General features: G+C 28.2%; 3 protein-coding genes and 1 pseudogene across 6 annotated transcripts; 3 read left to right on the top strand and 1 right to left on the bottom strand.

Moving 5' to 3' along the window:
* Positions 1 to 388: 388 nt before the first annotated feature.
* On the top strand, positions 389 to 3,589 carry LOC132937277 (uncharacterized). Its single transcript, XM_061004116.1, has 3 exons — positions 389 to 523; positions 643 to 759; positions 3,198 to 3,589. Exons 1-3 carry the CDS (start codon positions 433 to 435, stop codon positions 3,449 to 3,451), a joined length of 462 nt encoding a protein of 153 aa, XP_060860099.1. The 5' UTR covers positions 389 to 432; the 3' UTR covers positions 3,452 to 3,589.
* A 17,693-nt stretch (positions 3,590 to 21,282) lies between these two features.
* LOC132935160 (uncharacterized) lies at positions 21,283 to 24,621 on the top strand. Its single transcript, XM_061001628.1, has 3 exons — positions 21,283 to 22,046; positions 22,233 to 22,361; positions 24,418 to 24,621. The coding sequence occupies exons 1-3, from the start codon at positions 21,954 to 21,956 to the stop codon at positions 24,529 to 24,531; spliced, it is 336 nt and encodes a 111-aa protein (XP_060857611.1). The 5' UTR covers positions 21,283 to 21,953; the 3' UTR covers positions 24,532 to 24,621.
* Positions 24,622 to 54,544: 29,923 nt separating this feature from the next.
* On the bottom strand, positions 54,545 to 62,458 carry LOC132934599 (uncharacterized; annotated as a pseudogene).
* Positions 62,459 to 62,754: 296 nt separating this feature from the next.
* On the top strand, positions 62,755 to 70,370 carry LOC132934659 (lysine-specific demethylase 4A-like). 4 transcript variants are annotated; one of them, XR_009663054.1, is made up of 15 exons: positions 62,755 to 63,201; positions 63,941 to 64,059; positions 64,161 to 64,250; positions 64,313 to 64,531; positions 64,625 to 64,809; positions 64,878 to 65,031; positions 65,120 to 65,433; positions 65,494 to 65,900; positions 66,511 to 66,638; positions 66,812 to 67,048; positions 67,292 to 67,441; positions 67,522 to 67,695; positions 67,759 to 67,858; positions 69,942 to 70,040; positions 70,120 to 70,252. XR_009663054.1 is itself a non-coding variant. In XM_061000985.1 (15 exons), the coding sequence occupies exons 2-15, from the start codon at positions 63,946 to 63,948 to the stop codon at positions 70,216 to 70,218; spliced, it is 2,493 nt and encodes an 830-aa protein (XP_060856968.1). In that variant the 5' UTR covers positions 62,755 to 63,201; positions 63,941 to 63,945; the 3' UTR covers positions 70,219 to 70,370. The 4 variants fall into 4 exon arrangements, 3 of the variants coding, with proteins under 3 accessions (XP_060856968.1, XP_060856970.1, XP_060856967.1); XM_061000985.1 differs by having other exon boundaries at positions 65,120 to 65,405; positions 65,502 to 65,900; positions 67,759 to 67,917; positions 70,120 to 70,370; XM_061000987.1 differs by having other exon boundaries at positions 63,975 to 64,059; positions 67,759 to 67,917; positions 70,120 to 70,369.
* Positions 70,371 to 72,089: the final 1,719 nt, after the last annotated feature.

The raw sequence follows: 72,089 nt of genomic DNA, 5'->3' as shown, positions 1-72,089 counted from the left end.
CAAACATATTCGTGTTAAACAAGATTTTTTGCAATGTTTAAATAGGAAATTCTTGAGACCGGGGCAAAAGTTTGCAGGTACGACTAAATTTATAATAAATACTAAATAAATATTGAATCTGTGTAAGTATAAACAATACAGTATAAACGATAAACACGCTATTGACGCTTCGTATTGTTTGATTTTGATATATCTAACCAGTGTAATGTCTATGCGCTATGTCTATACACATAGATACATTCATGACATATTCATTCAAATGAATTTGATAAAATCCCACTTTGACATATAAAAAAATTGGGTGCTATATTTATAAACGATAACCTCACCGCGGGTTTTCGCAGTATGGTAAATTGTACCGAACCACACGCACTGACATAAAAGTTTTCTCGTGTCAGTATTTTTTGTGTACGTTACTGATTCCGTGACACAATGCCGATTTTCGTGTTAACTGTAGTAGGATTAATGCTTGCTGCAAGTGCAGTGAACGCCGAACAAGTTAACAACTATCGCATGTGCCCTAGTGAGTATTGCATAATTGGTTATAACTTATAAACCTATACATTTTAATATTATTAGATTTTACTCCGTTTTTTTTTATATTAGGCTATCTGTTTTACTGTTTCTTTTCTTTTTTTTCAGGTACTAGTTGTGTTGTATATGATCTGTTTATTGATCCATGTCCCGAAGCTTTATACAACCAAGCATGTGAATGGACAGACAACCTGAACACGTCTATCGCATTCAAGTATAACCCTGGTACGTATAATTAATAAATAATATTCTTTAAATGGGACTATAACACAATAATAGGAAATATCAAAATTCGGCTTGATATTATGTTAGTAGGTAGGAAGGTAGGTACCTACTTAGGACACTTGGATAGTTGCATACAGGGCCGGATCTTAGCTTTTCAACACCCTGGGAAATTAAAAAAAATACGCCCATCTCAGAGAGAGGACCAGAATAAGTATTTTTTTTACGAAAAATCAAGCACACCCACACAGTATTGTGAGGACCATCTTTACAAAACCTTTCGCAATGTACTGTACCCATAATTTATTTACCACATAAATAATTTAAACGATTTTAACTTAAAAATGAAACATTTAAATTTTAAACTAATCAAGTAATAGTTTTAGTAGCACTTCATAATGGTGTATTTAAAGCTAAAATCTGTGGTCAATATTCTAAGTTTAAGGTTTAGAATAAACAATATTGATAATAATAACATGTATGAATTATTTCTTAACAAATCTAAATTAGGTATCGATTGCTTACTTTTAATATGAAAAGCTTTATGTAAAAGAACAATATTTAATTTACAACATAACAATATTATACATTTTTCATTTTTAATATTTGTTACAATCAAAACAAAAATGTAATTATGTACTGAAAATTGTAATATAATAATTATAACATGATAAAGAAATTTACTTTACTTATGGATTAAATGTATGTACAAAAATATCTATATTCTACATTTTACAAAGTTCCAAAATAATAAGAACCCGGTCGTCTATTTGACATCTTGGACTATATACATAAATTAGATAAAAAAAACATTTTATAATGAAAAAACTAACTAAATAGAATAAAAATTTCCTTTTAATTTATTTTAATATAATATGTATAACATAATATTCAATCTGACTTGGGCTACATATCAATATAGGATAATATTTTTGTTTTAATCATTTAATTATGTTGTACTTTTGTACTATCAAGTTTATCAAGAAAATTAATAGTTGTGTACTTGTATTTAAAAACAAATAACAAATTATATTTAATTTTTTGTTCTTTTTCACTTATCTAGTGGCCATGGTGATATTTATAAAAAAGTTCAGTTTATAAAAAGGCATTTGTTACACATACATGTTTTGTACCAAATATAATGTAACTTAAATTGTTTAAACCAATATAAATTTTACTGATACTTGATAGCGAGTTATAATGCTGACTTACGTGATCTGTACCAACAAAATAAAAAAATATAAAAATGTTTGAATTTAATAACACTATAAGACAAAAATGTCAATTTTAGACTTAAGTCATTTATTTACCATACGTCAAAGATTTGTCCTTTTTAATTTTTAAATCAATGTTATTAGTTATTACTTATTACTTATCTCGATTAAAAATAAAATTATTTTATTTTATTCACATACCTAATATTACACATTTCCTGTAAAATATTATTTTGTACCTAGGTAGTTTTGACTTTTGTTTTAAAGTCCATTATCAATTTTCAATTTACAAATTTAAAACCTTAAAAATACGCCTACGAAAATTATACAGCGGGGATAAATCCCTGACCTTCCCCCCCCCCTCCCCCATAGATCCGGCCATGGTGACAAGTATCTATATGTTTATCAAAATATTTTTAATAATATGTCTAGAAATAATGAATAGGTACAGCAATTTATTCTAAACTGCATTGTTCTACATCGTCAAATTATACGTAAAATAAACAGAGTAATAATTCACTAACCAGCTCACCCTTCGTTTTTCTTTTAATAATAAATGTATAAAAATTCTAATTTTTTGGAATTTTTAAACATACCTAAACACTAAAATTTCAGTTTAAGATTTTTTGTATTACTGAAAGAGTGTCATGTGAAGATACAAACTTCTCATTTTCAAATGAAAACCCACCTTTTTATTGTAAACTAATTAGTGAATAATTGTTTTGAAAATTTTTAAGTATACCTAGTTCAAAATAAAATTCGTGTGAGAGTTTCTCAATTATTAAAATATTTACGGAAATTAATTAAAATTTACAATATAATAGGTAGGTATATAAAATCACAGAACCTAAATAACAGAACCCTTCCTTAATAATGCAAAATAATTCACATAAGTACGGTACGAGTCGGCTCGAATGACGTCGTTGGAGTGAGGGAGCTATCATAATTTTCCGAAAAATGTCAATATTATAATATATTTCTTTTTGTAATTTTGTTTGTAACATTATACAAGGTTTTAGAAATACTTGAATTTAAATTCAAAAACTACTTAACTGATTTTGTGAAAATTTAAAATGTATACATCTTTTTTCAAATACAAATCTTTGACCAACGGGCAACTTCGGGCGGGACAGCTAGACCAGAGCTATATAGTATATTAAACATTTGGAAATATTAAGATCTTTAACTGCTCTTCACATGTGAATATTAATTATAAATTTATTTCAGAATTTGGTGCGAACTTACCAAAAACACAACTATACTCTGAAACCTTTTTGATGGACTTGCCATTTCTTAACATTGACTCGAACGCATGCTTATACACAAGTTGTCCCGTGGAAAAGGACACCGAACAGAATTGGCTGTTCAATTTATACGTACCCAAAGACTATGGTAAGACTTATTACATAGTCAAGTTCATGTTCTGGGACACCATTAACTACCAAGAGTGCTGCTTTACATTCGACATCAAGATCGTTTAACGGAAATGGAAAATACTCGCAACTACCTACCTAAATATATTCATTGGCACCCATACTATCATATTATGTAATATTTAAATACAGCATTATTAACGTTACTTAGCTCAACTTTGTGCCGCCTCTCTACTGTTATAGGAAAAACCATATTTTAAAATGTACATCATAGTTAAATTTTTATTGTAAAATTACTTAAAATATTATCATTTGTATATTATTTCGCGTGAAGTATACAAAAATTAGAAATTGTTATCTATAGCAGGTATTAGAAGACATGTAACAGATTCGTACAAAATACAATTCCGTTTGTTTACTCAACATAATTCTACTCATTAGTCGATAGTACTTACTCTTGATCGTGTAAACTGTCGTATTGAACTATAACAAAAATAATCAATTAAAAATGTTGATTTTGAAATCTAAACACCTTTTTTTGATGAAAATATTTATTTTTGAGCCAAAGGTTCTAGAGTACAATGATCCCATTGATTATAATTATTAGGCATATAATTATATTTTAATTTGCGCTTGCAACACACTAGAGATTTTAGTGTTGTAAATTTACCAGGACAATTTGTAAAACGAATTTACCGTAAATTTTAACAATTTTTAATGTTAAGTCCCTCCAATTAAATGCAATCAAAAACGCCTATTTTGAATTGCAAAGAGATTTCTTTTTATCAACTGACAATAAATATCAATGCAATAATTATTATACTTATCATAATTTCCATATTTTTCGCGACACTGTATATAAATACTTAATAGTAAAAAGTAAATAAATATAAATGTTTTGAATTTTGAACATAAAAAATAAAATAAATTCTGTGGTCATTTTTGTAAATTAATTTTAATTATTTATTAATTGTATTATGAATAATTAAATATTCACAATATGTACTGATACAGAACTATAGATCCATTTTTAATTATTTATTAGAAAGAACTAAATTTGTCAACAATACCACAATAGTAATAAATAATAACAATTGTATTTATTAATAAAAAAGACGCCTCTATGAAATGTTATTATTTAGCCCGTGATTCTATTTTACCATTATTACCACTTTATTGGTAAATTTACCAATATTTTGTTTTTACGTAAATTCTCCATCTCTACAATACACACACACATAAACAAGCACCTATTTGGTATTACGCGGTGTGTGATTAGGTATCGGAGATATTATATTATATTAATAATGAATATTATTAATGCACCCTGCCCCATCAATTCTACTTTGTACTTTAATATTTGTATATAAATTCGAGATCGAGAATATTCAAAGGACTATATTTTTATGACAATTATACCAAAACAAAGACAATAATAATTAATGCGCCTGACAGTTTTCGGGTAGTTTGTAGGTAACCAGACTTTCATTTAATTTAGACGAGTTAGAGTGGCATTGCCACTGACCTGTAGTAATCAAAATTACTTTCAATCTTAAAAACTTAAAATGCAATACAAGTTACAACAACGATGGAAATGGATATTAGTGATGAGTGACGAGACAGACAAATTAAAATATATAAATGAAAATTTAACATAATATCGATAACCTATTTTATATTTTTACGTTGCAACTAAAATATTTCATGGTTATTAAACTGTATTACTGTTACTGGCTTAATAATAAATATGCAATTTAAATATCATTCAAGATACGGGGCGAGAACATTAAATTTTGGAGTTTTATCAACATCTGTTTTGTGTAATGTTCATCTATACTATTATAATACGTGCCTAAGATATCAATCGTCTGCTCTGGTCGTATAATATTACCCTACAATACTGCATGACATTTTTTTTTTTTGATAAAAAAAATTATATATTGTATAATTGTATTCAATAATTATGAAAGTTCTCGCAAGAACTAAGGAATTAATTCTATTTATAATATAGATCAAATAGAATTTACTTCAATTCAACTTCATTATTGTAGTTGTTTGATAATAAGAAACTAATGAAGAATTACACGATATAAGACTATGTAAGTGTTAAAATAACCTAATTTTTGTTATTGATTTAATTTAAAGAAAATATTGAATCAAAAAATTTTAAATATTCAAAATAATTGTTTTGTATGTTATTTTTACCACATAATTTTGAATATTTTTTATCTTATAAGGTATTTTTACCTCAACTAAATACTGCAGTATAAACTATAATAAGTAACTAGTTTGGCTAATATCGGCTTAAAGTCTAGCAAGCCATAATTTAAATGCTATGAATAATTACAAATAAGATTTTGATAAGAATAAAAATGGCTGTCGAAACCAATAGTTATTATAATGGAATGAATAATATTTTATATTGTATCATTGAGGTACCTATTACTATTTTTATTATTTTTCCAAATATACAACTGTATAATGTTACTTCTTATACTAAAACCATGCATTCAGTTACGATACCTAATCAAAATCTGATTGAATTATTTTTTTTTGTGAATAGGTAATACCTATGATAAACATAATAATAATATAACAAAACGACTAAATAATTACCTATGATACTAGATTGCACTTCTTAACATTTTACATATAATTTTAATTTGTATTTTTTATGAATTGTAATAACCTACGGTAATATAACTTGAACGTAATATTAATTAGAAGTTCTTAACGTATCAGGGATTAATGAAAGTTTATCGAGCGTAACGAGAAAAATCTTTTGGGGGTGCACTTAATTTTTTTCTCTAGCCTTTGAAATGCTATTATATCTAATTATGACCCCTTTTTTCATAAAGTGTATCCATCTACTCTTTTTATGACTATATATGTATGTCAACAACTATGGTACCTTTTTTTTTTTTTTTTCCGTTTATAATCGACGGCGCCGCGGGAATTGCTTTCGCATTACTGCCGCGACGCCGCCATCGTTTATTATGCATTAAAATGAGGTACAATTTATGTATTATATGTTTTACACCTGTGTTTTGGGTCCTCTAAGGGCGCACATTTAAATTAATATTACATGTTATCGGATAAAATGATACATTTTGGCTGAAGGCCTGCTGTTTGTATTGTGGGTTCTCGACCCGGCTTCGCTGCCCGCCGGTCTTGTCTTCTCGTTCTGGTGATTCTCGGCCCGGCTTGATGGTCGGCCGGCTTCTAACTCGTTCGTCGCTCGCCGTTGTTGGTTTCCAAGTTTTCCTTCTGACCGTTGTTGTTGTACTCGTTGATCCGGGAGCTTTGCGGTCCGCGGCACCCCCTGGCACCGCATCCGCGGCCCATCTCACGGTCAATCACGATCGCCCGGACGGTGACCAACCGTGCTGTGGGTGTCCTAATAATGTCCCGGGGCACGCCAGCCGTTGTGGAACAGTTTCGGATGAGGTGATTGGGGGTGCGGGTGGTTGGCGGTGTGGTGCCGCTTGCTGCTAGTCTCCCGGAGTTCCGTCTTCGGCTGCAGGTGTTCTATCGGTGGAGCGATGTTAGCCCTGTGTGGTCTTATTACTTATACCAGATAGAGTATAAGAAATGTTAGTATTCGTATGGATCTAAATGGTAATTATTTAATGTACCGAGGTATTCGTTTTCTCCAAAAGCTCCGTAATCGCTGACCAATGCACTGACCGACGGATCATGTGAAGTGGTGTACCATGTAGGAACACCTACGCTACATGAGTGGGGAGTGATCAAGGCAAAGTCAAACGCCGTTCAACAAATAGTTAAACGACTTTAGAGTTTTGAATTGTATACTGTTACCACTCACCACCAACTCTAACATACTCATATATAACTATATCATTCATTCATATATATTCTCCAGTTACTTCACTCAATTATGTAGGTATACCTATTTAAACTGATGTAAGTAATATAGGTAATATTTTATCACATTTGTATACTTTTCCTATAATAAATAACTACCTAATACCTACCTATATAGTCGTCAGCTGATAGAAATATCAAATATGTATCCAAGCCGTCCCAATAAGGCCTGGACGAGAGGGACCGCGCTCACACATTTCAAAAATCCTAATTTTTCTTTGAATACAATGATTAACATATTATATAGCAAAAATAGTTTGAATTTTTATTTGACAATATTATATTATTATTTATTAATTGTAACAAAATCAAGTCCGAAATACTTGTACAGTTGTACCTACTAGACAAAATTTTCTAATTATATTATTGTTATCAAGTCGTAAAATGATTAGGTGAGGTATTGCTAAAGGCAATTCAAAACATTTTATTTTAATTTACATACATTAATAAAAAGGTGGGTAAGTGGATGTCGCTCTGCTGTACAGTAGGTGATAGGTAGGTCACTGTAATGGATGGTGTTAAATTTGAATTCAATGATATAATATCATTGTATAAGAAAAACGATTCTGAGCGAAAACGGTCAGTCAGCCTATGATAGTACCTACCAAGTATATTTGATGATATTATTGTAAATAAAGTAATTTATATATAACCTATTTACGTGGAGCCTTGTTTTAAATTTTCAATCCTTAGCTATAAAAGTTGAACATTTTATAAATTTTTAACTACAAAATAATTATTAAATTTTAAATTTGATAAATTTTGTCAAAATTTAAACTTTAAATGATTATAAAAAAAATTGTGCATATGTATTTTAAATATTTTTTAACTGTTATTGTAACAACATATCAGGAGCCTTGGATTAAATTTTCACGCTTTTTTACCCACCATTTTCTTAAAATGTATTATTGACTAATAATAATATTGAATTTAATAATACAATATTATTTTATTTTTTTTTAATAAAATATATAAAAATGTTCATAAAAATATAATAGATTATAAATGGATATGATTGATCCACTAAACTAAGTTCTTAAAATAATAAAAATTAAAAAATAAATAATTATAAAATAAAATATATTTAATAATTAATAATAATGGCTAAAAATTCCGACATAAAAATGATAAATTTTATAAAAAAATATTTAAATACTGATTCATTTATTATTTTTAAACACATATTATTTTAATTTCATATTAAATAATAAAATAATATTATAAAATAAAAATTTAAAAAAAAAATGGGGGGGAAATGTCCGCATCAAAAATATCCGGGGGGGAATGTCCTATTACACCAAAAAAAGTCGGGGGAAATGTCCGCGATTCAATATTATGTGCTTCAAATATTGGGACATGTTTCCATCCATAATATTATATTATGATCTGAGTTATCAAGAATAAAAAGGAGGATAAGTGGATGTCGCTCTGCTGTGTAGTAGGTTACAAGTGGGTCACTGTAATGGATGGTGTTAAATTTGAATTAAATGATATAATATCATTGTATAAAAAAAACGATTCTGAGCGAAAACGGTCAGTCAGTCTATGATATTACCAAGTATATTTGATGATATTATTATGAATAAAGTAATTTATATATAACCTATTTACGTGGAACCTTGTTTTAAATTTTAAATCCTTAGCCATAAAAGTTAAACATTTTACACATTTTTAACTACAAAAAATAATTAATAAATTATAAATTTGATAAATGTTGTCAAAATTTGAACTTTAAATGCTTATAAAAAAAAATTGTGCCTATGTATTTTTAAGATTTTTCAACTGCTATTAGAACGATATATCAGGAGCCTTATATTAAATTTTCACGCTTTTTTACCCAACAAATAAAATTTTATTGATATTTATAGAAAATAAAACTAAAAAAATTGAAAACTGACAATGTCCGTAAAAGGCTCAGAAAGAGTCAAAATATTTTCAAAATTTTATGGTGTATAGAAAATGCTAATATATAAACATTCAGTGAAATTTTCAAGTATCTACAGTCATTCGTTTTTTAATTACAATAATATAAGAAAATTGTTACATGAGAAATCGAGTGAATATAAAATGTTGTAAAAATATAAATTTCAGACGCTCATAAAAATTTAATATAAGTTTCTTGTAGATATTTTTTTTTTGATAAAGGTAGACAAACTTATGAGTAATCTTATATTACATTTTCAAATCTTAGATTTAAAAAGAAAATTTTTTATGAATTCTGAACTCAAAATAATTCGTTAATTTTCGTGATTTTTCAGTATTTTGTCAAAATTTGAACTTTAAATGCTTATAAAAAAAACTGTGATTAAGGACTTTTAATATTTTTTTCAAATGTCAATGTAACAATATAGTAGGATTCTTGTATTAAATTTTCAAGTATTTTTACACTATAAATAAAGTTTTTTTGACATTCATAGAAAAAAAAACTAATAAAATTGGAAACTGAAAATGTCCCTAAACAGTTCAAAATAAATACAGTCCAAATATTTTGAAAATTTAATCGTGTATAGAAAATGCTAATATAAATTACCATTGAAAATTTCATGTGTATACGTTCACTTGTTTTATAGTTACACCAAAAATCAAAATCGATTTTGTGAAAACCCAATTTTGCGTAAAAATTCACGTTTTTTCCTTAATTTTTATGTTGTTTTTGCCGGCGTTTTTGTAAACTATTGGAAATTTTAAATTTTGACATTCCCCAATGCACAAACAATATTCACTTTCCCATCAAACAAGATACTGAAGTTGAAAATCCAATCATTATTTCGACTACTTATCTTTTACAAACACAAAAATAAAAAAAAACACACATCATTGTAAAATCAATACATTCATCGTTCCACTCAGAATCTAAAATAAAAAAAAATAAAGTCCGGATTCATATGTTTTTACATATCGTTACTAGGTCTATGCAGTCTTATGAGACCAAAAAATGTGGACGATTCATTCAATTCTGAGTTTGTAGAAAAAAGTTTATTTTGCATATTTGAGAATATTTTATAGATTAGGGAGTATTTAACCCATTTAGAATATTTTTGAATATTTTGTAAATTGTGAGAAAAATTATAATAACTTTAATATTATGGTAGGTACCTAGAAAATTTTTTTTTTCATAATTTTGATAAAAAGAAAACACGTAGTTATAGTATTATAAGTCGCCATGCAAATTAAATAAATCATTCAATTTTAAATACATATTAACACTCCGGATAGGAAAAAAAACAAAAAAAGACATTGTTTTAACAGTGGACAAAAAAAAAATTATAAATATATATATTGATGTTTAGTGATTAATTTTGCATATTTTTAAAATTTTTCAGAGAATATAATGAGAATATTTGAAGGTTTTTTAGAGAATATAATAGCATCATATATTCGGTGTTTTAAGAGAAAATGAATCCGGCCTTTAGTTATAATTGTTATATTATTCAAAACTGTAAAAAATTATATAGGTATGATAAAATCTAAAACAAAAATATGACGTATACCTATAACAAAAATGCGACCATGTCTGCGTAGGTAGGTATTCTGTATAATTGGTGATATTTTTAAACTTGGATTTATATTAAAATCATTGTTTATGGTACCATAGTCATACTAGTTTAGAATAATAAAATAGGTAGGTACTTTAAAGTGTTTCATTGTATTATATTTTCTAAATGTGATAACTATTTTTGAAATCGAGTACCTATACAATTCGCAAAATAGATCCTTATTGTTTAAATAGTCGTATTAATATAATTAATATTTTATAGTAGGTATAATCTCAATAATAATTATTGTTATTCATCCATCCATCCATCCATCTTGAATGTTGAATTTGAACTGAAAAAAATAATATTTTTATTAGAACCTCTTGTAAGATTTGCACAGGTAATATAATATGCGATAAAGCGGTTGCATGCCTTATCAGAATTGATAAGTGGTAAATGTACGATAGCTGTTATCTTCACCGACATTATTCCGTGAAGGCGTATCAAAATTGTTTTTCGTGTTTTTACAATATTGTACTTAAACTTTGAAGAAGTTCATAGTGTATAAGTCGGTGCCATCGAACGTCTGTATTGTTAACCGTTCGTATGTAGAAGGTGGTTCTAAATGCATTTTCGTTATTCGTCTGATTTTCGTCGGCCGTTCCTGTTTGATGGGTCGTAGTCTGATCGAACCCAAAAACCGATTTTTTTTTATTACTAACTACTTTCTTTTCTGTTTTTAGCTCAACTCGTAACGTGTTCGCAGCTGCGGTCGAAGCATACGGCGCACACCCATGTGGCATGTGTATTTTTCATTTGTGCTGTATGAATTGAATTCATGTTCTAGTGAATTTTTACGCTGTCAGGTAATTATTGTTCGAGGCAACAGCCAATTATACTATATATAATATTATCTGTCTTTCTTTCCCATTTTAGGGTGTTTGTTGTTCTAACCGTCAGTGTTGAGAATTAGTATTGTGCATTATGTTCGTCTGTTGTTTGTGGCTATGTGGTTACTTTGATTAAATCCGTCACTCAATGCATTCACATGTGAGTATTGGTCGACCATTTGTGGTATTAATTTATTAAAGTACGGCCGATGCATTTATCACATTTGTGTCAATTTTATTTTGATTAGTAATATTTATTATTATTGGATTACGGTTAGGCCGCAGGCATATTTTGCTGTTATAATGTATTATTCTTCGCTGTAACTAGAAGCTTAAAGTTAACATAAATATGTTGTTTTTTTCTATTATTATTGCTATTGATCATTTAAAATATCAACAACAAAAATTATTAGTTACAATTTTACAAAAAGATAATATATTTTAACAATTTTTGATGATTACATTGTTACAATTAATTTTTTTTTTATTCAGTTATATTTGATTATAAAGTTCTGTTTTTTTCAAGTAGTTAATTATACTGTTGATATTTTCTGTGTTCGGGACTAAAGTTGCGTCTTAATTGGACGGGATATTGTATTTTCTGAGGTCACTTATATATTAAATAATTTTGTTCCATTCTGTTATTATTAAGTGTTTAACGCCACTGGTTGTACACCGCGAGGGTTCCTTTTTAGCCATTAGGTACTTGTGTGTTAACCTTGTACGGCCTATACAAGGACGATTAATTATAATTTTTCTTCTCTATTTAGACTCTAATTTTGCCAATCATGAATTGTGTTTTTAATTTTTCTGTTGCCTTCTATATTTATGTGACGGGGTATCCAAATGAAGGTGATGTTAGTGTGTATTGACTCAATGGTTTCTTCTTATATGAGTTTAGCAATGTCTGATTTGGCACCAAATCAATAAAGGCCACCCAATTGGTGTGTTAAATTAAATTGTATAGCCATGAATGTAGAAATTTTAATTTAAGTAAAATAAAGAAAAGAAAAAGTAACCTTGATCATATTATTAAAATATAATATTAAATTTTGTAATCATATAACATACCTAACTGTTAGCAATAGACAATGGTGTTATTTATACAAATCATCAATTTAATTTTAATTTTTCATAAATATTATAATATACCTAACCATATTAATATAATAATTTATTTATATTTTACAGTTACGTTAAAATTATAGTGCTACAATTTGAGCTTGGCGCAAGACAGTTGAGAAACAATCTTGCAAAACCGAATAAATTTGATTTAAAGTTTTATAAATGCAGAGTCCTATCTCCAAATATTCGTAAGTATACTTACTTTAATAGTTTATATACCAACTTATAATTTATTATTTTTTATCTGTAATTGTTTTTGATTTTACTGCATATTCTATAGGCATTTAAGCAAGTCACTATAAATTCACTAAAAGTCACTTTTTTATAAGCGTTTTGTTTATTATTTATTAACTTGAAGACTATTAAAATGTATTTTAATATAATCATAGTCTATGTATTTGATAACTATGAGTATATGACACTGATTTAAACACTTTTTCATAAATAATATATCATTATTTTTATCATTTTTTTTCAATAATTCCACTTTTTCTAATACCAAAATATGCTTCCGTTCTTGTATAATAACCACTTAGATAAAAATATAAAAATCATAAATAAATTATCTAGTAAACATATATATATATAGGCTGATTTTTTAAGCAAGAACATTTTATTTTTATGCTTATATAATGAGGTTAGGGAACCTGTTATATTTAGATAATTCAGTAAGGGTTTTTAGTGCCCCTTTGAATTATATTTTAACCGTAACACGGGAGCTTCAGGAAAGAGATCAAATAATAAGTTCCAGATGATATCTTTTATTATTATACAATAAATTACAACAATCTTTGTTATATATTAAATATATACTCCATTCAGAATAAGATGACGCCAGGGGGCCATGTCAAAACCGGTATTACTACGTAAATCTGATGTGCTCTTATTCTGAACAGACTATAGTAGAACGAAAGACTTGTGAACTGTTGTATGGTCATCGATAGGTATTGTAACTGCTATACTTGTTCCCCGGAACCACGGTTTAAGATAGAATGATTGCGCATCAAACAATAAATAGCAAGAGGAAGTCCTTAGGTCAATTTACTAGCTCTTGAGCGGTTGTATAGTCATAGTCATGAATAATTGAGATACCTATGAGAGATTAGAAATAGTAAATAAACATTGTATTAAAATACAATTACTGTTTATAGCACAGTTTAGTAAAACATATAGAAGTTGACTCTAAAAGGGCACCAACTGTCAGTTAATTAATATGAATGCATACTTTGCCATTAAGCTTAACATACGTCGACGCTCAACCAGTCTATCTAAAACCGTGCCCGGAACTAACAAACTTAATATGGTGTGTGTTATATATACCAACAATTGTATGTGTAGTGTACCAGCATGTCTATAAGCCTATTCCTCATTAATAATAATCAATAATTATGTTTATAGTTTATGCAACGGTGCACACATTATTAAGAGGACGTTACACAGATATTTGCTGTCTCCATTTCACACGTGCAAATTTACGCTCAGAAGATCACGTTTAACTCAGTTAGTTTCAAAATTAGAGTGAATTGACCTATTATAAAACTTGATGGTAAGAACATTATCTATGTTTGTATGTGTGTTTTTTGTACAATAATTCAGTTTTTAATTGAGTTATGAGCATTTTTTATTTACGCTATATTATAAACGCATAACTTACTCAAATATTGAACTATTGAAAAAAACTCACATACAAACACAGATGATGTACTTACCATCAAATTGCATCATAGGTCAATTCACTCTAATTTTAAACTAACGGAGCCAAACTCGTTCTCCTGAGTGTAAACTTGCTTTGCTACGCACTTGTAAGACGAAGAAAACAAATGGCTGTGTAGCGTCCTCTTAAACAAATATTTAAACATGCCATACAAGTGTGTAACATAACAAATTTTACGCTCAGCAGAAAACGTTTAGCTCCTTTAGTTTAAAAGTTAGAGTGAATTGACCTATTATAAAATTTAAAGGTAAGATAATTATTAGGCAATTATGGGCTTTTTAATCCTACCTTTAAATTTTATGAGAGATTAATTCCACTAATTTTTAAACTAACTGAGCTACACGTGTTCTGCTGTGTGTACAATTTGCTATGTAACGCACTTGTACGACGGAGACAACAAATGTCTTAATAGTTTTTGAAAATGTCATTCATAACTTGTTAATTACTTGTTTGTTTATTATTTAGAATGGATTTATATCCATCATATAATTATATTTCTTTTATTATTTATAATTAAATACAGGCAACATCATTAAGAAATTGTTTGCATCTTTTTACAGATGCTGTAAAAATATCAAAACAGAAATCTGCATCAGATGAATGAATCTTTTTATCTATAGGAAACTGGTGCTAAAGGCAGAATCAGTGCTCTAAATGGACTGGAATTCACCATACCAGCAGTGCATCCGTCCTCAATGGTAGAAATAAGATCTTAAGAGGACATCACTCCCACATATGCCGTCACCGTCTTAAACACGTACAACATTGCAAATTTCCATTCATCGGCTTCAATAGTATGCTCTTAGTTTTGATATTAGAGTGTACTATCAAACTTTAAAGTAACAACATTATCTGTGTTATCGCATTGGTTTTTTACGATATTTTAATTTTTAAGTGAATTATAATCATTTCGAAATATTAATATTTTACATACTCATAAGTAGAGCACGAATTTATATTCTCTTAAAATATCCAAAATATGATGTTTATATTCTCTTAAAAATTGAATATATTAGGCTTGTAATATTCTTTAAAAATATTAGTAAAATATGCAAATATCTGCTTTTTTATCAATTAATTTTTTTTTGACATCGAATTATTTATTAATGCCATATACCTATGCAAAACAAATTTAATAAATAATAATCAAAATTGGAATTTGACAGAATTCAACCGTTACAAATATGGCAATATATCACACTTCTGCATCGCTCGTAAAAACTACTCCATCTGTATTAAAAAGTTCAATCTCCACTGTTTAAACAAACTGATTTTAGATCATTGTTTCGGCATTTTAATGAATTAAACTTGTGAATAAAAACACAACAGTAACAAAATATTACCAATTATTTAGGTTGCATCTTATCGCAGCAGTTGAAGTCATAGATAGGTAGATTATCTATTATCAGGTCTATCTTCTATAATTGAAAATATGTACATATTTTTTTAATTCCTGAAAATATTTAGATACATATAATTTAAATTAGTGAAATATGCAAAAATATGATTTTATATGAATATATTCCCTTAACATCAAAATATGCACTTATATGCAAAAATGTTGTATTCAGATTCTTTATTCTTTGAATCGTTGACATATCTTACTCTCGTAGTTATGCATCCATTGGAAACATATTTTTACATAGAAATCCACGCTCTACTCAGAAGTCACTTCAAAATTAAAATAGTGTAAAAAAACCAGTGAGAGAACACATAATATAATTAACATTAACGCTTAATAATAGGTCAATTCACTGTAATATCAAAATGATTATTATTATGTTATTAAAATGATCAGGGTTTGAAACCGAAAATAATTTCTGTGATTTCTATTTCAGATTCAGATAATAGTATTTATTTTAACCAATTTCCTATATTGGTATTTATTTTATATACAGCTTAGGATTCATATAGGAGAGAAACCTTCAAAATGTGATGTTTTCAAAGTTAATACTGAATATTGTAGTAGTAATCCTAAAGACCATAATCCATTAAATTAAAAACCTAAAGAAATTAAACGCTACTCAAATTAATCCACTTCAAGTCAACAAACAAAACAATTGTAAGTTGTTTATCTGGTATGAATCCTTGTATGAGTTGTGCTACGTTATCAAAACTTATACAAGGATTCATATCGAATAACAACTTTACTAATGCGATCTTAGTAATAAATATTTCTAGCAGGAGGAAATATAAGAAATACATTTTTCTTTTTTTTTAATTTGATATTATATTTTTTAAATTTGTATAATGAATAATTATATTTTAAAGTTATAAAATAAGCTTAGTTCATAAACCTAAAGATTAATTTTATAAATTAAATTCTATTTAAATATAAGTAATCAACTATCAATGTATTGTAACTATACCTTTATACCTTACCTGCTATAAAACAATTTTAGCTTAGTTTATAAACTTAAATATCTACTTGTTATGAATTATATCTCAATTGTGTATGAATTCATCGAATACCAATATAATATTGTAACTATAGTTCACTTACCATTAAACCATTTTAAATTATCTAAAGTATTTTTTTTTTTTGTTAAATATATTTTTTGTATTAAATAAACAGCTTGTTATTCGTTTAAGTCATCTTACTAAATACTTACCTTGTAAACGTGGTATAATTATAGAATATATTCATGAATAACTTAGATAAATATTGTTTTTAATGAATGTTAGTAGCAAGTGCTTCCTTATATTGTTGTGACATCAATGAGTATAGTACCTTGGTTAGGTTAGTACAATAATTGGCTTCAAAATTGGCTAAACGCAGTGTAAAACTTAACAAAACTACAGTGATTGAGGGGGAATGCCCCCACTGCCCCTCCCACTGGATCTGCCACTGCTTATAGGTATGTTATTTTAATTTTATTTTACTACGGAAAAGTACCTATATGGCTTGAGTTATAAAAATAAACAACATATAATATTATAACAGTCGCCAGTCATATCAAATAATAGCCAAATAGTAATTATACTTTTAAATATCTGGTAAATTACCGGTAATGTGTCTGTAATGAATTGTAGAAAAAAATGTAGCACACGTATTTCCACTGTTGAATGTGAATTATAAATTGTGTTACTAAAATAACAATTAATAAAATAAATATGCATGAGAAAAATAATTAAGTAATTTTTAATTTTCAATCTCAATTATATTTTATCAGCCAATCACTAACGTATTTCAATAAATAAATAGTTTTAAACTATAATTTTTTGTCTAGGTATCTTATAAAAATTAAAATGCATGATTTTGCATATTTTGGTAAATAATAAAATGCATATTTTAAAATTTTTATTGCATACAAATCCTAGTCCTGCATTCATCAGCAATACATTAGGTACATTTTAGTTCGATAAATTGTTACCCATATTAATGAGTATGTAAAAATGGTAAACACCCGTATAGTTTTTTGGTAGGTAAGTAGGTTTTTACGGTAGGTAGCACTCGAGTACCTATTACCTACCATCAAATTTAATATTGTTTTGGTGTGATCGTTTATGTAGGGGGGTATGGGGGCAAAGCCCCCACTGTTACATGACAGTTAATTTTGTGCAATTAAGACTGCAATCCGAGTCGGCATGACAAAATATTTTGGCATGCGAGTCGGTACGTGACTATTCCTATCGGATTTTCGATGTATTTTCGGATGTATTGATTTTACAATGATGTGGGTTTTTTTTTTTTTTTTAAATTTTTTATTTTTGTGTCTGTCATTACCTTTTAGGACAGTAAAAGTGCTTGGATATTCTTCAAGAGTAACTTTTCTGATAGGAACGTGAATCTAGTTGGTACTTTGGGGGGTCAAAAGTAAAAATTTTTCAGTAGTTTTCAAAAGCGACGTGTAAAACAAAAGAAAAATCTGTTTTTGAGAAAATCGATTTTGGTTTTTGGTGTAACTCTAAAACAAATGACCGCAGGTACATGAAATTTTGACTGAATGTTTATATTAGCATTTTCTATACACCATAGAATTTACAAAATATTTTGACTCTTTCTGAGCCTTTTACGGACATTGTCAGTTTTCAATTTTTTTAGTTTTATTTTCTATAAATATCAATAAAATTTTATTTGTTCGGTACAAAAGCGTGAAAATTTAATATAAGGCTCCTGATATATCGTTCTAATAGCAGTTGAAAAATCTTAAAAATACATAGGCACAATTTTTTTTTATAAGCATTTAAAGTTCAAATTTTGACAACATTTATCAAATTTATAATTTATTAATTATTTTTTGTAGTTAAAAATGTGTAAAATGTTTAACTTTTATGGCTAAGGATTTAAAATTTAAAACAAGGTTCCACGTAAATAGGTTATATATAAATTACTTTAGTCACAATAATATCATCAAATATACTAGGTAATATAGGCTGACTGATCGTTTTCGCTCAGAATCGTTTTTTTTATACAATGATATTATATCATTTAATTCAAATTTAACACCATCCATTACAGTGACCCACTTGTAACCTACTGTACAGCAGAGCGACATCCACTTATCCGCCTTTTTATTCTTGATAACTCAGATCATAATATAATATTATGGATGGAAACATGTCCCAATATTTGAAGCACATAATATTGAATCGCGGACATTTCCCCCGACTGTTTTTGGTGTAATAGGACATTCCCCCCCGGATATATTTTTGATGCGGACATTTCCCCCCCATTTTTTTTTTAAATTTTTATTTAATAATATTATTTAATTATTTAATATGAAATTAAAATAATATGTGTTTAAAAATAACAAATGAATCAGTATTTAAATATTTTTTTATAAAATTTATCATTTTTATGTCGGAATTTTTAGCCATTATTATTAATTATTAAATATATTTTATTTTATAATTATTTATTTTTTAATTTTTATTATTTTAAGAACTTAGTTTAGTGGATCAATCATATCCATTTATAATCTATTATATTTTTATGAACATTTTTATATATTTTATATTTTATATTTTATTATTAAGTCATAATCCTAGATAAATATTATAATTATTGAATTATATTTGCATTTTCTATACACGATTAAATTTTAAAAATATTTGGACTGTATTTATTTTGAATTGTTTAGGGACATTTTCAGTTTCCAATTTTATTAGTTTTTTTTCAATGAATGTCAATAAAACTTTATTTGTAGATTAAAAATACTTGAAAATTTAATACAAGGCTCCTACTATATTGTTACATTGACATTTGAAAAAAATATTAAAAATCCTTAGTCACAGTTTTTATTTATAAGCATTTAAAGTTCAAATTTTGACAAAATACTGAAAAATCACGAAAATTAGCAAATTATTTTGGGTTTTTATAAAAAATTTTGTTTTTAAATCTAAGATTTGAAAATTTAATACAAGATTCTTCATAAGTTTGCCTATTTTTATCAAAAAAATAATGTCTACAAGAAAGTCAAATTAAATTTTTATGAGCGTTTGATTTCTCATGTAACGATTTTCTTATTTTGTTGTAATTAAAAACGAATGACTGTAGATACTTAAAAATTACACCGAATGTTTATATTAGCATTTTCTATACACGATAAAATTTATAAAATAATTTGACTCTTTTTGAGCTGTTTACATCCACTTACCCACCTTTTTAGCTTTAAATACCTATAAGTTTCTTAATTAAGACTAGAATCAATATTGAACTGCATCAAACTTAAAAGTAAGTATCTAGAACATATCATAGGCTTCTATTGATATTTAAATTGTAAATAGATATGAGTAGGTTAGGTTAGGTTATATTAAAAAAAAAATAAAATAATATTGTATTATTAAATTCAATATTATTATTAGTCAATAATAAATTTTAAGAAAATGGTGGGGGGGAGGGAAATGTCCACATCAAAAATGGTATACCTACTACTGAAAAGTAAACTAAAAAATCTGAGTAAAAAAGTCCGATACATATAATTAGGTAAAAGAAAAAAATACCATGTGATGCACAATCAAACTTCCAATTAGTACCTATTAATATAAATTTTATCCTAACTAAATTATTTACCTATCCAACAAAATTAATTTTTTTTTTAAATATTATTTTTTTGACGGCGGTTAGTTAATTCAACTGATAAGTCATAATCCTAGATAAATATTTTAATTATTGAATTTTTTTGATAAATATAATATAATATTTTGTATGGTGATAGTTAATACTCAATTTAATAATATATTATTTGATTTTTTTTTTTAAATATATTACATTTTATATGAAGATAGGTAATGCTCAATTTAATTAAGAAATCATTATAATATACCTATATGGCTATATATTATGTTTATTTTATTTGTATGTAATAATTATTTCGATTTTTTTATATAGGTTATGATACTATAAGTACATAATTATAATATTGAAATTTTTTTTTAGTTAATTATTTTAAATATTGTTCTGTATATAATATACCCGATTTTTTTACCGCTATTCATCAAAAATATATCTGGTGTGGAGGGGAAATGTCCTACTATACCGAAAACAGTCGGGGGGAAATGTCCATTTACCCATAAATCATAATATTATACAAGCAACGAGTCGCTGGTTGAGATGTGCTTTCTATGTGTTTATATTTGACAGCCGACGCATATTTTATGTTAATAAGTAGTAAGTAATGACTGCATCATCAACCCTGGGAATTCATGAGCGACAACCATCGAGATAGATAAACAGTATCGTTTATCTATCTCGATGGCGACAACTAATGATACAAGTGATAACGCATGATAAATATGTAACGAGTATACATGTGCATCCGCAGATAACGCATCTCAACCAGTGACTCGTCGCTAATATTATGTTCTTCAAATAATATTGTTCACACGGGCCGCCTGTGATTGGTGAGATAGGCTCCATCCATTGTTTAATATTATGATCTAAGGACTAAGATTAATAATTTAAGACCGTGGTTATCACTCATTAATTCGCCTATAATTACTCTATAATGGTCGGCGTTCTTAACAAATACAAAACTATGATAATAGCTAATAATTATAGAATTATAAAAAAAAAAAATGTCATTGAATCGTAGTGAATAATATTTTGTTTTGCCCCTTTACGACTTTTTATCCGTTTTCCGCGACTCCGTCATCAACGGATTCGCTTCTCGTCGTTCAATGCTGCGACGGTTGGCATTGCCGACCGCGTCCGTCGTCGTTTCACACAGCGTCTACATCGATCGGCGTCCGGCTGCAGCAGCTGTACCTTGCAGCTGTAGTTTGCAGCTGTCTACATAAGCATCATGACAAGTTATATCGTGCATTCATCCATGGCACATTATCAAGCAGCGGCAGCTGCCCGCCGGCAGCCGGCTAGACGGTGTCTGGCAGCTGCTGCGTAGAAAACTCATTATTCACATCGCAGGCACCCCTCGAGCAGATGCGCGATTGGCTCTTGCAATAATATTATTTTCTCTGTGCAGTCTGCTCCCAGCCAGCCGTCCTCTTGTTTGTTGTCGTTTACATTAAACATTTTGTCGTTCGGCTCGGACCAGGGTGGTTGTCGTGCAACTAATATGATTGTACTGCGACCACCTTGGTCTGGATTTTGGACTGCCGAACATGTTTGTTCGCGTGCGGAATCGAACGCCGTTCATAGTCAACATCAAGTAAGTTCCGTCTTGTTCTCTCGTACATCCGTAACGCTCCTGACGATACGGTTAGATTTTAGTATTTCGGCGTTTTTTCTTGTTAACGTTACCTACTTACTTGTAATTACGACTTTTTGGTGCTCGCCAAAACTATTCGACGATTGTGTCACTAAAAATGTATTTATTATATTTTTTTGTTTACAGTGTTTCCTTACGTCAATCGATACGGGCGGAAGAGCATTCAAGAAGGCAGTCAACCTTGGTCTGGACTTAGGACTGCCAAACATTTTTGTTCGCGTGCGGAATCGAATGTCTGGTGAAAGTCAACATCAAGTAAGTCCTGTCTTGTTCTCTTGTAAATCCGTAACGCTCTCGATATTACTGTTAGAATTTAGTATTTCGATGTTATGTTTTGTTAAGGCTCAGTCAAACAGAGAGAAGTCTGGTACGCCGTACACCATGGCAGCCCGCTCTCTGTTTGGCTGAGCCTTTAACGTTACCTACCTACTTGTAATTATGACTTATTGGTGCTCACCAGTGTTGGGAATTATCTAGATAAGATTTTTTGAAATAAATTATCTTATAAAGTATCTAGATAATTATGTTACGATTTATCTAATGTTTAGCTTAGATAAAAAATAGGCTTATCTAGATAAATATTATAGTGCCCCTACAAAATTATAAAACCAATGTTACTAAAATTCTAATATAATAGGTATAAATTATTTATAAAATTAGAAGAATATATTTCTTGTTATTATTGCCAACGACAATATTACGATAATACGAGAACCTGCATGCGGGCTTGCACTATACATTGTTCTCTACTAGCCATAGGTAATAAGCATATTAAAATTAATTAGGTATAGGTTTATTTCCCCATCCATTTTAAAAAATAAATTAAAATGAACCGATTTCGAAAATTCTTTCACCAATACAAAGCCACATTCTTTGTGAGTGTCATAGGCTAATTTAAAAAGGGAAGTGATCACCCCCGGTAGGTGCTCAAACAGGAATTTTGAGATTTACGATAGACATTTTTGATTTTTAACGGTTGCTATGGGTTATATATTTAGATAAAAATAATTGTATAGACGTTATTGTTGTTTTTGGCCATGTCACCAGGTGTGCACTTAAGAGGCCATAACTCCTTATCCCACAGCGTACAAACTTCACAGAAACCATCTACATATCAATCTTAATATGCACTGAAATTTTTATCGAAATCGGTTTGGTCCATCTTGAGTTATAAAATTTATTCAAAATGTACATTTATTTTTATATATATAGATTATAATATCAATAGTATTATACTATTATTTAGTATAATTATTACTATTAATTAATTAATAAATAAATATATTCAATGATAATCTATTTATACAAAAATAGAGCGTGAAAAATGTACGTTACCTCATCAATCGAGAACGGCTGGTCCGATTTGGCTCAAATTTTTTTAAAAATTATTCTTCTATAAACCAATAGCGACCTTTATATAAACAAACACTTCCATCGTAAATCTCAAAATTCCTGTTTGAGCACTTCCCCAGGCTTCTATAAATTTGTAGTAGCGTGGTGTTATGATATAGCCTATAGCCTTCCTCGATGAATGGACAACAAGAAAATAATTTTTCATTTCAAACCAGTAGTTCCTGAGATTAGCACGTTCAAACAAACTCTACAGCTTTATATATTAAAGTATAGATATATAAATTAATGTTTTTGTGTAGATTAGACCTCTGGGAAGAAGACAGGCTAATTTAAAAATGGTTAAATTTGGTTTTCTTTTATTCATCTGATATTAGTACAGTTAGGTTAGGTTAGGATTTTGTATTAATTGATTATATTAATCCACCATAGGTGGAATACGACAAACTTGGTATAACTTTGATACTTTAGAGTTGAATCATACACTTACGTACAAACAGCACGGGGTCCACGATCTACCGCAGATAGATTGCCTACCTGATAATATACTGCTGCGAATCAGAATTTTTATTCCGGGTAACGGAGAAGTTAAGATAAATTTTGAACACCATACCCTGAATATTAAATAACGAATTGAACAAAGTTTGAGTCATATAGAGCTGGTACATTTAACGGGCAACGAAGTGCACGGGATCAGCTAGTTATAAATATTATGTCACATCTAATATTACAAAAATACTTAAAAACAATAAAAATAAGTGTAAAAAAATGATATTTATCTAGATATTTATATAGATAAATGTATTGTTGTATTTACCTTTATCTAGATAAATTACATTTATGTTATCTTTATTTTTATCTAGATAATTTTTTAGTTGTCTATTCCCAACACTGGTGCTCACCAAAACTATTCGACGATTGTGTCACTAAAAATGTATTTATTTTATTATTTTGTTTACAGTTCTTTCATACGTCAATTGATATGGGCGTAAGAGCATTCAAGATGGCAGCCAAGATGACTCACTCAATCTCAAACCTGATCCATTGTTTTCACATTCTGCTGTGGTTATGGTAATTTAATCCAAAACAAATCCATTTTCGTATGCGTACCTACTTCAGAAATATAATTACCCCGATTCTGTAGCAACCCTACTCCAAGACTAACCGTTTTTATATACGTATTCCATGCAGTCTAGATGTCTATTGCTTCAGCCTTGGCACGTGTGTTTTTACCCGATGGACATACTGGCTATGGGGTAGAAGTATGTGTGCCAAGGCTGTGGCATTTAGATTGCTTGGCATATGTATATAAAAACGTCTAACCTTGTCGTTATATTACATCAGAAGGCCACTAACTCGGAACAATTAGATTATCTGAAATATGTGCATGGAAACAGGATTATATACTGACCTAATCATTCAATTAATAATAATGTTCTATTCTCTACCTTTATAAAAATAAATTGCCATAGTTTAAATAATACAATAATTACAGTTTATAATATAAATATGATAATATTTTTTTTTTAAGTAAAACACAACTTGCTGTTATATTTTTAGATATTTGTAACATTTTAACAAAGTTCATAATTAAACAAATTTTGTGTTCATAATAATTTTGTCTTGTGTTTTTATTTATTAATTTATACTTATACTACAACAAAACCTTGGTGGCCGTCAACTGAATAACCATGTATTACTTAAACATTTTTGACAAATGTTAATATTTTATTAATGGTAAGAATATCTGTGTTTGTGCGTTATTTTTTTTTTACAATATATACATTTTAACGTGAGTAAGGTATGTGCATTTTAACTATGTAAATATAGAAAATATTCATGAAATTTATATTTCATAAAATTGGATGTACATTTTTGACTAGACGTCAATATTGTGGGTTGTAAGAAAATACAGTAGAAAATAAGTAGAATCTTGCTGATTGACAAACCTACCATAATTATATACTATGTTATACATTTTAATGAACAGTACTATTAGGGAATAATAATGATATTTTAAATGCGTAATCCACCACATATTTTTGTATAAAACAATATTATTAAATTCAAATAAAATAGAAAAATTTAAACTAACAATTTTTAAACAAACCAACAATGAAAATAATTTTGAAAATTGTTAATAATATTTTTATTGTATATTTTACATAATAATATGATGTATGCATTATAATGTGTAATATGTTGTATCTGTATTTACATGATACATTGATACTTGTATCATTTGGTGGGCAATCGTGTTGAGATTTTATCAGGAAAAAAGGATCAGTGCACACTGTGCAATCATGTTGTACGGATCTAACCCATTGTGGGTGAGTCTACAATTATATTAACGGAATTGTGGTTGGTACATTTACAAATGTGCTGTTGTACAGTTTTGTTAAAAGAACGATTATGACATTTATTTCAATTATAACAATTACACATTTTATTTATTTTCATTTAAGTTGTTCTACTGTAGTTGCTTGAAAATAATACATTATAGTATCTTACCTAAAATGTGTTTTATTTTTTATATAACCGCTTTATTTTTATAAGAGTGGAGGAATATTACAAGATAGTGTAAAAGAATCATCACTCTTGACAAACAGGGCATATAATTATTAATAATACATAGTCATTGATTGATACATTCAATCTTGAGTTGTATTTTAAGAAAAAATGAAATACAATAATTATTGTATACATTTGTTTTTATAAATTTGTACAAACAAAAGACCAGTCTGTAAAATAATTCCATGTATGGATAAAATTAAAAGTACCTATGTAATATAGAATTTAAGAAATTAATCGATTTATATTTATTAAAATAATTACATGGTAAATTTTAATATTAATTAAATAGAAATAAATAATATTAAGGAGAATAATGCATTTATTGTAGTTTTTTTAAAACAAAAAACAACCGTAATGTTGTCAGCACTAAATGCAATTGATAGTAATATTAAATGATTATACATTTGCTGTGTAATTAATAAACTGTGTATTGACTAATAATAATTGCTTATTCATAAAAAGTTTTCCAGAAGTATTCTAGAAAAAAGCAAACATATTTCAATAAATACACATTAACCTATAAATCTATTAAAAATAATACATTTAAGTGACATTAATGTTAAGTTAAATAATATAATTATATTAAATAAAAACATTTTGAAAGAAAAAATTAATCTCAAGATCTTCGGGAACGATATGCAGATTACTTTGTGGGAGAAGGATTTCCGTGGCAGGCGACAGTGGTATATTAGAATAATACATGATACAAAATAATCATGTAACAATAACAATAATCATTTTTTCTACCAATGTTAGTTATATTTTATACTTTATACTAACTTTAAAAATAAAATAATTTAAAACGTCACCATGCAATTTAAACATGTATTAAAATTCTGAATAAAAATTTTCCATTTATATTTATAAGTTATCTGTTATGTAATGTGTTAACACAAATCTATTTTATTACAATACATAACAGTTATTAATAATGATAATTTTTATTTGATTCCCTAATGTTACATCATTATATTTTATTATTTGTCGAGAACTAAAAATGCATAGTGCTGCAGAGTGTTTATCATAAGTTTACTTTGAATTACTTTGACTTTCCGTCAACACAGAATCATACATTTTTTTGAACCATTTAACAAAAGAAATGTAAATAGTATCGGTGCTGGTATCAGCAATTTTTTTCAACTCTTGTAAACCGAATCTAGTTATATTCATACTTTTTTGTATTTCGTTATAAGCAGATTGCTTGGCCTTTTTATTTTTATACTCCAGTTATTTTTATATTCCATAAAGGCTCATGTTGTATGTATTCAGATACAAATTTAAACATTGTGTCTACTTCAACGCAACGTCATCTTGACACTGACATGGACGACTAATATACTAAACTTTATTAGCTTTCAGACTGCCTATTTAGTTATTGGTCAGAAAAATGGGAACTGCTACTCAACCAGAAAAATAGAAGAAATGGAAAATTAAATTCAATTTTTAACTAAATTACTAAATAACTAAATTACATTACTAAACTACTCAACTAAATTGGTCTTTTCACACTCTTTTAGTTGCTAAATTATTTGCTTCTTGACTAAACTACTAACATAGTGTAAACTTGTCTTAAAGGTATTTAAGCTATAATAGTTATACTAAAACTCAAAAGCATTAGTGAGCTAACTTTCTAAAAAATACATTTTTCTTTCCACAATATTCTAAATACTATTGTTGTTAAGAGGACATCATATCTGCATAAAGTGTTGTTAGTTTTAGTATTAGAATTAATTGACACATTATCAAACTTAAAGTTAAGAATTTAGGATTTAATTGATATTTTAATTTTAAGTGGTTAAAACTATGTAAAGTTTTACAGTTTCAAATTACCTACTCATATCTATTTACAATTTAAATATCAATAAAAGCCTATGATATGCTCTAGATACTTACTTTTAAGTTTGATGCCGTTCAATATTGATTCTAGTCTTAATTAAGAAACTTATAGGTATTTAAAGCTAAAAAGGTGGGTAAGTGGACGTAAACAGCTCAAAAAGAGTCAAATTATTTTATAAATTTTATCGTGTATAGAAAATGCCAATATAAACATTCGGTGTAATTTTTAAGTATATACAGTCATTCGTTTTTAATTACAACAAAATAAGAAAATCGTTACATGAGAAATCAAACGCTCATAAAAACATAATTTGACTTGCTTGTAGACATTTTTTTTTTTTTTGATAAAGGTAGATAAACTTATGGATAATCTTGTATTACATTTTAAAATTTTAGATTTAAAAATAAAAAATGTTTATGAACTCTTAACTTATAATAATTTGATAATTTTTGTGATTTTTCCATATTTTGTCAATTTTTGAACTTTAAATGCTTATAAAAAAAAACTCTGATTAAAAATTTTAAATATTTTTCAAATATCATTGTAACAATAGGCTCCTACTAGAGCCTTGTATTAAGTTTTCAAACTTTTTTACCCAACCTTAAAAAAAAAAAAATAATAAAATTGGAAACTGAAAATGTTCCTAATTAGTTCAAAACAAATCAAAATATTTTGAAAATCTTATCGTGTATAGAAAATGCTAATATAAATTACCAGTGAAAATTTCATGTGTATACGTTCATTTGTTTTAGAGTTGCACCAAAAACCAAAATCGATTTTGTGAAACCCCAATTTTGCGTAAAAATTTCCGTTTTTCCCTTAATTTTTATGTTGTTTTTGCCGGCGTTTTTGTAAACTATTGGAAATTTTAAATTTTGACATTCCCCAATGCACAAACAATATTCACTTTCCCATCAAACAAGATACTGAAGTTGAAAATCCAATCATTATTTCGACTACTTATCTTTTACAAACACAAAAATAAAAAAAAACACACATCATTGTAAAATCAATACATTCATCGTTCCACTCAGAATCTAAAATAAAAAAAAATAAAGTCCGGATTCATATGTTTTTACTGGGTCAATGCAGTCTTATGAGACCAAAAAATGTGGACGATTCATTCAATTCTGAGTTTGTAGAAAAAAGTTTTTTTTTTGCATATTTGAGAATATTTTATAGATTAGGGAGTATTTAACCCATTTAGAATATTTTTGAATATTTTGTAAATTGTGAGAAAAATTATAATAATTTTAATATTATGGTAGATACCTAGAAAAATTTTTTTTTTCATAATTTTGATAAAAAGAAAACACGTAGTTATAGTATAGTAAGTCGCCATGCAAATTAAATAAATCATTCAATTTTAAATACATATTAACACTCCGGATAGGAAAAAAAACAAAAAAAGACATTGTTTTAACAGTGGACAAAAAAAAAATTATAAATATTGATGTTTATTGATTATTTTTGCATATTTTTAAAATTTTTCAGATAATATAATGAGAATATTTGAAGGTTTTTTAGAGAATATAATAGCATCATATATTCGGTGGTTTAAGAGAAAATGAATCCAGCCTTTAGTTATAATTGTTATATTATTCAAAACTGTAAAAAATTAGATAGGTATGATAAAATCCAAAACAAAAATATGACGTATACCTATAACAAAAATGCGACCATGTCTGCGTAGGTAGGTATTCTGTATAATTGGTGATATTTTTAAACTTGGATTTATATTAAAATCATTGTTTATGGTACCATAGTCATACTAGTTTAGAATAATAAAATAGGTAGGTACTTTAAAGTGTTTCATTGTATTATATTTTCTAAATGTAAGAACTATTTTTGAAATCGCAAAATAGATCCTTATTGTTTTAATAGTCGTATTAATATAATTAATATTTTATAGTAGGTATAATCTCAATAATAATTATTATTTAATTTTTTTTGATAAAAATAGGCAAACTTATGAAGAATTTTGTATTAAATTTTCAAATCTTAGATTTAAAAACAAAATTTTTTATAAAAACCCAAAATAATTTACTAATTTTCGTGATTTTTCCGTATTTTGTCAAGATTTGAAATTTAAATGCTTATAAAAAAAAACTGTGATTAAGGACTTAATATTTTTCAAATGTCAATGTAAAAATATAGTAGGAGCCTTGTATTAAAATTTCAAGTATTTTTACTCTACAAATAAATTTTTATTGACAATCAATGAAAAAAAACTAATAAAATTGGAAACTGAAAATGTCCCTAAACAATTCAAAATAAAAACAGTCCAAATATTTTTAAAATTTAATCGTGTATAGAAAATTCAAATATAAAAAACTAGTAAAAATTTCATGTTTATACTAAAATATACATAATATATAGCCATATAGGTAGGTATATTAAAATGATTTCTTAATTAAATTGAGCATTACCCATCTTCATATAAAATGTAATATATTTTTAAAAAAAAAAATCGAAATAATATATTATTAAATTGAGTATTAACTATCACCATACAAAATATTATATCATATTTAACAAAAAAATTCAATAATTATAATATTTATCTAAGATTATGACTTATCAGTTGAATTAACTAACCGTCGTCAAAAAAATAATATTTAAAAAAAAATTAATTTTGTTGGATAGGCAAATAATTTAGTTAGAATAAAATTTATATTAATAGGTACTAATTGGAAGTTTGATTGTGCATCACATGGTATTTTTTTCTTTTACCTAATTATATGTATCGGACTTTTTTACTCAGATTTTTTAGTTTACTTTTTAGTAGTAGGTATACCATTTTTGATGTGGACATTTCCCCCCCCCACCACCATTTTCTTAAAATTTATTATTGACTAATAATACTATTGAATTTAATAATACAATATTATATTATTTTTTTTTAATAAAATATAAAATATATAAAAATGTTCATAAAAATATAATAGATTATAAATGTATATGATTGATCCACTAAACTAAGTTCTTAAAACAATAAAAATTAAAAAATAAATAATTATAAAATGAAATATATTTAATAATTAATAATAATGGCTAAAAATTCCGACATAAAAATGATAAATTTTATAAAAAAATATTTAAATACTGATTCATTTGTTATTTTTAAACACATATTATTTTAATTTCATATTAAATAATAAAATAATATTATTAAATAAAAATTTAAAAAAAAAATGGGGGGGAATGTCCTATTACACCAAAAACAGTCGGGGGAAATGTCCGCGATTCAATATTATGTGCTTTAAATATTGGGACATGTTTCCATCCATAATATTATATTATGATCTGAGTTATCAAGAATAAAAAGGAGGATAAGTGGATGTCGCTCTGCTGTGTAGTAGGTTACAAGTGGGTCACTGTAATGGATGGTGTTAAATTTGAATTAAATGATATAATATCATTGTATAAAAAAAACGATTCTGAGCGAAAACGGTCAGTCAGTCTATGATATTACCAAGTATATTTGATGATATTATTGTGAATAAAGTAATTTATATATAACCTATTTACGTGGAACCTTGTTTTAAATTTTAAATCCTTAGCCATAAAAGTTAAACATTTTACACATTTTTAACTACAAAAAATAATTAATAAATTATAAATTTGATAAATGTTGTCAAAATTTGAACTTTAAATGCTTATAAAAAAAAATTGTGCCTATGTATTTTTAAGATTTTTCAACTGCTATTAGAACGATATATCAGGAGCCTTATATTAAATTTTCACGCTTTTTTACCCAACAAATAAAATTTTATTGATATTTATAGAAAATAAAACTAAAAAAATTGAAAACTGACAATGTCCGTAAAAGGCTCAGAAAGAGTCAAAATATTTTCAAAATTTTATGGTGTATAGAAAATGCTAATATATAAACATTCAGTGAAATTTTCAAGTATCTACAGTCATTCGTTTTTTAGTTACAATAAAATAAGAAAATTGTTACATGAGAAATCGAGTGAATATAAAATGTTGTAAAAATATAAATTTCAGACGTTCATAAAAATTTAATTTAAGTTTCTTATAGATATTTTTTTTTTATAAAGGTAGACAAACTTATGAGTAATCTTATATTACATTTTCAAATCTTAGATTTAAAAAGAAAAATTCTTATGAATTCTCAACACAAAATAATTTGCTAATTTTCGTGATTTTTCAGTATTTTGTCAAAATTTGAACTTTAAATGCTTATAAATAAAAACTGTGACTAAGGATTTTTAATTTTTTTAATTTGCCTTTGAAACAATAACCTATGAGGCTTCTATTAAATTTTCAAGCTTTTTTACTCAACAGATAAAATTTTATTGATATTAATAGAAAAAAAAACTAAAAAAATTGAAAACTGACAATGTCCGTAAACAGCTCAAAAAGAGTCAAAATATTTTGTAAATTTTATGGTGTATAGAAAATGCTAATATAAACATTCAGTCAAAATTTCATGTACCTACGGTCATTTGTTTTAGAGTTACACCAAAAACCATAATCGATTTTCTCAAAAACAGATTTTTCTTTTGTTTTTCACGTCGCTTTTGAAAACTACTGAAAAATTTTTACTTTTGACCCCCCAAAGTACCAACTAGATTCACGTTCCTATCAGAAAAGTTACTCTTGAAGAATATCCAAGCACTTTTACTGTCCTAAAAGGTGATGACAGACACAAAAATAAAAAATTTAAAAAAAAAAAAAAAAAAACCCACATCATTGTAAAATCAATACATCCGAAAATACATCGAAAATCCGATAGGAATAGTTACGTACCGACTCGCATGCCAAAATATTTTGTCATGCCGACTCGTATTGCAGTCTTAATTGCACAAAATGAACTGTCATGTAACAGTGGGGGCTTTGCCCCCATACCCCCCTACATAAACGATCACACCAAAACAATATTAAATTTGATGGTAGGTAATAGGTACTCGAGTGCTACCTACCGTAAAAACCTACTTACCTACCAAAAAACTATACGGGTGTTTACCATTTTTACATACTCATTAATATGGGTAACAATTTATCGAACTAAAATGTACCTAATGTATTGCTGATGAATGCAGGACTAGGATTTGTATGCAATAAAAAATTTTAAAATATGCATTTTATTATTTACCAAAATATGCAAAATCATGCATTTTAATTTTTATAAGATACCTAGACAAAAAATTATAGTTTAAAACTATTTATTTATTGAAATACGTTAGTGATTGGCTGATAAAATATAATTGAGATTGAAAATTAAAAATTACTTAATTATTTTTCTCATGCATATTTATTTTATTAATTGTTATTTTAGTAACACAATTTATAATTCACATTCAACAGTGGAAATACGTGTGCTACATTTTTTTCTACAATTCATTACAGACACATTACCGGTAATTTACCAGATATTTAAAAGTATAATTACTATTTGGCTATTATTTGATATGACTGGCGACTGTTATAATATTATATGTTGTTTATTTTTATAACTCAAGCCATATAGGTACTTTTCCGTAGTAAAATAAAATTAAAATAACATACCTATAAGCAGTGGCAGATCCAGTGGGAGGGGCAGTGGGGGCATTCCCCCTCAATCACTGTAGTTTTGTTAAGTTTTACACTGCGTTTAGCCAATTTTGAAGCCAATTATTGTACTAACCTAACCAAGGTACTATACTCATTGATGTCACAACAATATAAGGAAGCACTTGCTACTAACATTCATTAAAAACAATATTTATCTAAGTTATTCATGAATATATTCTATAATTATACCACGTTTACAAGGTAAGTATTTAGTAAGATGACTTAAACGAATAACAAGCTGTTTATTTAATACAAAAAATATATTTAACAAAAAAAAAAAATACTTTAGATAATTTAAAATGGTTTAATGGTAAGTGAACTATAGTTACAATATTATATTGGTATTCGATGAATTCATACACAATTGAGATATAATTCATAACAAGTAGATATTTAAGTTTATAAACTAAGCTAAAATTGTTTTATAGCAGGTAAGGTATAAAGGTATAGTTACAATACATTGATAGTTGATTACTTATATTTAAATAGAATTTAATTTATAAAATTAATCTTTAGGTTTATGAACTAAGCTTATTTTATAACTTTAAAATATAATTATTCATTATACAAATTTAAAAAATATAATATCAAATTAAAAAAAAAGAAAAATGTATTTCTTATATTTCCTCCTGCTAGAAATATTTATTACTAAGATCGCATTAGTAAAGTTGTTATTCGATATGAATCCTTGTATAAGTTTTGATAACGTAGCACAACTCATACAAGGATTCATACCAGATAAACAACTTACAATTGTTTTGTTTGTTGACTTGAAGTGGATTAATTTGAGTAGCGTTTAATTTCTTTAGGTTTTTAATTTAATGGATTATGGTCTTTAGGATTACTACTACAATATTCAGTATTAACTTTGAAAACATCACATTTTGAAGGTTTCTCTCCTATATGAATCCTAAGCTGTATATAAAATAAATACCAATATAGGAAATTGGTTAAAATAAATACTATTATCTGAATCTGAAATAGAAATCACAGAAATTATTTTCGGTTTCAAACCCTGATCATTTTAATAACATAATAATAATCATTTTGATATTACAGTGAATTGACCTATTATTAAGCGTTAATGTTAATTATATTATGTGTTCTCTCACTGGTTTTTTTACACTATTTTAATTTTGAAGTGACTTCTGAGTAGAGCGTGGATTTCTATGTAAAAATATGTTTCCAATGGATGCATAACTACGAGAGTAAGATATGTCAACGATTCAAAGAATAAAGAATCTGAATACAACATTTTTGCATATAAGTGCATATTTTGATGTTAAGGGAATATATTCATATAAAATCATATTTTTGCATATTTCACTAATTTAAATTATATGTATCTAAATATTTTCAGGAATTAAAAAAATATGTACATATTTTCAATTATAGAAGATAGACCTGATAATAGATAATCTACCTATCTATGACTTCAACTGCTGCGATAAGATGCAACCTAAATAATTGGTAATATTTTGTTACTGTTGTGTTTTTATTCACAAGTTTAATTCATTAAAATGCCGAAACAATGATCTAAAATCAGTTTGTTTAAACAGTGGAGATTGAACTTTTTAATACAGATGGAGTAGTTTTTACGAGCGATGCAGAAGTGTGATATATTGCCATATTTGTAACGGTTGAATTCTGTCAAATTCCAATTTTGATTATTATTTATTAAATTTGTTTTGCATAGGTATATGGCATTAATAAATACTTCGATGTCAAAAAAAAATTAATTGATAAAAAAGCAGATATTTGCATATTTTACTAATATTTTTAAAGAATATTACAAGCCTAATATATTCAATTTTTAAGAGAATATAAACATCATATTTTGGATATTTTAAGAGAATATAAATTCGTGCTCTACTTATGAGTATGTAAAATATTAATATTTCGAAATGATTATAATTCACTTAAAAATTAAAATATCGTAAAAAACCAATGCGATAACACAGATAATGTTGTTACTTTAAAGTTTGATAGTACACTCTAATATCAAAACTAAGAGCATACTATTGAAGCCGATGAATGGAAATTTGCAACGTTGTACGTGTTTAAGACGGTGACGGCATATGTGGGAGTGATGTCCTCTTAAGATCTTATTTCTACCATTGAGGACGGATGCACTGCTGGTATGGTGAATTCCAGTCCATTTAGAGCACTGATTCTGCCTTTAGCACCAGTTTCCTATAGATAAAAAGATTCATTCATCTGATGCAGATTTCTGTTTTGATATTTTTACAGCATCTGTAAAAAGATGCAAACAATTTCTTAATGATGTTGCCTGTATTTAATTATAAATAATAAAAGAAATATAATTATATGATGGATATAAATCCATTCTAAATAATAAACAAACAAGTAATTAACAAGTTATGAATGACATTTTCAAAAACTATTAAGACATTTGTTGTCTTCGTCGTACAAGTGCGTTACATAGCAAATTGTACACACAGCAGAACACGTGTAGCTCAGTTAGTTTAAAAATTAGTGGAATTAATCTCTCATAAAATTTAAAGGTAGGATTAAAAAGCCCATAATTGCCTAATAATTATCTTACCTTTAAATTTTATAATAGGTCAATTCACTCTAACTTTTAAACTAAAGGAGCTAAACGTTTTCTGCTGAGCGTAAAATTTGTTATGTTACACACTTGTATGGCATGTTTAAATATTTGTTTAAGAGGACGCTACACAGCCATTTGTTTTCTTCGTCTTACAAGTGCGTAGCAAAGCAAGTTTACACTCAGGAGAACGAGTTTGGCTCCGTTAGTTTAAAATTAGAGTGAATTGACCTATGATGCAATTTGATGGTAAGTACATCATCTGTGTTTGTATGTGAGTTTTTTTCAATAGTTCAATATTTGAGTAAATTATGCGTTTATAATATAGCGTAAATAAAAAATGCTCATAACTCAATTAAAAACTGAATTATTGTACAAAAAACACACATACAAACATAGATAATGTTCTTACCATCAAGTTTTATAATAGGTCAATTCACTCTAATTTTGAAACTAACTGAGTTAAACGTGATCTTCTGAGCGTAAATTTGCACGTGTGAAATGGAGACAGCAAATATCTGTGTAACGTCCTCTTAATAATGTGTACACCGTTGCATAAACTATAAACATAATTATTGATTATTATTAATGAGGAATAGGCTTATAGACATGCTGGTACACTACACATACAATTGTTGGTATATATAACACACACCATATTAAGTTTGTTAGTTCCGGGCACGGTTTTAGATAGACTGGTTGAGCGTCGACGTATGTTAAGCTTAATGGCAAAGTATGCATTCATATTAATTAACTGACAGTTGGTGCCCTTTTAGAGTCAACTTCTATATGTTTTACTAAACTGTGCTATAAACAGTAATTGTATTTTAATACAATGTTTATTTACTATTTCTAATCTCTCATAGGTATCTCAATTATTCATGACTATGACTATACAACCGCTCAAGAGCTAGTAAATTGACCTAAGGACTTCCTCTTGCTATTTATTGTTTGATGCGCAATCATTCTATCTTAAACCGTGGTTCCGGGGAACAAGTATAGCAGTTACAATACCTATCGATGACCATACAACAGTTCACAAGTCTTTCGTTCTACTATAGTCTGTTCAGAATAAGAGCACATCAGATTTACGTAGTAATACCGGTTTTGACATGGCCCCCTGGCGTCATCTTATTCTGAATGGAGTATATATTTAATATATAACAAAGATTGTTGTAATTTATTGTATAATAATAAAAGATATCATCTGGAACTTATTATTTGATCTCTTTCCTGAAGCTCCCGTGTTACGGTTAAAATATAATTCAAAGGGGCACTAAAAACCCTTACTGAATTATCTAAATATAACAGGTTCCCTAACCTCATTATATAAGCATAAAAATAAAATGTACTTGCTTAAAAAATCAGCCTATATATATATGTTTACTAGATAATTTATTTATGATTTTTATATTTTTATCTAAGTGGTTATTATACAAGAACGGAAGCATATTTTGGTATTAGAAAAAGTGGAATTATTGAAAAAAAATGATAAAAATAATGATATATTATTTATGAAAAAGTGTTTAAATCAGTGTCATATACTCATAGTTATCAAATACATAGACTATGATTATATTAAAATACATTTTAATAGTCTTCAAGTTAATAAATAATAAACAAAACCTTATAAAAAAGTGACTTTTAGTGAATTTATAGTGACTTGCTTAAATGCCTATAGAATATGCAGTAAAATCAAAAACAATTACAGATAAAAAATAATAAATTATAAGTTGGTATATAAACTATTAAAGTAAGTATACTTACGAATATTTGGAGATAGGACTCTGCATTTATAAAACTTTAAATCAAATTTATTCGGTTTTGCAAGATTGTTTCTCAACTGTCTTGCGCCAAGCTCAAATTGTAGCACTATAATTTTAACGTAACTGTAAAATATAAATAAATTATTATATTAATATGGTTAGGTATATTATAATATTTATGAAAAATTAAAATTAAATTGATGATTTGTATAAATAACACCATTGTCTATTGCTAACAGTTAGGTATGTTATATGATTACAAAATTTAATATTATATTTTAATAATATGATCAAGGTTACTTTTTCTTTTCTTTATTTTACTTAAATTAAAATTTCTACATTCATGGCTATACAATTTAATTTAACACACCAATTGGGTGGCCTTTATTGATTTGGTGCCAAATCAGACATTGCTAAACTCATATAAGAAGAAACCATTGAGTCAATACACACTAACATCACCTTCATTTGGATACCCCGTCACATAAATATAGAAGGCAACAGAAAAATTAAAAACACAATTCATGATTGGCAAAATTAGAGTCTAAATAGAGAAGAAAAATTATAATTAATTGTCCTTGTATAGGCCGTACAAGGTTAACACACAAGTACCTAATGGCTAAAAAGGAACCCTCGCGGTGTACAACCAGTGGCGTTAAACACTTAATAATAACAGAATGGAACAAAATTATTTAATATATAAGTGACCTCAGAAAATACAATATCCCGTCCAATTAAGACGCAACTTTAGTCCCGAACACAGAAAATATCAACAGTATAATTAACTACTTGAAAAAAACAGAACTTTATAATCAAATATAACTGAATAAAAAAAAAATTAATTGTAACAATGTAATCATCAAAAATTGTTAAAATATATTATCTTTTTGTAAAATTGTAACTAATAATTTTTGTTGTTGATATTTTAAATGATCAATAGCAATAATAATAGAAAAAAACAACATATTTATGTTAACTTTAAGCTTCTAGTTACAGCGAAGAATAATACATTATAACAGCAAAATATGCCTGCGGCCTAACCGTAATCCAATAATAATAAATATTACTAATCAAAATAAAATTGACACAAATGTGATAAATGCATCGGCCGTACTTTAATAAATTAATACCACAAATGGTCGACCAATACTCACATGTGAATGCATTGAGTGACGGATTTAATCAAAGTAACCACATAGCCACAAACAACAGACGAACATAATGCACAATACTAATTCTCAACACTGACGGTTAGAACAACAAACACCCTAAAATGGGAAAGAAAGACAGATAATATTATGTATAGTATAATTGGCTGTTGCCTCGAACAATAATTACCTGACAGCGTAAAAATTCACTAGAACATGAATTCAATTCATACAGCACAAATGAAAAATACACATGCCACATGGGTGTGCGCCGTATGCTTCGACTGCAGCTGCGAACACGTTACGAGTTGAGCTAAAAACAGAAAAGAAAGTAGTAAGTAATAAAAAAAAATCGGTTTTTGGGTTCGATCAGACTACGACCCATCAAACAGGAACAGCCGACGAAAATCAGACGAATAACGAAAAGGCATTTAGAACCGCCTTCTACATACGAACGGTTAACAATACAGACGTTCGATGGCACCGACTTATACACTATGAACTTCTTCAAAGTTTAAGTACAATATTGTAAAAACACGAAAAACAATTTTGATACGCCTTCACGGAATAATGTCGGTGAAGATAACAGCTATCGTACATTTACCACTTATCAATTCTGATAAGGCATGCAACCGCTTTATCGCATATTATATTGCCTGTGCAAATCTTACAAGAGGTTCTAATAAAAATATTATTTTTTTCAGTTCAAATTCAACATTCAAGATGGATGGATGGATGAATAACAATAATTATTATTGAGATTATACCTACTATAAAATATTAATTATATTAATACGACTATTTAAACAATAAGGATCTATTTTGCGAATTGTATAGGTACTCGATTTCAAAAATAGTTATCACATTTAGAAAATATAATACAATGAAACACTTTAAAGTACCTACCTATTTTATTATTCTAAACTAGTATGACTATGGTACCATAAACAATGATTTTAATATAAATCCAAGTTTAAAAATATCACCAATTATACAGAATACCTACCTACGCAGACATGGTCGCATTTTTGTTATAGGTATACGTCATATTTTTGTTTTAGATTTTATCATACCTATATAATTTTTTACAGTTTTGAATAATATAACAATTATAACTAAAGGCCGGATTCATTTTCTCTTAAAACACCGAATATATGATGCTATTATATTCTCTAAAAAACCTTCAAATATTCTCATTATATTCTCTGAAAAATTTTAAAAATATGCAAAAATAATCAATAAACATCAATATATATATTTATAATTTTTTTTTTGTCCACTGTTAAAACAATGTCTTTTTTTGTTTTTTTTTCCTATCCGGAGTGTTAATATGTATTTAAAATTGAATGATTTATTTAATTTGCATGGCGACTTATAATACTATAACTACGTGTTTTCTTTTTATCAAAATTATGAAAAAAAAAAATTTTCTAGGTACCTACCATAATATTAAAGTTATTATAATTTTTCTCACAATTTACAAAATATTCAAAAATATTCTAAATGGGTTAAATACTCCCTAATCTATAAAATATTCTCAAATATGCAAAATAAACTTTTTTCTACAAACTCAGAATTGAATGAATCGTCTACATTTTTTGGTCTCATAAGACTGCATAGACCTAGTAACGATATGTAAAAACATATGAATCCGGACTTTATTTTTTTTTATTTTAGATTCTGAGTGGAACGATGAATGTATTGATTTTACAATGATGTGTGTTTTTTTTTATTTTTGTGTTTGTAAAAGATAAGTAGTCGAAATAATGATTGGATTTTCAACTTCAGTATCTTGTTTGATGGGAAAGTGAATATTGTTTGTGCATTGGGGAATGTCAAAATTTAAAATTTCCAATAGTTTACAAAAACGCCGGCAAAAACAACATAAAAATTAAGGAAAAAAACGTGAATTTTTACGCAAAATTGGGTTTTCACAAAATCGATTTTGATTTTTGGTGTAACTATAAAACAAGTGAACGTATACACATGAAATTTTCAATGGTAATTTATATTAGCATTTTCTATACACGATTAAATTTTCAAAATATTTGGACTGTATTTATTTTGAACTGTTTAGGGACATTTTCAGTTTCCAATTTTATTAGTTTTTTTTTCTATGAATGTCAAAAAAACTTTATTTATAGTGTAAAAATACTTGAAAATTTAATACAAGAATCCTACTATATTGTTACATTGACATTTGAAAAAAATATTAAAAGTCCTTAATCACAGTTTTTTTTTTATAAGCATTTAAAGTTCAAATTTTGACAAAATACTGAAAAATCACGAAAATTAACGAATTATTTTGTGTTGAGAATTCATAAGAATTTTTCTTTTTAAATCTAAGATTTGAAAATGTAATATAAGATTACTCATAAGTTTGTCTACCTTTATAAAAAAAAAATATCTATAAGAAACTTAAATTAAATTTTTATGAACGTCTGAAATTTATATTTTTACAACATTTTATATTCACTCGATTTCTCATGTAACAATTTTCTTATTTTATTGTAACTAAAAAACGAATGACTGTAGATGCTTGAAAATTTCACTGAATGTTTATATATTAGCATTTTCTATACACCATAAAATTTTGAAAATATTTTGACTCTTTCTGAGCCTTTTACGGACATTGTCAGTTTTCAATTTTTTTAGTTTTATTTTCTATAAATATCAATAAAATTTTATTTGTTGGGTAAAAAAGCGTGAAAATTTAATATAAGGCTCCTGATATATCGTTCTAATAGCAGTTGAAAAATCTTAAAAATACATAGGCACAATTTTTTTTTATAAGCATTTAAAGTTCAAATTTTGACAACATTTATCAAATTTATAATTTATTAATTATTTTTTGTAGTTAAAAATGTGTAAAATGTTTAACTTTTATGGCTAAGGATTTAAAATTTAAAACAAGGTTCCACGTAAATAGGTTATATATAAATTACTTTATTCACAATAATATCATCAAATATACTTGGTAATATCATAGACTGACTGACCGTTTTCGCTCAGAATCGTTTTTTTTATACAATGATATTATATCATTTAATTCAAATTTAACACCATCCATTACAGTGACCCACTTGTAACCTACTACACAGCAGAGCGACATCCACTTATCCTCCTTTTTATTCTTGATAACTCAGATCATAATATAATATTATGGATGGAAACATGTCCCAATATTTAAAGCACATAATATTGAATCGCGGACATTTCCCCCGACTTTTTTTGGTGTAATAGGACATCGAGTGAATATCAAATGTTGTAAAAATATAAATTTCAGACGCTCATAAAAATTTAATATAAGTTTCTTGTTGATATTTTTTTTTTGATAAAGGTAGACAAACTTATGAGTAGTCTTATATTACATTTTCAAATCTTAGATTTAAAAAGAAAATTTTTTATGAATTCTGAACTCAAAATAATTCGTTAATTTTCGTGATTTTTCAGTATTTTGTCAAAATTTGAACTTTAAATGCTTATAAAAAAAAACTGTGATTAAGGACTTTTAATATTTTTTTCAAATGTCAATGTAACAATTTAGTAGGAGCCTTGTATTAAATTTTCAAGTATTTTTACTCCCTAAAATGTCCCTAAACAGTTCAAAATAAATACAGTCCAAATATTTTGAAAATTTAATCGTGTATAGAAAATGCAAATATAAAAAACTAGTAAAATTTTCATGTATCTACGGTCATTTGTTTTAAAGTTACACCAAACACCAAAGACAATATTCTCAAAAACAAATTTTGGGTAAAAAATCCCGTTTTTCCTTAATTTTTCTTTTGTTTTTCGCGTCGTTTTTGAATACTACTGAGAAATTTTTACTTTTGGCCCCCCAAAGTACCAACTAGATTCACGTTCCTATCAGAAAAGTTACTCTTGAAGAAAATCCAAGCACTTTTACTGTCCTAAATCATTGTAAAATCAATTCATTCATCGCTTCGCTCAGAATCTAAAAGTAAAAACATAAAATTGGTTCTGCTGAACACACCTTTGATTTGTTGATATATTGTACGTTTGTTCGATTAGGAATACGCACACTGGTTCAGGGTCCTATTGATATTTGCATATAATAATAGAAAAACATTATTTAAGGCAGTGGATATTTAAAGGAACTATCACTGGGCGACATTAAAAAATAAATTCACGCAATATATTATGAGCTTATAAAAAACTTTTCAGTATTAATTATATTAATTAATAAATAATAATTTATAATAATAGTTATTATATTCATTATTCATTGAAATTTACATAATATTAATAATATTACACTAATACCATTGATTATAAATACTACTACTTTTACTAGTATTTATAACCAATGGTAATACGTTATACGTATTATATTATGCAAGTATTGTAAACCACTGTGTGACGGGGAGTATAAGCCCATTCCCTCGGGGGTTTTTACACCTTTAGCCATATTTCTCGAGGGCGGCTCCTTCACGCCTTTGTGACGCGGTCGCATCCCTCCGACGGGTTAAGTTCAGGGCGCCCTGGCGCCATGCTGACGTCCCCCCGCCGGCTACTCCCGTACGGGGTAGATCGGTGGGTCTCGCTGATCCGCGTCGGCGAGCGCTGGATTCGACCCAGGCAAATTCCTCCCCTTCTACTAAGGCGCTACTCCCGACAGCCCCCGCGAGGCCATCCACATATGTCGCGAACGCGCGGCCGGCGAGCGCGAGCACGCGAGGTACACGCGCGCGTCGGCCGGACGCACGCCACACAGCTCGACGGGCACTGTTACCGTTCGGGCGTCAGCTAAGTCGGGTTTTCAGTGGGGCTGTCCTCGTCGCCCGCGAGATGAGATTGAAGGATCCGTTATCCAGAGTACTCACAACGACTCTTTTCCCACTAGCATCGACACCGGGGCAGTTTTTACGCTGACGCGATGCGACCTTTTTTGAGTGGTACGGGTTTCTTTTGCCGGGTGCCGTGTCCGTACCGAATGCTCGGGTTTGAGTGCTTGACGGTGTGTGTCCCCCAGCCGGACTTCCACCTTGCACGTGTTCGCACACGAGTTGGCCGGGCCCGTGTGCTCTCAGACAGGTTCGTGCTAGAAGCACCAGCGCGCTGACGGAGGTCCGCGTCTGCTTCCCTCGTCATGCTCTGGCGCTTTTCGCTCAAGCCCACTGGTTTGTCGCAGGTGGCATGATTCCCCACTTGGGTAGATGGTTCCCGTGCAAGTATATTGGTATATTTCATTTAGTATTATTGTATTTTGTAATATATTATCATTATTAAGAAGAGGTACTGTATTTAGTATAAGTCCAAGTGTAAAATATTAAATTTTAAATTATTTTATACTTATAAGGTACCGAAAGTGACGAAAGTCGTCCTGTCATCTTTGTATCGTATGACGTATTAGGTAACCTGGTAGATACCTTGAAGGCTTGGACGTTTAAAGGTTCAAAGTGAAATAATTATTTAGCTAATATCTTGTATGAACAAGTACTAAAATAAAATCAAAAACAATCAATTCGTAGATATTTGCCGGGACAACTGAAGACCAGATGAAATATGTCGCATTGTCGTGTGCGCGCTTCCTTGCGTTGTATTATTCCATGGATACCTACGGGCTACAGTAATAGGTCACATGGGTTTTTCATTCTCAATAATTATTTGTCAAACGAAATACGCCATTAATAAATAACAAAATTAAACATAATAAATAATCAATAACTAAAATTATATAATAATTCCAAACATCGACATTTTTACAAAAATCGTTGTCGCCAAGTAATGAAATATATCATCTACTATAATAGGCGACAAAAAGTTTTCTCTGGGCGACATTTCTGTCACCCAGTATATTAGTTAAAATATCCACTGATTTAAGGTGAAACTAACCTTATTCTTTCCAATTATTTGAGTTGTATTACGCCATTGAGTACGTCATTTTTATTTCTGATGTAAATGATTAACATGTTTTCAATTTTATTGCTAAACATTTTTCAAATCAAAAAATAATGTTTGGTTTATTTATAATATAATACATTACTGTTGTATTGTAATATTATAAAAATGTTTTACATTATGAAAATAACACTTAATACATAATACTCTACAAACACATACGACACCATAAAATACCTTTTGAAAGTTCATAAAGTTGAAAGTACCTATAATATTATTTTCGGATAAAATTTTTGATCTCTATTGCTAGCTAATACAACCTTAATAATATTTAAGAACTAAATAATAATGTTTTATTTTACTAAATTCTGATATCAGAAAAAAATGTTTGAGAAATTAAATACTCAAGAACAAAACTAGTGTTTTAAATACAAATAATATACCTATTGTCAAAAAAAAATACTACTATCTAACGTATTTTGTCAAAATTCTCACTTCAGACGATTGTGGATTTATGATCGACATTTCCATTAACAACAACTTATGAAGAACCTTTACAATTGTTTGGACCAAGCAAACATTTTTTTATCGACATTAATTAAAAATAATAAAACAATTTTTTTATGCATGTAAATAGCTCAGAAAGACAAAGAGTCAAAGTATTTTGAAAAATGTATGGTGTATAATAAATAAAGGTAATATAAACATTGTGTGAAAATGTTATGTACCTATCTAAGGTTACACCAAAACACAAATCGATTTTGTCGTTTACTGGTAATAATTTTCGTTTTCCTTTACTTTTTTTTTGTTTTTCTCGACGTTCTTGAAAACTAATGGGGATTTTTATACTTTTGACTCCCCCAAAGTACCAATTAGATTCGCTTTCCTCCCAAAAAATGTGCTGAAGTAGAAAATTGTATACCATTTTTACATTTTACTGCTCCAAAAGGTGATGGACAGAAAAAACAAACAAACGTTATTGTAAAATAGATACATTCATCGCTCTAAAATTGGGGTGACCATGCTTAAAAAATCACTCTGTATATTACGACTATTTTAAGCATGCGACATACACGTTAAAATAATATGATATAATTATATACCTATTACCTACCTACGTGAATAATAATATTAGATAAATAATAATGGTGTTAGAAAAAATAAACGGGCCCGAAATTCTAATGCTGGACGTATAAGAATATAATATGATGGACTAGACTGGCTAAACGTAAATTAAAGCCGGATTGTCCCTTTTTTGAGCATGTCCGGCCCTCGTCCCCCGACAAACTTCGACCGGGATCTGTATTTAGAAGATATAATCCCGTTATATTCATACACCTATATTATTATTTTTCATTGATAATTTAAAACATCAATGACAGAGGTAATTTAAGTTTACAATTTTACAAGACGGTCACAGTTTTACAATTTACAATTATTAAGAATATGCCAATAAAGTAAAAACTAAGTGTTGGTTTAAGAAAATCGGTTACGCCGTTTCCCGTGGTTACTATACAAAAATGTATTATGAGAAGACCTTCGCCACCAAAGTTATTATTCGATTTCGGAAATTTGAAATTTTATTTCATTATATTATATAATCAACAGACGAATATTTTTAGTTCTGTGTACCTATGATCCGAAAAGCACACGGAAATAAAAGTCCATGCGAGTGCCATACAATTATTATTGTAATTATACCTTGTAATTTTTATTTTTATAATATTCCGTTGATTATAACTCGAAAAAGCATAATACAATAATAGTAGGTACCTACACATTATAGATGACAGATGGAAGATAATATTTTAGATTCTGAGTGGAGCGATGAATGTATTGGTTTAACAATGATGTGTGTTTTTTTGTAATATTTTAAATTTTAAATTTTAAATTTTTATTTTTGTGTCTGTCATCAGCTTTTAGGACAGTAAAAGTGCTTGGATTTTCTTCAACAGTAACTTTTCTGATAGGAAAGTGAATCTAGTTGGTACTTTTGGGGGTCAAAAGTAAAAATTTCCCAGTAGTTTTCAAAAGCAACGTGAAAAATAAAAGAAAAATTAAGGAAAAACGGGAATTTTTACGCAAAATCTGTTTTTGAGAAAATCGATTTTGGTTTTTGGTGTAACTCTAAAACAAATGACCGTAGGGACATGACATTTTGAATGAATGTTTATATTAGCATTTTCTATACACAATAAAATTTTGAAAATAATTTGACTCTTTTTGAGCTGTTTACGGACATTGTCAGTTTTCAATTTTTTTAGTTTTTTTTTCTATAAATATCAATAAAATTTTATCTGTTGAGTAAAAAAGCTTGAAAATTTAATATAAGGCTCCTAGGCTATTGTTTCAAAGGCAGATGAAAATAAAAGAATTCATAAAAATTTTTCTTTTTAAATCTAAGATTTGAAAATGTAATATAAGATTACTCATAAGTTTGTCTACCTTTATCAAAAAAAAAATGTCTACAAGAAACTTAGATTAAATTTTTATGAGCGTCTGAAATTTATATTTTTACAACATTTGATATTCACTCGATTTCTCATGTAACAATTTTCTTCTGTATTGTAATTAAAAAACGAATGACTATAAATACTTGAAAATTTCAATGAATGTTTATATTAGCATTTTCTATACACAATAAAATTTTGAAAATAATTTGACTCTTTTTGAGCTGTTTACGGACATTGTCAGTTTTTAATTTTTTTAGTTTTTTTTCCTATAAATATCAATAAAATTTTATTTGTTGGGTAAAAAAGCGTGAAAATTTAATATAAGGATCCTTATATATCGTTCTAATAGCATTTGAAAAATATTAAAAATACATATGCACAATTTTTTTTATAAGCATCTAAAGTTCAAATTTTGACAACATTTATCAAATTTATAATTTATTAATTAGTCTTGTTTTACATTTTCAACAAAACATTGTATATTCAAAAATGTATAAAATGTTTATGCTAAGAATTGAAAATTTAAAACAAGGCTCCAAGTAAATAGGTTATAATATAAATTACTTTATTCACAATAATATCATCAAATATACTTGGTCATAAGCTGACTGACCGTTTTCGCTCAGAATCGTTTTTCTTATACAATGATATTATATCATTGAATTCAAATTTAACACCATCCATTACAGTGATCCACTTGTAACCTACTGTACAGCAGAGCAACATCCACTTACCCACCTTTTTTAAAACTGATGGTACGTGTTAACGCGCATATCATTAAAGTATATAGTTATACCTTATACCTATATACTAGTCTACTTCATATATATATAATATGGTCTAGCAATTTTTTTTATAATTTTAACAAAATATGAAAAATCACGAAAATAATCGGGAGTCGGCATAATTCAGGTTTATTCGAATCCGGGTACCAGGGATCTAGTCGGAGATGACGAGATTTTCAGGCGGCGAGTGTGACGACGATCGAACCCGCCAGGCCACAACGATGACATTCTTGGGCATGTGCCCCTAATCACCCAACATCAATTCGGCAGCAAGCAACAACAACAACAACGGGGAAACCGACCGCGGCAGTTATTGCGCTAATAACAATGACAATAATGGTAATGAAGATCTGGATCGTGTGACGAGGACGTACAACGTCGGCGGCGTCGGTTACCGCGTTGATGACGTTATCGCCGAAGTGTAGGTCTATTGGCGATTAAAAGCTTATCAATTTACAGGCCAGCCGGTGGTGGTCTGAAACGGGCCAGATGGAAAAATAACATATTATAATTAATGATACACAGCGTGCCCGTTTCAGCTTATCAATTTGATAAGCTTTTGATCGCCGATCATCGAGATAGATAAACAATACAGTATTGTTTATCTATTTCGATGTCGCCGATATTGTTTACGCGGCTACGCCACGCCATAGAACCGCCGCTGCCGCCACCGCAAATAATATTATTATTATTATTACGGCGCGCATTACATTACAAAACACGAATAATACTATTCTACCGATACGCCAGACATTACGTCGTCAGGATAGTACGCGTATTATTCCGTGGTATCATTATTAATACCTATTAATTATTATTTATTATATTATTATGATAATACATAGTAGGTAATATTAAATTAATATAATATTAATAATTTTATTAATCCTTATTATTTTAGGTACTCGTGTGGTGTGCTACCTACCTCTACTTCTTCGTCGGTGTAGTATTTTACCTGCCGTAAATAACTATACCCACCTATCAAAAAAAATTATGGGTGTTTACCAGTTTTACATACCCACTGATTAATAACAATTTATTTAACTATAATATACTTAATGTATATTGCAGTGGCGGATTAAGTAATTTGCTGCCTACAAGCAGGGCATTTGCCGCCCTTTCATTTTATACTTAAAACAAAATACATATAGAAATACATTGTTAGTTTAATAATTCTTTATTATATTAAATTTAATACAATCGTCAAATATTATTAAAATATTATAAATATTATATAATAAATTTATTAAAATATTTTTGTTCGGCTTTTTAAGTTAGCGAATGTTTCGATTAAGTCTTGAAAATCAATTGTCGACACTAATTCAGATTCAATGCAAAGGAGAGCCAAATTATTTAATCGATTTTCGCCAATTGTAGATCTCAAATACGTTTTGGTTCTTTTGAGACACGAAAACGATCTCTCTGCTGAACAATTAGTAACCGCCATACAGGAATATATTCTCAAAGCGATGCTTACATTAAAAAATGTAAACAAACTTTGATGTTGTTGTTTTTTTTTCTGTTGCATTTTGCATATAAGTTTTGAAATGTATGCATTCTTGAGTAAATGTGGTTTCGTCAATGTCCGTTTCATAAAACTGTTGGAGTTTGTTGGCTCCTTGGACAATATCATCGGTATCAATTGACTTATTGTCTATGTTGATCAAAAATTTGAATTTATCGTAAATATTTTCATACCCAGAATGTCTCATTTCCAGTTGTTTTCTGAGTTACTTCATTTGCTCTAGAACTACATTCGTCTAGTTCATATCGGCTATCGCCATAATGTATAATATGTGTATTGTGTAATCATATATATTTAATATAAACCGTTTCCGGGAAAAACATAGATTCGCTAATAATAACAATTCTAGTAATAACAATTCTAGTCACCAAAACCATTTCAGTATTTTACTGAGTTAATAACATAGTTGCTAATACTCATCTTATAAAACGTTATAATATAATTTTATAAATACATTTTTTTTGTTAAGTGCGGCAAATTTGCCGCCCTAACAAATTTGCCGCTCCAATCACCTGATTGTTTTGCCTGTAGGGTAACCCGACGCTGGTATATTGATCATCATTATTGTTGATTCATTTAATACGTTATCATGTTACGTTATGCTGTGTTTGCGTTTTCCCAGAAAACTTCAAATATACTGACAATAATATGGTCGTGTTGTGATTGAATTATTGACCACCACCGGTTTCTTTCAGCCGGTGGTCTGGTATAATATCTGTTGCTTAACGCGGAGAGCAAGGCAGCCCGCTCATTTAGATAATACCTAATTTGTATAGCATTTCATTGCATTATTTGCATTTTATATAGCAGTTTTGGAGGGCTGCCTATAAGGAGGACTGAATTCAGTGGCGTATTTAGGAATTTTGCTAGGGTGAAATCTCCCTGTAAAATGCTATACGGTAAATATTATTGTGTGAGGGGCAAATAAGTGGACAACGAGTTTGAAATATCCCCATGATTTTTGTTACGGTAAGATCATTGTGTTCAAGCGGGACATCCTCGCTTGAAAGTTGTAAAATTACCGCGGTGAAAAAAAAACGTACCTACTGTTAAGGGGGCTGCAGCTCACGTATTTTTCATACGTTTTAGAGCAATAAGCGGTGGTAAATCACACATACTTCGGAATGTCCGATTTAAATTTTTAGCTGGCACCCCCTGAGAAAAATTTCTGCAGGCGGCCTTGATGGAGAGGAGGAAGGACATAACACAAACCGAAATAATTTAATATCTAAAAGTAAGTTATTGTGGGGCTCGGCGTGGATATTTACCGGTTATTTACCAGATAGTTACCAATATAATTGATATTTAGGTATTGTATGACCGACGAACGTTATAATAATATGTTATTTATCTAAACAAAAACACAGTTACTTTCCAGTAATCATATGATTATTTTATCAATTCCTATTTGAAAATTATTTCGTAGTTAAAAATATTTAAAATGTTCAATTTCTATAGTTAAGGATTAAAATATAAAACAAAATTCCATGTAAGTAAAATTTACCAAAAATCTAATAAATAAATAAACACAGTTTACTTTTATAGTTATTTTAAGTTCAAATTTGGACGAAATTACATATTAAAAAACCAAGAATAACTATTTTAGTTATTTTGTTGTAATTGTATATTATTAATTCAACTCACCGTGGCTACCATAAGTAATAACAATATAAATATAATATAAAATATCCACAATGACCAACCACGTCACCGCTCAGAATCGTCTTTCGTATACAATGCGGTATCATATCATTGAATTCAAATTTAAAACCATCCATTTTACAGTGGCCCACTTGTACCTTACTGGCTTACTGTACAGCAGAGCGACATTCACTTCCCCACTTTTTTTTTTACTTGACAGTTTACAAAATATCCCGGCGTATATCAATGGGCAAATGTAAACTGGGCCCGTGGTTACCCTTTTTGTAGTAAACTCGGCCCGGAAATTTTAAGTAGTGAAATAGGTCGATTGTAAACTCGGCCCGGACATTTTAGGTAATAAAATAGGTAGATTGTAAACTCGGCCGGAAAATTTAAGATAATAAAAAAGGTCCGGTTGTAAACTCGGCCCGATAATTTTGATCAATAATATATAATTGTCACGACATAATTTTATCTGCAAATAATAAATAACGTACTTATCTATATCTTATCGTGAACAATATTTTGTTCGAATGCTAAAATATATTTAAACATTGAGACAAATAATTTCATTTTCGTATCGGACTTTTGAAACGACGTTTCACTAGTGTTTAGTGTTTACACAACCGTCACGATGGCAAGCATAGTTGAGTTCCAACGTGGAAAACCGCTATTTTTCCGCCTGATGTGTGGGCCTGTGCTTTAGTTGATACGCATTTAACAACCAATGCATGTGAATCATTTTATGCACATTTTAATGCAAGTTTCAATTCAACTCACCCCAATATATATTCTGTCATAGCCTAAATGCACCATTTCAGTTTCAAAACACAAAAACCAAATTTATATAAATTTTTCTACATTTAACAATAAAAAAAAAGTCAAAGTGAACGATAAGCCAAATACATTTCTTATGAGCGTTTAAAGTTCGACATTGGATATTCATCTATAAATAAAGAATTCGTCATATAACGATTTTCTTATTTACTTGAAAGTACTTGAAATGTTCACCAAATGTTTATTATTTTTCAAAATATTTTGATTCATTTTGAGCTATTTATTGATGTTTTTAATTTAAAATTTTTAAAATTAAATTTCATTTGTTAGATCGAAGTGCTTGAACATTGAATACAACCTTCATGGGCGATAAGCTGTTTTAATAGCAGTTGAGAATTATTAAAGATATTGTCCTCCGATTTTGATCTGATCATTAAATTACATTTTTTTGATAAAACAGATAAAAATTTCGTAATTTTGTAATGCTATCGACGAAGATATTGTCGGCGTAAATTCCGTCGTCGTTGAATACTGTTTGCATAGAGGTTCCCACGTCTTTATGGCAACGGTATAAACGACGACACCATTTACAGTCAGCATCTACGCCAATAGAAAATAGTACGACGTATCTATAAGCCCAAAACATATAACTTGATTAACCAATCATCAGCAAAAATGTTTTTGAGCAATTGTTCTTTTTTACTCTTGAGTACGATCTATAGTAATTCCTGTCGTCGCTATTTTTCCTATAATATATATTATTTGACCTGGATGGGTAAGGATTGTTAGGTATTTTGGTACTTGCGTTTCTCGTTGTAGTAGTATCTTTTTCCTATTATAACTTCGTCCTCTGCTTTCATTATAATCCCAATTATTATTATTGTGTTTATTACTTTTTTTTTGGCGGTACTCAGTTTACCTAATAATATTTAAATGGGACTCAATTTACCAAATCCGACATTTAGATTTCATTTTATTATATATTTGTATGTAGCCCGGTCCCCGGTGTATTATCCGGATTTGGTAAATTGAGTCCCATTTAAATATTATTAGGTAAACTGAGTCTCGCCAAAAAAAAAGTAATAGGTAAATTGAGTCCGTCGTAAAAAAATCAAAGAGGTAAACTGAGTCCCTTGTAAAATATTTACTCTAGTAAATTAATAATACTTATAATAATGATTAATGAATAATACATAATATAATAATTTTTTAATAATTAATATTGTCAATAATAATATCATATTAAACGGGTAAATATTTTAATGATACGAGCTTAATAAAGTCAAGTCTACTAATTTGATTATTTTTGTACTTTGTCATATTTTGCTCTCTTAATATATTCTCCTTTTCTAGTGTTTTAATTTTTTGGATAGTCTCTACTTCTTATTGAATATATGTATTAGATTGGGTTTCTTTGAATGCATCAATAAAAATATAAATATTTGGATGTGATGTGATGTATAAAATAAACTGAAATGATTCACAACTATTTGTTGTACGATTAGATGTTGTCGAAAATTCAGCCCAAATATTAGGCGGGAATGTGGAATCTGATGTATGTTTTTAAAATATAATCGGTGAATAATTTTATATTTTCATTTGCAGGAAGCTTTGGCATAATATCTTCAATGAAACAATTGTAAACATCTTTCGGACTTAAAAATGGTAAACCAAAAAATATTTTTAAAAAATAACTTTCCTCCGAATTTTGTTTTTTATAATTTGTACTTAAGCCAAGGCATTGAATTTTTTTCCACCAATTTTGTCCTAGGTCAAAACGACAGCCTTTAATATTAATTGCTGGCCAAACTTGTTGTGCGGCATTATGTATAGATTTTTCAAAGTCAATAAAAATATATTTTAGTGAAAATTATCTAATTATTAGTACGCGACATTGGTGTGTTTATATGATCGCAATACCTAATGGTGCACGACTGTACGTACATAGGTAATTTTGAAAACTTATCTAATAATATACGAGGGACTCAGTTTACCGCTTTAACTTTTATACAACTTTTACTCAATTCACCGCTTTTGAAAAACAGTAATTTAGTTTGGGACTCAATTTACCTACGCCCGTATTGTCAAGAGTATTCCGTCATACGTATTTCAGCATCAGTCAGTTTATTCTTTGTTGTCGAACCAGTGGTGAGTTAATCAGCAACTATAAACAGTGAAGCGCATAACAGTAAGACTTCTTCAGTTAATTATGATTATGAACCACCTAGATGGACACCCGACCATCATGACTATAGGATTTAATTGATTATGTTATTTTTATTTAGAATACAAACACAATGTTATATAACAAAAAACAAGTTATTTCAAAATATTAAAGTGAACTTTATTAAAGAAATGTAATTAAGATGTATAAATAAGTATAATATAATATTATTACAAACTACCAAATATTATTATTTGTTTACAACTCTTAAACTAGGTTGCTTAAAATATATTTTTAAATTTGCTTTATGTTGAATAGTGTTTTCTCATAGTGATAATACTGAAAAATGTGCATTTTCCAATTGTTTTTATTTTATTTAAGTTAAATAAAAAATATTAATTGATTCAGGTATCATAATCTTATAAAATACAAAATTTTAAATTATAATAAAAATATTTTGCAATATATTTTGGAATCTATAATTCAACGGTAAAAGTGATGATATAGATGTTAGTATGTAAAAATCTAATTATATACTTTGACAACTTATGCATATAAATGCATATAAATGATATAAATGCACAAATTTCAAAAATATTAACAGTATTTTAAATCAGAATTGTGAGTATACTATTACTATAAAATATTAACTTAAATATTTAGGATATAATAAATTTAAAATAATGAACAAAAATAATTAATTACTAACAAATAAATTTAATATTTTTTTTTTTTTTATTATTACTATGTATTAAGATTTTAGTACTTTAGAACTGTACACTAAAGGAATTTAATTTAACTTAATACAATTATTGATTAAGCTAAGATTATTACAACTATGACAAGGATTCATGCATATTTTATACCTCTGAACTTGTCTTAATAAAAATATTAGAATGGACATGCATACAACCTTCATAGTTCATGAATATTAATTAATTTATTTAATACTAATAAATATTTACTTAAATATCAAGTATGTAAGAATTATATTAGATACTAATAAATACATTTTTTCGAATTTAATTTTACCTCTTAAAATTATTGATTAAGCTAAGATTAATTAAACTATGACAAAGATTCATGCACATATTATGCCTTTTACATATATTATAAACTTATTTTCTTTTTAAAAATGTAATGAACACATACCTTCATTTCATGAATACTAATGAATTCATTTAATACCAATAAATATATTTTTTTTTGGATTTAAAATAGTTAAAATGTCTTTTACACCTTTGAAATAAAAGACAAATATTACAAACTTCTACATTTTTTTAAGAATAATACGCTTTATAATTTATTATTTTTATATTACTACAATATTAATTTTAGTACTATACTACTGTATGAAAATGTAGTTTAATGTAATGTTACGTCCCCCTATTATTGATGAATCCTAGATTATTAAAACTATAACAAGATTCAGGCATAAATGCACAATAATACATTCTGAACTCGTTACTTAATAGGAATTCAATTATTTCTACTCATAACCATGATATAATTATTAATATTAAATTTTAACTAAAAATAAATCAATTATTACTTTTAAAAACTGAGAAACAAAAATTAATAATCTATCCACTGTTATTACATATATTTTTATACATTTATTAGTTATGTATTTTTTTTTTTTTTTTATTATAGTTGACTTAATTTTGATTTAACAAAAACTATAAAACCATGACAACAATATAAACATATTTATATGTCTGTTAATTGCCTTTAACACGATTACGATTGGAAATTGAATATTAGTATTACTTAGGTAAGTACATGGTTGAAATATATTATAAGATCTCGAATATAAAACAATTAACTTTTATGTAAGTAGAAACGAATAACTGTTTGGCAATTTATTTTAATATTATGTTAATTTGATTTAAATTTTACCATCAGTTAATGTATAATTTAAGTAATTCATTAAATAGAATTGTTTAATGTATTCCAAAATCTATCAAATTTTTTTAATGCCGTTTGTAAATGTACTCCTTATGTTAATAATTTATAAAAAAAAAATAATGGTTTAATTTCTAATATTTTAATAAATAATACAGTCTCCTATTTTATGCCACTTAATTGTTATAAAAAAAAACCTTGATGGAAAAATAATTTTTAAATTATAAAACTAGAGCTTATAAAATTGATTACTAACTTTTAAATAAGTTGTATAAATCTTAATCTTTGTTATGTGTATCCCCCCACCCATTGTTAGTATTATCATTATAGATTGCAGCTAACATTGATTCTATGTCCAAGTTTTCCGTTTTGTTTTCTACATTTGTAGTGTCTTCATTAACTTCTTTCTCAACACTGTCTGGAGTTACTTGATGAGCTTCTTCCTGTTCAGGCACAACTGTATCTTCTTCATTCTCTTCTTCTTGTGCAGGCTCAGGTTTTTTTTCGATGTTACTTCTTTTACAGTCATATCTTCCTGAGAGTTTTCAGTTTCTTCTCCTTTGCCTGCATTTTCAGTTCCTTCTTCTTGTTCAACATTAGCAGATCCTTCAATGGGGACATTGTCATTCAATATCATATCTGTGTTGACACTGCCTTTGTTGTTCTCCTGTTGATTTTCGTCTATGTCCATAAGAGACTCCGCTTGCTGATTATTTTCTTGAGTCTTGGATGGTTCCGGTTTCATAACTTTGGTTGTAACCAGACAAGAATCTTCCGTTTCTATTTCCTAAAAATAAAGTAAAATAATCAGCACATGAAGATTTGTTAAAATATTTAATTTTTCATTTACTCCATTTAAGGTTGATTGAGATGGCTGATAATGGTCTTTCTGAATGTGATCAAGGTAATTAATTTGACTATCAAAGGATTTAAAACATACTTGACATCTATAATGCCGTTTCTTCTGTTGCGGTACCTAAATTAAATTAAATTTATATAAATTAAGAGATCAAATCAAAATTGTGTCTCATATTATTAACTGCATTTTAAACAATAGTAAATGAGTTACATAAAATTAATATTGAAAGAAATTCTTTTTCAATTAAATGGATGTCAGGGCATTTTTTTTTCTCCCTCACTCATGCAAAATAGCAAATTTTACGTTAACAGTTATGATCATTATCATTTTAATTTCTAAAATTAGAGTGAAATTACCACATAAAAATTTGAAGGTAAGATTATTATTTAGGGAACCTCTTAGGCTTTTTATAATATTTTATTTTTAAAGCAAGTTATGAATATTTAAGTTGTACAATTTACAAAGCTCGTTTTAAAATTAAAATATAATAAAAAGCCTATGAGATGGCATAGATAGTAATCTTACCTTCAAATATTATAAGAGGTCATTTTGCTCTAATTTTAGAAATTAATATGATTATGATCATTATTTTGCAGATACAATTTGTGATATTGAGGGTGGGTCAGGGAGAAAAAAAATATGCTGGCACTTTCTTAAAAGTCAATAAATAAAAACAGTAGTATAATATATATTTTTAAATTATGATCTTATCGAGGATCTTATGGAACAAAATAGGATATTTATAATTAAAATCTGTCTTAGTAACACAGTAACATGGTTCAATGATGCAAAATACAATTTAGTGTAGTTAACATATTATATTATAATTGAAAATTGTTAAGTGAAAAAGTAGTAATGAAAGTGCCAACTAAATTAAAATATGTACAGCAAAAATATTAATTGGTCTTATACTAAATTAATATAGTAATGGGTCATATTTTTTTTTTATTCTTACCGGAGTTAATGCTTTAGCCGCTGGATTAATAATAGGTTTTTCAGGCTCCTTTTTGTTCATATTTTTGCGCATGAGGAATCTAAAATTAAAGCATTAATAATAATTTTTAAAATAATATTGAATAATGTACATACCGAACAATACCAAGCTCTTTCGATTGGAATGTACAAAAGTCACACTTGTACATTATAATTTTGTTAGCGCTTTCTTGTTGTTGGTGGTGGTGGTGGTGGTTGTTGTTGTTGTTGTTGTTCTGGCTGCTGATGTGAATTTAACAATTTTAATGGAGTTTGGACGGGAGTAACTACGGCAGCAGTAGTTACAGTAGGAAACAGTAGTTGTTCCTCTGCCTTTAAGTGTTCTATTGCAATCTAAGAAAAAGTACAAAGTAATATTTTTATATAACTACCTAATATTATTGTATTGTATCTTGTTTCTAATTAGGTTATATACTTACCCGAACACTGACTGGAAGATCTTGGTTTTAATTTTTTCTACTTTATTTTCCAAGCTGTCAATACAATCAAGCATTGAGGTACAACTCTTGCATATGCAATCATCAGGGGTCACATTAATTGGTAATTCATTTTCCATAAGCTCATTAATTTTACTCATGTATGTTGCATTACTATGCGGTGTAATTTTAGAAAACACCCGTGTACCTTCACCGTGCAATTTTGCCTTACAAGAACAACAGACACCCATCATATCTAGGAAAAAAATAATGTCATTTTCTAAGTTACAAATGATAATTAACTAAGCAATTATAATTAATAGAATACTTAAGATGACGTCGTACTCTCATGTGTTGTGTCCATTTTACACACCTAAGACAGCAAATTTTCGTTCACTAATTTCAAAAGTGTGCTATTAGTTTTGATATTAGAGTGAATAGACATATTATTAAATGTTTAGGTAGGAACAAACATTATCTGTGTTGGATCGCTCTCGTTAGTTTTTTACGATATTTTAATTTTTAAGCAGATGTGTCATTTGTTGTTTCTGTCTCACAAATTCTGAACGGAGCAAATTATACACTATATTCGTTGAGCTCCATTTGTTTAAAAATTAGAGTGAATTTAATTGGCCTATTATAAAATTTAAAGATAATATTATTACCTAGTCAATCTCTTCGGTTTTTTATTATATTTTAATTTTAAGCAAGATATGAGTTATTTAAGATGCACAAACAATTTACAATTTTAAAATACTCATAACTCGCTTTAAAATTAAAATACTATAAAAACCTCATATGTATGTACGATAGAGATAACAATGTGGGTACAATGTCCTCTTAATCAAACAAAATTACCAGGAAGCGTGCATTCTAGAATAAAAATTTAGTAGTGATAAATTATTGAAAATTGTCACATGCCTTAGAATTTTGAGAAATTCCAGTTCAAATTTAGATGGAAAAAAATAACTAGGTGTAATATGCAAATCGTGAAAATATGAGGAAAAAAAGTACACAATTACCTACATAGCTTATTTTATAAGTATTAGTTTATGTAAATTTACATAATAAATAATAATATTAACACGTGAGGAGGGAAGTAATCAAGTGATGAAACACTTCAGAAGAATTGGTCTATTAAATCAATTAGTCGAGTAGGTCACCGCTTTTTATGTCTGCGTGGTGAGTTGACAGGAAAAGTATGTGATGATAGCTGGTAGGCTAAAAAGTAAGAGAATGGTGTGGGATTCTGGAGTGTAACATATTATAATTGATTATGGTTGGTTAAAGTTAGTTGGTTCAATATTTCTATTTTTAAGGCTTTGTGTACATTTGTTTATGATGTACCAGGGGACTCGATGCTAAATAAGTTATAAATATAAAATGTATGACAACATTTAGGAGGCTAGGATATTTGAAAATAAAATTCAAATTCAATTAAGTATTTTAATTATTTTGAATTTTGATTTCAAGTTTTAAAAGAGGTTTTAAATAGGTAATTGATAATAAGTAATTTAATTATTACCTGCTATACCACAAGTAGAATATATATTACACCAAGGGTCGGCAACCCACGGCCCCCATGTGGCCCTCATTATAAATAGTATGGCCTGGAAACAGCTGATTAAAACGTTATTTAAATGTAGATACCTTGATAAATTAATTAACCCAATAAACTCTACATATTATGTATCATTTAAATAATTTTAAACCATTATCAACATAACATAATAACTAACCAGTTATAGGTATTCTATAATTATTAATGTTGATAAAAATATGGGTAGTTCAATATAATTTATAACTACATAAATACCCAAGATAGTTTATTAACCTCAATGCTTACGTTAAATCAACTTAGTATGTTACATGATTTAGGTTGAATTACAGTTGAAGTTCTTAAAAAAAAAAACAATTGGCGATTGAAAGTGATACGCTGTTACAGGCATGCCGTGTATCATTTATATGTTATTTTTTCAGTGGCTCGTTACAGATCCATCCACACTGGTCTAAAAATTGCGTTTAATTATATTTTTAAATAAACCACCTGATACTACCTCCCCGTAATAAACAAAAGTTTGAAATTCTCTTGCAAAGACTGTACCTATGTAGTACTATGTATGGATTTAAATAATGGACATAAAGTTATAAACAAATTGTCTGTCGGCTATGTAACGTCCAAAATTATTTTAAACAATCTTTTTTTACGTTGCTTTTCTGTGAAACTGTCAGCGTTGTAACCAATTAATTATATTCTTATAATGCATTTGATTATTCAAATATATTTTATTATAGTGAACCATTACGTCAACAAACACATATAAATAATTTAATTATTTTGTTGGATTATATCATTTATAAAAGTACCTACAGTTATAAATTTTAATACAAACATTTAATTTAAAATTATAAGACATTAATTATCAAATTACTATATGTTAGCTTTTAAAAAAGGTACGAATAATTTTTAAAATTTTATAAGAAAAAAAGTAACTTATTTTTAACTAAATTAAGTTAGGTACTTTTATATTCTACTTAATTAACTTGTAACTTTTAGAAGTGAAAGAAAAAAATAAAGGTAACTTCTAACTTCAAACTTGTAAAATAGTTAATTTGCCTAGCCTTGGATATTATACATATAATTATTTTGTTGGATTATATCATTTATAAAAGTACCTACAGTTATAAATTTTAATACAAACATTTAATTTAAAATTATAAGACATTAATTATCAAATTACTATATGTTAGCTTTTAAAAAAGGTACGAATAATTTTTAAAATTTTATAAGAAAAAAAGTAACTTATTTTTAACTAAATTAAGTTAGGTACTTTTATATTCTACTTAATTAACTTGTAACTTTTAGAAGTGAAAGAAAAAAATAAAGGTAACTTCTAACTTCAAACTTGTAAAATAGTTAATTTGCCTAGCCTTGGATATTATACATATAATATCCTAGCCTTGGATATTATACATATAATATCCTAGCCTTGGATATTATACATATAATTATAAAATATTAAACCTAACATAATTAAATTATTTAAAACTAGATATGAACTTGTATGACCATTTACCCATTTTAATATTATATTATATAACATAATATACGAAATCTAAAACACATAAATTTGTTTCGGTAATAAATGTGTATTTGTATCTAATATTAAAAAATTTTTAATTTTATTTCAGTATAAAATATGTTGAATGTATAAACCGAGGTATAAACCTTGTTCTACATTTATCGATTATTTATTTTTTGCGTTATTTCTACCATTGTACATTAATTAGGTACTTCCTTTTTATGAGTAGTGTCATAGTGATTAGTTATTACAAAATACATTGTAACTAGTTTCAACACAAGAGACGAGCCCATAAATCACAACTATTTATAATTGATTAATTTGTTTTATTTATCATGTAGGTAGGTACCTGCCTATATAGTTTAATTTTAGTTCATATACACTGTCGCTTAAATTCTAAATAATAAACAGCGTTGAGCGTCGTCGAGGGATGTGATCGATTTTATTTGTCGGAGAGAGCGCGGAAAGCGAGTGACCACGCCATGTGTATAATATGAAAAAACTAATAACTATACATACTTGTACAAATTACTTTTCCGTCAGTTTTATAATCGATGATGTTTCAGTATTGGTAGCGAGTGCAGTCTTATCGGTTGGCCCAAAGGATGTTCACCAATTGAACTGGTTATTTCGTTTGGAAGCGGTCGGACACAGTCGTCAGTCGTGTTTACGACGAGTCTAAGAAACGTTCGTCGGAAAAACTACACGGAAGTCCTGAGACCGACTACACGTCACAGCAATTATAGCGACACTACAATGTGGCTACTCGAACCTCAAAATATATTAAACGCGACGAAATCACACACGAGGCCAGCGCTACCGAGTGTATTCAATTCGCGCAAGATGTAAACAGCACAGAAAAACGTAAAAAAATATATCGTTATTCGAGATGATTGAGTAAAAATGTACCACTCGGTAATAACTATAATATAACCTATTACAACAATATTACAACGTTTGTCGTGTCGAATATCGATAAACAGGCTCGATAACGTACTGCGCATAAAATAATTGTGGAAAATATTATATTATACGATCACAACGATTTAACCGCGAACGAACGAAAAGCGACAACAAAACACGACGCTCCGACGCCATGAAAAAGACGGTGGCCAGTGCCGCCATCCTTACCGTATAATAATCTCTCAAACGTCGTAACGTTATTTTATCTGTTCTATGGTCGTGACGTTCATAATAAAACAGATAGGTTGGTATGTCGGCAACAATAAATTGTACAAGGCGGTTAGCGCCTCCCACCCATCCCAACCATGGTCGTAGTTCGCCTCATTTCGTTGACCGTTAAATTACCCGTACGACATGATAGTACAGCGACGAACGAACCAGTCGTGCTACTAGTAGGCAGGGTGTGGAGTGGTCGGCGAACAAGATGCGTATCAACAAGTCACTGACATGGGTACCTACCCGTCTATTTCGTCGTGATAAGTATTTTGGCATTTGTGTAATGTGTACCGTATTCGTCTCGTCGTGTTCTGTCGGAAACTTAGAAGTTCGACGTTAAATTCGAAATTATCGCAAGTGGAAAATACAACGGTCTTCCGAGCTCGGTGTTATCGTCGCTAGTCCGTTCGTAGATGGCTTGAGTTTTGTTGAAACCGCGATCGATCCATCGTTACCTAAACGTTCGTTTTTAACCAATCTACCTAACGACCGACACTACAATCAGGCACTGCGTTTGACTGATGAGTGAGTCCGTCGGACGGATTGAAAGAAAATCGAATACTGTTGTTGATGTATGTCGCGTAAATTATAATTCTCTACATTGATACCTATATCTCCGCCAAATTGTAAGTTTTCAAATGTGTTTTATTGTTAAAATCTGATAGTCGGATAGTTAGCTGAGGCTTTACTTAAAAAAAAAACCAATGGAATACTAATGTATATATTATATAAAAATTAATGAATGTCTGTCTGCCATCCGTCTGTCTGTCCTTTATGCATTCATACAATTTCAAGCGGTTTTTATAAATTATATTGTACCGTTATTTGAAATAAAATTGGAAATCGGAGTTTGATGCGACATGTAGGAACTCTTCGTATTTCAGATAAAAAAATAGTTATCAAAATCTAACAACTCCACAAGGACTGAGAATTATTCTTATGAAGTAATTTTTTTTAGTATTATATTATGGTGGCAACCAGGGTGGCAACTAAAATATAAAATTTTGTATAATTTCAGAAAAGGCCCCTTAATACAGATTTTTTTTAATTTTCTACTGATTTAAAAAGATGCCACACTACATTTTCTGGTTTTCATCAATTGATAATAAATAAAGTCATAAATCTATATACATAGGTAATTTGGTAAGCAATTATTTTTTAAGTGTTTTTTTAAAAAATGAAATAAAACAAGATGCTCTATTAGTATTTAGCATCAGATATTCAAAACAACAATATATTCATTGCAATCATTAAAACATTTTGGATTAAAAATGTGGTTATTGTAATATGATTTATAAATTCAAATTTAGTTGTAGGTACCTACTTAAAACATTGATATTAATAATTATTTATTTATTATTTTAGATAAGATGTGTTCTGATAAAATCATGGTTTTCAGACCAACTTGGGCAGAATTTAAAAATTTCAGTAGCTATATTGAACTGATGGAGAAGGAAGGTGCTCACAGAGCTGGATTGGCGAAAGTAATAAATTATAAAATTGTTGCATTTTAATATCGATTTCAGATTTTATTGTTACAGTTCTACATTATTTTTCTTCTAAATATGTAATATTAATCTTGTAGGTTATCCCACCACCTGAATGGATAGCAAGAAGAAAGCGTTATGATGAAGATGATATTATGAGTTTGAAAATTCCAGCTCCAATCAGTCAAGTACTACTTTCAAGTACTCAATTTTTAATAAACCAAGTCCATAAATGATTATCTTGATTTAGGTTGCACGAGGTAATCAAGGACTTTTTCAACTACTTAATGTAGAAAAGAAACCAATGACAGTATCCAATTATAAAATAATAGCAGAATCTGATAAATTTAAGACACCTGACCACTTTGATTATGACGATCTTGAAAGAAAATTTTGGAAAAATATTATGTACAAACCCCCATTGTATGGTGCAGATGTATCTGGATCTATTACGGATAAAGATGTTGATGTAAGTATTACATTTAAACATTTATAAATTACAATTTATTTGATTTCAAATGTATATGTAAATGAAGTAAATATTGTTTTAAATTAAATTAAGGTTTGGAATATTAACAAATTGGGTACAATATTAGATTATGTAAATGAAGATTATGGTGTTAGAATTGAAGGTGTCAATACAGCTTATTTATATTTTGGTATGTGGAAATCCTTATTTGCTTGGCACACTGAAGACATGGACTTGTATAGTATTAACTATATACATGAAGGATATCCAAAGACATGGTAAGATTATTCTAACATTTTATTATTATACTTTGTAATTATATATTATATATTTTATGTTACTTAAGGTATACAATACCTCCAGAACATGGCCACCACTTTGAAAAGTTGGCTAATCGCCTTTTTTCAACTGAAGCTTCAAACTGCTCTGCTTTTCTCAGACATAAAACGACAATTATATCTCCTAATATTTTGAAACAAAATTATATACCATTTAATAAAGTAAATAATTAAGAATTAATATTTTTAAACTTGGTTATCAGTAGGTAATTATGATTTTTTTTATGATCAATATTATTGTTTGTTATAGATCACACAAGAGCGAGGTGAATTTATGATAACATTCCCCTTTGGATATCATTCGGGTTTTAACCACGGATTCAATATGGCGGAATCCACTAATTTTGCATCTCCACGCTGGGTGGAATATGGGAAAAAAGCTTCACTATGTCATTGCAGTGAAGATTCAGTGAAGATTTGTATGGATACATTCGTTAAACGTATACAACCCGAAAAGTATGAATTATGGCTTCAAAAGAATAATATTGGTGCTCATCCAAAAGATTCTTCTGGTACTTTAGAAGCTCCTTTGACTAGTAAATCTAACATATTATGTAATAAGAAGTAAGTTAGTTTTCATTATCCAAAAATAAGTTTTTTAAATTTGGTTTTTTTATGCTACAGCAATGTAGGTATTCCAAAAAATAATATTAAAGCTGGTAGAAAACGTCGCCGTGTAGCACTTTTATCAGACTCTGAATCGTCTAATGATACAATATATGCAAATAAAGCTATAGATGTGAATAAATGTCTCAATAAGAGTATTAAATATTCAACAGTAAAATGTGACAATGTTAATGATAACGCGCATTTAAATATAGTTGTAACTAAACCATTACCACTATTTAATTTGGAAAAGCCACGTAATTCATCTCTCACCAGTTCAAAACCCCACAAGAATTCAAAAAATCAACCATCTAATATGACATCAATATTTATGACTCAAACTAAAGAAAAAATAGATTTGGAATCCACACGGAATTTCATTCATGTACCTATGCCGATTAAGGAAGAAAAACATGAAATTGATGGTATGTTTCAGTTAATTTCTTTTCTACTTATATTATAACAATCATGAAATATTAAATTTCAATTTTTTAATGTAAGTTAATATTAGCATTTAAAAATATAATATGCTTATAACGATCTTAAAGGGACTAATTGAATCAGATTGTTTAATCCGAACTTTGTTATGTCCGGACGACAAAAACATACTGCACATGAGACATAAAACCAACTAAGTACATGGCTAGAATTGTAGTATCCAATATTGTTGTATACAGCATCGTAATAAGTGGTTCTATTGTACAATATAATAGTGTGTATGATTCTAGTAATATTGGTTACAATATAAATACTAATTATGATAGTATTAATTTTATTTTATTTATAAATAATTTAATTTTATGTTCATTATATGTTTTTACCATACTCTATTCAACATAAAACCTAACCTAGGTGACGACCAGTTTTTGTCGTGTGACAGTCAGGTCAAAACCAGTTTGTCACTCCTACGAGTCAAACATTTGTACGCCTACTGTGATTAAAAACCACACCTCTGTGCACAAGTCGGCCACTAAGGTTACTTGTCATGTTGAATAGAATATAAGTATCTATTTAAAAAGAAATTTTTGTTCACAGGTATACAAAATAATATCAGCGTTATGGTTAAGAATTGTTGCTCATTTGAGATTGAGCGACTGTATAATATTTATAGAAGTATGGATGATCCACATTGTTCAATATGTATGATGTTAAATCGTAAAAAGGTAATAGATAATACATTTTTCCAGTAAATCAATTGTACTTACTTAAAAAAATTTAAATTCGGCATTATGATCAAAATATGATTGTTGCTTACACTAATATATGTTTTAAGAATATGATTTATTTTGAAAAAGCTATATTTAAAAACCATAATATATTTTTTATGTTTGAATAGTTAACTTTCAACTTGGATTGGCAAATCATAGCAAAATTGTCCGTGTTACCCACCTTGAAGAAACCTACCAAAGCATTATATAAACATGCACTTTCTGGCAGTGACAAGGTTTTTAAGGAAAAACTCATAAGATGTGAAAAATGTTATTTGACCGTTCATGAAGTGTGTTATGGCATAACTATAGACACAAGTATTCATTGGTTGTGTGATCGATGCATGACAAATCCTAAGCTTGCTGTAAGTATATTATAAATTAATAAATTATGTATGGTTACACAAACTTAAAAAATAATTCTCATGTCAAATGAATACTCTGACTCAAGAATTTATTATTTTTTATTTTTGTTATTACATTTAAGTTTTTTCTGTTTTTCATTGTTATAGTTTCATAGATTAATCTGTATACAGAAAAAATATTTAATTTATCAAAAATAATTTATATTAAAATATTAATAAATATTTAAATGTATACTCCTATAGGCTTGTGTATATTGTCCATTGAAAGGTGGTGCTCTAAAAGAATTTAAAATCAATGGATGGTCACATGTTGAATGTCATCTTTTTGTGCACGGCAGTAGTCCGTTATTAGCTACCAATACTTTTTCAACAGACTTTATAACTAACCAAAAGGTATATTATGGGTTCATTCCTAAGTTGTATTTTTTATACCTAAATTATGCAACATTTTAAATGTATTAAATATTTTATAGTGTGTAATATGCAATTTAACATCTGGTAATTGTTTTCGTTGCTCTGCAAGCGGTTGCCGTGCACGGTTCCATATTTCTTGTGGAATATTTGCTGGATATGATTATCAAATTAACCAAAAGAGCAAGCATATTGCTTTAATCCATTGCAATAATCATTCATATGTTCCAGATAAAGTAAGTTATTCTTCATATTACTTAATATGTTAGTTATTTTATGGTGGATATTTGTATTTTTAGAACCTGTTAGTTCACATAAATCAAAAACTATGGGCAAGGCACTTGGAACGTAAAAGGATCTCTGAATGTCGAATTGTAAAAATTGATAAAACTCCTTTAGGTATTGTGAAATTCAGTGATGGTACAATATCAGACAGTATTACACTAAAAGAAATTAAGGTAGTCTTGTTTGTTATACTTTTTATATATTATTATCTTCAGGTAAAGGGGCTTATGTTAAATCACAAATTTACAAAGATACCTAATAAATAAATTTTTTTGCAATCAAAATACAACATATAATTTTGCATACATCTATACTCTTTTCAGAATAAGAACGCACCAGGTAGCTACGGGCAAAACCGATTTTGCTACGTAAATCTGGTACGTTCTTATTCTCAAAAGAGTATAGGTTGTACAGTAGAACTCCAATTATCCGGACTAATTAATGTCAAGGGTGGTCCGGATAAGCAAATATCCGGATGATTGACATATGATATATCAAAAGTTATATACACACGTAACCATAAACAAATATGTAATTTTATTAGATATTCAACTGAAACAAAATAAGCTTTAATTAAAGTACATACGTGACATAATTTAAAACCAAAAAAATAGCTGACTTGGCACATAATTTATTTTATTTTGAAAAATGATGATATTTTAGTTTGCTTCATAGTTGACTTTCTCTTTAGAGCAGCTAGGTCTCTCAATCTTCTTAATTGCAACAATTGAGTGGTGTTTGATTCTTCTTGTCTCTCAAACCATTTAAACGCCAAATCCAATGCATCAAAAGCTTCAGAATGAGACGGCCCATTTTCACTTTCAGTCAAATCGTCAGTTTCATTTTCCTCTTCTTCAGTTTCATCTTCTTCAAATAAGTTACGAACTATTTCATCATCCGAAAGTATTTGATATCCAGGATCATTTGTATCCATAAGCAACCACTCACTTATATTCTCTTCATCACAATCGCTAAATACGTGAACTTGGCTTATACACTCTTGTATTTCAGCTATTTCAACATTTGGTTCCACATTTTGGGTATCTTCAACTTGCTTCAGTAACTTATTCCATGACCTTTCTAAAGTACAATTTTGTACACATTTCCATGCTCCAACAAGCATGTAGCAGCAATCCTTCAGATTAATTTTTTTATAAAAAGATAAAAATGATTCCTCGTCATTTTGGTTATCTAATAGTAAGCGACGCATTAATTCTTTTCTGTACAGTCTTTTCAATGTTTCTATAACACTCTGGTCCATAGGTTGAATCAGAGAAGTAACATTGGGAGGAAAAAATTTTACTTCAAATTTATCATTTATGGCATTTAAAGTTTCTGTTGAAGGGTGGGATGGAGCGTTATCTAACAAAAGTAAAACTTTGCCTTCTTTTCCTATATATTGCTGAAATTGTTTCACTTCAGGAACAAATGTGTGTTGAAACCATTCTACGAACAAATCGGCGTTCATCCATGCATTTTTTTGACTTTTGTACGTCAATGGAATTTTCACATTTTTAAAGCAACGTGGATTTTTAGACTTTCCAATCAAAAGTAACGGAATTTTATGAGTACCGGTAGCATTTGCGCATACCATAACTGTTACTCGGTCTTTACTTAATTTGTATCCTGGAGCTGCTGCCTCACGTTGAGACACCAAGGACTTCGATGGTAAAGCTTTCCAGTTGAGGCCCGTTTCATCTGCATTGTAGATGAAATCCATGTCAAATTTGTTTTCTTTGATGTATTTCTGGACATTATGAGAAAACGATTCTGCTGCAGTGGTATTTGCACTCAACTTTTCTCCATGAATCTCAATTTGTCGAATCCCATGGCGTGATTTAAAGTTTCTCATCCATCCACTACTTGCCACAAATGATGAATCCCCTCCAAGTTTTTTATTAAAATATAATGCTTTTTCACACTTTTTAGTAGATTTTGTATTGCATGTTAAAGATTGAATTACAACAAAAAATATTTAAATACTAATATACTTATACTAAATTAATCGACCTGATTCTTAGGTACTTAATTCTTTTAAAATGCATTTTATGACTGTCCTTTTTTCATGTTTGCTCTTTTTTTTTTAACTTCAGTTAAGAAAATTAGAACACTTGAAGTAAATAATATATTCTATACAACATAATTTACATCCTCTAATATCCATATATAATTTTTTTTATCGTAATTATTTTTTTAGAACTATGCAAATAATTTTCCACTTATTAACAAAGAAATACATTTAAAATCTGGTGACACAGGTTTATTTCTGGGCTTAAATTATAAGCCAATATATTCAGTAAGTGTAATTTATGATATTGCATTCAATTTGAATAACTTGAGTTTAATGTGTTTAATCTACCTATTGTGTATATCAGGTTGAATATAACGATGGTACATCTGGTTGTCTACTCCCTGATGATCTATGCAGTTTCGATGAAAAACTTAATAGCAGTCTGCAACGGCAAGCTATATGACCATTTGGGTTAACTAAATATCAAAAAAGAAAAGAAAATAATTGATGTTTTATAAGTATATTACTTAATTAACTATTTCACTTAAAGAACTTTTAAGAATATAATATATATATTTTTTAATCAACTTGTAATTCATTTTATATATTGTACGCATAATGATACTAAACCATATATTATACATTATAATATGATGATTAGGGCTCGGAAGTTATAGGAGTTTCATATTATTCTATATGCTCTTGGTTATAGAAGGCCAAGCTAAACTCTTAGCTATACTATTGTGTGTTTAAAAATCTAAAAGTTAAATACATATTTTGCATATTGTTGTGCATAAATGCATGCATATTTGTTTATTTTTTCAGTTTTAGATCCTATTACTTCTGAACCCTAATGATTATATTTTTATTTTTACAACTTTATTATAATTGTATTAGTTGTGAATACAAATCTTACCACATTGTTATATGATGGTACATTGTGAGAAACACATGTACAGTGTTCTATACCAAAACTTTTCAAAGAAGTCTGATATTTTTCTCCCATAAATGAGTTTATATTATCACTAACAAGAACTCTGGGTTGACCAAATATAGATTTTCTGAGCAGGAGTGTAGTACTCGAAAATTTAAAATTGTAAATTTCTGTAAAAGAAATAAAAGAGTCGTATACACTAAGAAAAAAAAGTACATAATTATTGTTGTGTTAACCAACCAAATTACCAAAATAATTCTGTGTCGGTAAATACTAAATAGTGTAAACAATCAACTTACTAAATACCATATAAATTATCGTTGTGGCTCCTCAATGTTTTCCGTACTACAGTTATTTTTATATTAAAATCACGACTAAAAAATAATATACTATAGGTAGGTATTAGGTACATTACATTATAGCAATTGATAGTATTGATATGACTAACCTAAATAACCAAACTAAACTAATTTATCATGGATCATAAAATACAAGACACTATACAGACTCTTGCATTTTACATGTTGCTCCTTGGTAAAATTTGACATGACGCGTAAACGCGTTACCGACGTTACACATACGTACAATTACCAATGACGGGTATACACGGTGCCGCCGTTGAATGTGTTAAGTATTGTGGTAAGCAAATTTGTTGGTTTTTTTCAGGCAAAAATGAATTAAAAACAAAATCAATTTATTTGTTTCATAATATTTTCATAATTTTATAGACATAGATTGATAGTCTATATTTGATAAAAAAATCCTTATTTAATAAAAAAATTTAACCAAGTTGATGTCAGAGGGACTCGCATGTCAGTATTGGAGGATTGTGTTATAGTAATTTTAGTTATAGTTACCTAGTATATTAAAAAGTATATCAACAAGAAGTGTTTATTGTTATTTTCACACTAGTTGAAGATAAAATTGAAATTGTTGAACAAAAAATTCATTTAAAATAAAATTTGAATTTGAAAATTTCAAAAATGAATTTTCTATTATTTTCTAACTATTTGTTAACTACCGGTGCTTGTTCTGGAACGATTGGACAAGATGGATGGGTAACCTGAACTTGGCCCACTTACATAAAAAATTATAAATTCTACAAAACCGATTTGCTAACTTCTGCAATAAATTTACTAATATTTGCTAACTTTTGGTTGCATTGTGAAAAATCATAAAAGTAAAAAACGTAACATTTTTGTTTTTGTTTTTTGACTTCTAAAAAATTGGCTTATTTTACCATTCAAAAAATACCTACTTCTTTTAATTATCAAAAATATTATGTTTTCAATTAATTTCTACCTGTTTTTATAAAACTCCAAGTTCTAAGTTTTAAGTTTCATCACGACAATTGCATATTTTTTTATATGTGCTATAATGACCAAAAGTAAAATAATGAA

This window comes from Metopolophium dirhodum, chromosome 1 (assembly GCF_019925205.1).
Source record: "Metopolophium dirhodum isolate CAU chromosome 1, ASM1992520v1, whole genome shotgun sequence".
In the NCBI taxonomy this organism is placed as follows: domain Eukaryota; kingdom Metazoa; phylum Arthropoda; class Insecta; order Hemiptera; family Aphididae; genus Metopolophium; species Metopolophium dirhodum.
This window is presented reverse-complemented; position numbering and strand designations above follow the sequence as displayed.

Excerpts from the sequence above, each read along its gene's own strand:
- LOC132937277 (XM_061004116.1), top strand. The coding sequence starts at position 433 with ATGCCGATTTTCGTGTTAACTGTAGTAGGATTAATGCTTGCTGCAAGT. Across the intron at positions 524-642 it reads CAACTATCGCATGTGCCCTA|GTACTAGTTGTGTTGTATAT; the intron begins GTGAGTATTGCA and ends CTTTTTTTTCAG. Across the intron at positions 760-3,197 it reads CGCATTCAAGTATAACCCTG|AATTTGGTGCGAACTTACCA; the intron begins GTACGTATAATT and ends AATTTATTTCAG.
- LOC132935160 (XM_061001628.1), top strand. The coding sequence starts at position 21,954 with ATGATTGTACTGCGACCACCTTGGTCTGGATTTTGGACTGCCGAACAT. Across the intron at positions 22,047-22,232 it reads CCGTTCATAGTCAACATCAA|TGTTTCCTTACGTCAATCGA; the intron begins GTAAGTTCCGTC and ends TTTTGTTTACAG. Across the intron at positions 22,362-24,417 it reads CTGGTGAAAGTCAACATCAA|TTCTTTCATACGTCAATTGA; the intron begins GTAAGTCCTGTC and ends TTTTGTTTACAG.
- LOC132934659 (XM_061000984.1), top strand. The coding sequence starts at position 63,946 with ATGTGTTCTGATAAAATCATGGTTTTCAGACCAACTTGGGCAGAATTT. Across the intron at positions 64,060-64,160 it reads ACAGAGCTGGATTGGCGAAA|GTTATCCCACCACCTGAATG; the intron begins GTAATAAATTAT and ends TTAATCTTGTAG. Across the intron at positions 67,696-67,758 it reads ATTCATATGTTCCAGATAAA|AACCTGTTAGTTCACATAAA; the intron begins GTAAGTTATTCT and ends TTGTATTTTTAG.